This window comes from Lathyrus oleraceus, chromosome 7 (genome assembly GCF_024323335.1).
Source record: "Lathyrus oleraceus cultivar Zhongwan6 chromosome 7, CAAS_Psat_ZW6_1.0, whole genome shotgun sequence".
Taxonomy (NCBI): domain Eukaryota; kingdom Viridiplantae; phylum Streptophyta; class Magnoliopsida; order Fabales; family Fabaceae; genus Lathyrus; species Lathyrus oleraceus.
Genome location: NC_066585.1, coordinates 312,414,945 through 312,487,033, shown reverse-complemented (window position 1 = coordinate 312,487,033; position 72,089 = coordinate 312,414,945). Strand labels below are relative to the sequence as shown.

Sequence of the window (72,089 nt, the reverse complement as noted above, 5' to 3'; positions counted from 1 at the left end):
CTTTGATCCTTCTTTATAGTGATTCCTTGTTCGTATTTTGTTGAAGGATTTGAGCTCTTCAAACTCTGATTTTCGATGTGAAAATCAGAGTTGAGGTTGATATTAACTGAGCTTTGATTGCAAGGTTCAATGGGAATTTCAACAGAGGTTTGGTATCGCCCCCTTTCTCAATGAATGAAGTCTCTTTATATAGAGAGGAGATATGAGGTTTAGGGATGGTGTACGCACCATGAGCTGGAAAATCACAGCAAATCATTCCGTTGGAAAAACAAATCCTTCTCAGATTTGATGTGGTCCCCAAATGAGGGTGGTGCGTACGAATATGTTTGTAGCGAAAGGTGTAGCTATTTCGTGCTGAATTTTATTGAATTCTTACTACTGTAACACCTGGATTTGTTATGGTAAGAAACTATTTTTTTACTATCATGTAATCTGATTTTTGTCCAATCGTGTACCACTGAATGAATTAATATGTACCGTCTTTTGCAGTTCATTTGTTCAGGGTATGGTGTGCTTGCTACCAGAATATAATTCATTTAGCCTCTATTTTTGATGTAGCTATTGTAAGAGAGCATGATAAATTGTTCTCATGATGGACACATGGACTCTGCCATTGGCATCGTGATACTTTAGTGACTTTCCTTTCCTTGATTGTTTGGCTATGGATGTTAGATAATGGACTAGAAATTTGTTGCAGGTATGCAGTTCATATGGTAATTCATGAATATCAGTTCAATTGGTGTCTGTATTGATGTTTTATGTATGCCTTGATTTATGTGATCTTGGTCTTGCATCATGATATATTATTTCATAGCATTTTGCTTGTGGCATATATTATGCAGCAGGGTTCTTGCTAGGTCTACCTCATGAGCAATGATGGATTCCATGGTTGGATTGAGCTTGGATCTGCATCGTGGTTTAGCATTGATACAAGATACTTGTTGTATTAGTTTTTAGTTATCCTACTGATGTTTCCCATGCCATTCACTTTGGGAATCCTTGTTGTACTATAAGTGACCTAAAACAAGAGAAACCTGTGGTTGTATGCTTGAGGCTTAGCCATGGTTACCAATAGTCAAATGCAGACTGAAGGTTAAAGCATGGTTCTGGCAATTTTGGCGTGATGATGGTGTTTTATGTGGATGCAACAGGGTTCCAACAGGTTAGTATGATTTTCAGGGTGGTTTAGCAACATATGGCTTTGTTTTGTGCTGAACATGACTGAGTAACGATCTCTGAATGCAGTTTGCTACGCATGTCTTCTAGGTAATTGATTTGTTTAATGGTGCAAGATATTGGCTACAGGGTTCCGTTGTTTCTAGATTATCCATGCTTGCAATTTCTTGTCCTGGTTCTTATTAGTGACATTGGTTATCGATATTCAAGGTTCCAAAACATGATTCCATGGTACCATTGGCATTCAACTTGGTGTAGTCAAATCACTTTGGTTCACAATTGTTCTACATAATATCATGTATGGTATGCCTTGCATTGTAACCTTGCACTCACTTATTCATGATTTGCCTTTTGATTTGACTGTTATTGAGTTGATTAGGTACTGCAAGACCTGTGGCTTGCACGTCTTCTGTCTCGCGCCTACCCGCTAGCTTATGGCGGCAGGTTGTTCCCTAATTTGAACACCTTGCTTTGGTGATGTGAATGAATTTTGGTCAATAAAGAGTTGTATCTCATACGCCATGATATGTGTGCTAAAATTTTAGGTCGAATTTGTGTGGTATAGGTTGAAGTTTGATAAAGATCAAGGTGTGTTCATGATGCTGCAGACCTTGCTTTTGCTGCCTCTTTGCTTACATTGGACCATCCTTGAACCTAACCATGTTTTGTTTGTAATATGTAATGACATGAGTTATATTATCAATCCATTTGGTCGTGTTAGCCGTGTATTTGCATCACGATAATGTATATGGGCCACTTAAAATTTACACACGTGATGGTATGCCACACTTGTTGGCTTGTAAATGTAATTTGCAATTTGGTATGTAAACATGTTTTTTTTTAATGACTTGTACCTATAGTTTCAAATATGAATCACAATGATCCAGAAGGTGGATTATGGAGGGATAACAACTGAAATTAGGGTTCTTGGATTGCAACATGATTAAGTTGACCAAAAAGTCGAACATTGACCAAAGTCAACCTTTGGTTTTAACTCATTTTTTGTACCTTTCTTATGTATGGACATTTGTAAATAAATGGCATTGGTATCTTGAATGAAACAAGCTATGCATGGAATTTTTTATGAATGAATGGCCTTGATTTTGAATGTACTTATGGATTTTGTATTTTGTGAGTCTTGTGTGAATTTGACTTTTAAAATGGTATGGATTTAATAATAACTAAGTAAGGAATGGATATCTTAATGGTCTTGGTGAATGGATGTATCTTTCAACTTGGGCAATATCAAGAGTTGGAGTGTGTTGACGTTCAAATGAGTCATCAACATAATTCAAAGGACACAAACATAACTTGAATAGTTTTGAAGCAAAGATTTTGGTGAGGACCAAGTGGCATAACGGACTAGGACCTAACTGGAAATTTATGGGCTAAGAACTAATGGTAGTGACAATGGCATGGAGTGGGCTTGAATAACCTTGACCAAATGAAGCCAGGCACAGTATGAACCATGTACTTTGAAGAGGCCAAATGAACTAGCTCGACATGTGCTTAGGCCCAATGTCAAAGGACACAATCATAGGATGCACCTGTGGGAGCATGAAGCTTATGAAATCAACAACACGGTGGTCCACAAGCAAGAACTTATGCACAAGAGGTTGGGTGAAATTTGGCCAAGCTATAACACTGAATCATGATATTATGAAGGATATAACCAGGGTTATGGGTCTTCATGATGGCATGGATTATGGCTAGGATTTATGGACATTATGATTAAGTGTGGATCCCCAAGTTAGAGTTTATGTATCATAGCTTCTGGTTGCAAATGCTAATAAAAGTTTTCTTTTTAAAAATCATCCGGAAAAAATTAGGGTGTGACACTACCCCCATTCTGAATATCTTTGGGTATGAGACGAATGACCTAACGCTCATCATATTCACCTCTATTCATAGACTTTAGCACAATTCTAATCATACGAGTGGCAAGTCTCTCTCTCTCTCTCTCTTCACAAAGCAATGCAACAAACAAAGGACTACATCAACAAATTATCAATCATGAATCAAGTTGTATGACACGATCCTTAAGCAATATAGAAGGAGTGGGACTAGAGAATTCCTACCCCCATTTTGAGTATCTTTGGGTATGGGATGAATGACCCAGCGCTCATCGTATTCACCTCTGTTCATAGAATTTAGTGCAATTCGAATCAAACGATTGATAAGGTCTTCATCAATGCAAGAAGCAACAAAGATTCTTCTCTCTCCACTTGAAAGTTAAGACGAGAATTACATGCCATAAGCCTTAAGTGGTAAAGAAGGAATGAGACTGGAGCTTTCCTACACTCATTCTGGATATCTTTGGGTGCGAGACGTTTGGCTCATTGCTTATCATATCCACCTTTACTCATAGACTTTAGTGTGATTCTTATTAAATAACTATCAAGTTTATTCCACTATTTCATTCAATCATTCTATCATTATTATTTTGCCTTCAATCATCTTGCTTTCAGCCCTAGTGTGCTGAACTACGAAAGCTCTGATTTCCTTATTGCACTATAAGGATACGTAGGTAGTAGAATTCATATTCTTCGCGAGCTACCCTATTTATCAATCAATCGTTCTTCATTCATTCTATCAATACCATATTTTTGAGATCAATCATACTTCTCCTTGGACTCCTTGTCTATCCTGTTAGGACGATCTAGCGACAGTCCACCTCATCAATTGAGAGTTGTTTGGGGGCTATGCCCAAACACTTAATTCAGTCCTTCTTTTTGGATTTACCCTATAATGGCGGTCTTACTAGTCCACGTATTGGTAAATGCATACCTTGCTCTTCGATTCAGAGTCTATCTCCTTCTTGGATCTAAGATACTATCCTTCGTTGATCTCGAACTGTTGGTTCCCCATCCAGTGATACACTATTCTTTGTACTATACAGTACCACAATCAACCTCTAAAATTGGGTTTGCCTTGTGAGTCCCCTGTCGCTTAGACAAATACCTTTCTATACCATTCTGTTGGTACGAATTATACTCTTCATAACTATATGTCTCCCTATTCCCATGGTTCCGAACTATGGTTGCTCTGATTTTCTCATTGCACGATGAGAATACGTAGGCACGAGGATGTGAATCCTTGGAGAGCATACTTCTAATTATTTCTCCTCCGCCTTAGGGCATCATTCATATCTTTTATTATCCATTATCTACCTTCGATCATAAATCGTTCACCCAGTGACATACTATTTCTTTGACATCAAAATACAACTTTCTTTGGAATTCCATACACACCCTTTTAGAAAGCCTAACATAAAGTCTACATTTCTACCTAGAGTTGTTTGGGCTACAACCTCAAACACTTAATTCCTCCTTTTTGGCTGAACACCCTATAGTGGCGGCTTGCTGGTCCACGTATTGGTTAAAGATGTTTCCCTCTATGGTATGAATTTCATTTCTCTTATGTATTCCAATACATTTTCACCTTTCGATTTAAAACAATATTTCTTTAGTCACTTATCACCAGATATTCGATTCTGTAACTTCGGTCACTTCCTTTCCACAATACACTCATATTCTATATTCCTTCACTTCACGTGATACACCGGTTATCTTTGAGACAAATACATTACCTCTTTGTGCTCCTTCTTGCGTCACCTTGTGAACCAAGAGATGTTTGGGACTGTACCCGAACACCTATTTCTTCGTCTTTTCGGTTTTACCCTATAGTGGCGGTCTTACTAACCCACGTACTGGTAATAGTCACCTTACTCTTGGGTTCATCTTTTCACCCTCGTTGGAGTTCAAAACACTATTCTTTGGTTCAGACCATACTTCGATCACACTTTTTTTCATCTCCCGCCTCTAGTTCCTTGAACTACGAAGCTTAGAATTCCTCATTGCACTATGAGGATACGTAGGCATGAGGGCCCCAATCCTCACTAAGCACTTTATCTATTTCTTTCCTTTTCCCATCTTTTGTGAGTAATCTTAGATCTAACACCTATTCGAGTGAGAATAATCAAAATGGTTCCCATGGAGTATCTCTAACATCCTACGGGTTTAATCGATGTTTTCCCTTCCCTTTGGGGATAAATAAAGTTCGATGACGACTCTGTTGTATGTTCGAGCGTGCGATATGTTCGGGTATATTTTGCTAGCTTCACCCGCCATTTGCAAACTACCATTCTATTAAATAAAGTTGAGCTTTTACCCAATTATTTATATTTTTATTTGTTTATGTTTTAATAAAATTGAATTTTATGATGATAATTTTGGAAATAAGTAAAATCAATGAATAATCATTTTCCTTGAAATAATAAGGCATTTACTTTAAGAACAGTTAATTTCATAAAGGAATATCAACAGCAGACTAAGAACGATAAGTCTTGATGTGTAAAGCATTGTTGTCTTCCCCAAACAGTTGGTTGGTGATTTTACCTCCTTAAAAGTTCGCCTTTCATCCCCAGTAGAGTTTATGGGTTGCTCCCCTAGGCAGTTCATCATTTATCCGCAGTAGAATTGATGTGTCGTTCTCTTTGTAGTTCATCCTTCCCCAGTTGAGGCTTCCATGTTTGCATCCTCAGTTTGCATTTGTGTTTGTGAATTAACCCTGGATCTTTGTGGAACCTTTATTTGATTTTCAGATCCCTATCACCTTTATGTGGTTGTTGCACAGCCGTGGCAGTTTCTCCCATACGTAAGTTTGCAGATCTGGTTGTTATCTTTGGTACCTTGGAATTGGTTTATTTATCAATCTCCAAGAAGAGTCTGACGAATGTAGCTTTCCTTTTGAGGAATTTGTTGCTGATTTATATATTCGTGTGGCCTTTGATTTATCCTGGCAGATTGTGTATCCCTAGTGAAGCCCTACAAAGTTGATTTTTGATGGAATCCCAAGTAGTTTGTCTGGTTCTCCACTCAGAGTTTTGCCTCTTGTTGTAACTCGGGTCCCCCAACGGAGCTCTATCTTCTGATAGAACATTTCTTCATTCAGGCAGTAGTTGATTCTAAGCAGTATTGCAGTTGTCCCCTGCAGGGTTGTCTCCCATTTGATATGGTGTTGTCCTAAAATTCCCCGTAGTGTCGACTTATACCTCAACTTGGGATGTGGATCTTCAGCAGATCCTCTTTATCCTCAGCATCTTGGTTATTTTCAACAGTACTTTCGTCTCCCGCAGAGTTGCCAAGTTGTATTTTCTCCTCCCCCATAGAGTTTGAGTTTTAAGCAATATTTTTGTTTATCCCCTAACAACATCTCCTCCTCTTCTGAGAGTTGAGTTTGAGTTGGATTTGTTTTAATCCCTTTGATTGCTATGGATATATATATATATATATATATATATATATATATATATATATATATATATATATATATATATTTTCGTCTCCTCAGAGTGCTGAGTTTCAATAGTGTTTGGCTAGATGCATGTTCTTTATGCCTTTCCCCATCCAGAGTTGAACTTATTTTGAGCTAATATTTTTATCCTTGATGATTTATTTTCACCCCTAGCATGTTCTCCAGTTGGTGTTCCCATCTTGTTGAGATGAGCTGAGTATCTAGTTGTGATGATTCAGATCTTCATATTTGTATTCTTTGTACTTGTTTGTCAGCATAATCATATACATACCCATGCATATTCATGCATAAATATAGCATCAAATATTTCATTGTGCATTTTGTCACGTTAACCTTTTTCTGATCCCCTACTTTGGTGATATTATTTCCCCATGCAGATTTGGTTTATCTGTCCTCCTTCAATTGTAGAGTGTCAACCCATTAAGCAAAAAGAGTTTATCCTTTCTCCTTCCCCACTGAGTTATTTCCTCGTGGATGATAGTTATTTCAGTTTCGTCCCCAGTTCATTATCTGGATGGAACCACTCCTCTTGAGTTGTATCCTCATTGGGTTGAGTCTTTTTTGACTGTTTCTTTCTAGTTCTTACCTAGATAGATCTATTGGTCTCCAAGAGTTTATTATCCAGCAACTGGTAATATCCTTCTTGACGGACAAGTACTTCATCTGTGTTAATTTACCCAGTAACTGGTAAAAGGCAATTTACTTATTTGTTTTCTCCAGCGGATCCGTTTTTTGTTTCCCCAGCAAGTCTATCCTTGATATGTTCATCTTAACCGATGACAGATATTCTTCATGTCTGGTTTTCTACCCAGTAAAAAGGTAGTTGTAAGTCCTTTTTCCCCCAGAGAGTCTATCCTTGATACGTTCACTTTAATCGGTGACAAATTTTATCTTTTTTCTGGTTTTCTAACCAGTAAAAAGGTAGTTGTAATTCCTATTTACGGTATTCTACCAAGTAAATGGTAGATATAAATCATATTCTCCCCTTTGAGTCTATCCTTGATATGTTCATTTTAACCGGTGACGAATATTCTCTATTTTGGTATTTTGCCTAGTAAAAAGGTAGTTGTAGTTCCTATTTTCCCCGATAGTCTATCCTTGATATGTTCATCTTAACCAATGACGAATATTCTTCCCTTTGAGTTTATCCTTTATATGTTCACTTTAACCGGTGACAGATACTCTCTCTTTGATCTTCTACCCAGTAACAGGTAATTATAAATCCTATTTTATTGGTAGTCTATCCTTGATATGTTTACCTGAACTAGTAACTGATATTCTTCCTCATTCCCCAGGTAGTTTATCCTCGGTATGTTCATCTTAATCGATGACATATATTCTTCCCTTTGATTTTATCCTTGATATGTTCACTTTAACTAGTGATAAATACTCTCTATTTGGTCTTCTACCCAGTAAAAAGGTATTTGTAATTCCTATTTGGTTTCCTTTTTCCAGTAGGTTATTCTTACCCAGTAACCGTTAATGAATATTCCTCATTTTCTCAACAATTCATTCTTGATATGTTTACCATAACCGGCAATGGATGTCCCTTTGTCCGAGTGTATTATCTTCTTACCAAGTAACCGATAGTAGATAATATCTCTTTTACTCATGTGTTGAAGTTTTTTCTTCCCTAGTTGAGTTTGGGTTCGTATTTCTTTGAGAAATCGAATTTCCTTTGCTGAGTATTTCAACTTCATTTTGATCTACTCTCTTCCCCTACAGATATCTCTGTCCCCTGCAGCCGAGTCTTTCCATCGATCTATTTTCAGGGAAATCCCCTTGTGTCTCCAGTAGTTTTGCAAATCTTAGTATGGCCTACACATAGCTTTTTATCCCCAAAGTCTTTGTCCCCCCAGTGAGTTTTCCTTACGGAATACATTATGCTCTTGTGGAATTTCAGTCTCTCCGGATTCTTTTCCTTTGTGCCAATATATTCCCCACAAAGATTATTTTGGCATTCACATCATATGCATCATGAGGTCTATTAGGGACCAAAATTTATTTCTTTATATTGTTATTTAAGTCCATTCTACCGAGTTGATACGAAGATTTTAACCTTCACATCCTCAGAGAGAATGTCCTTAAATAGGGGCAACTGTAAGACCCCAATTTTGACCCTAAGACCCCTCATGTTATCTCATCATTTGCATTGACATTTGGGATCACATCTTGGTATTATCCTCCTCACCTCCTTCATTGGGTTTGAATTGGGAGAGATCACCAAGCAATTTTGATTGTATAAAACTTTGTTTTATTTGTTTACTAACCAAAATGCCAAAAATATGTCTAGTGGAGTTTCATTTCTTTTGTAGGTAGTGTGTGCATCCATTTGTGCCCTATCAAGTTCATATCTAGGGTTTGAGACCCTAAATGAAATAGATCAATCAAGGAAAGGTTCACAATGGTTCCAAGCATCATATATGGATCCCCATGTTCTTTATTTATCAGTTTGATCAAGAATTCATCAAGAGTTAGAAGCTTGTTTGCCTTGGAAGCCCTAATTCATTCGGGTATCTTATGTATCTTCCTTAGAAAGTTTTTTCAATAATTGGTCAAATATATCAAGGGATACTTCATTATACATCATCTCAGGCATATATTATCCTCCATGATCCCTAAAGATCAAAAGAACTTCAAGTTTGCAAGTTGGTTCAAAGAGGTTGACCAGAGAAAGTCAACTGGTCAAATCTGGGGTTCCATAGACCCTATGTCCTACACTTGTTGTCATATGAAAATGATTACAAGAGCAAAGTTACTCTTTATGACATTCCAAATAACTTTCATGTTGGCATAAATAGCTAATTTTTCTTGGAAATTCATTTTTTATGGTGAAAGATTATAGGTTATTTTGTATGTGCCCTAGATAGAATGTCAAATTCCAAGAACCATAACTTGCTTAATTTTTAAGATATGAAGGCCATCCAAGTATCATGATTAAATTCAAGATGTCTTCTACAACTTTTATTCTTTAATAAATGTCAAATTCTACTTGCAAGGGAATGTACCAAGAGGAAACATTATAGGTCATTTTGGGCCATCATCATTGAACAAACAATTTTCCTCAACTTCTGAAATCCATAACTCCCTCATGCAAGATTCAAATGGTGTAAAATTTATTGCCAAATTTAATAGAATTGAAAGATATACAACTTTTAAGAAGGAACCATTTTCATTTGAAGCTTATAGCAAAAGTTATTCAAAATGGAAAAAGTGGTCACCTGACTTTTAACTTAGAATTTTTTTAATTATGTTTGATTCCTCCAAGTTCCACATCAAAATTCATCATGATCCAATCTCCAAATGGAAAATGTTTCAACAACAAAGTTTCTCCTCTTCATGTTATATTTCCAAAAAGTCTAAGATCATATCATTTGGAACATTTTTGAGTGACTTGTGCGTGGGTGTAATGCATGACCCCATTTGGAAAATTTCATGACCAATTTTCATTTCACTAATGTATGGTTCCATGTTATTGTTTCAGGTTGATTTGCACATGATTTTGGACCCATTCACATCATTTCACGGGCCTTGTACATGCCCATGTAAGCATGCAACATGACATTGCTATTTTTGGAATTTGAAGGGAAGTGTGTGAAAAGCAATTGGATGGCTATAAATACATTGCCCTTGAGCTTAGAATGAGGATCCCATTGCCCAAGCTTTGAGTTGCAACTTGCCTAACCTCCATTAATAGGATAACCTTGAAGATTTCACTTGAAACTCCAAGGATCCAAGCCATTCGATCATCCATTTCACTTCCTGCAAGTTGTTAGAAGCAAGTCAAGCCAAATTGAAAGAGAGATCAAGCTTAATTGAAGAAAACTGAAGGTGAATTTTCTGATTTTTCTCTTCTTCAATTCTCCCTCAATTCTCCACCATTTTGCTTGATTTTTGGTTGTCTGAAGACCTACCAATGTAGGCAACAAAATTGAGTTGCTTTGAGGTCAAATCGAAGCAACTCAGTTCATACTCCTCAATTTTCAATTCCACATATCTCTATATATAGTGAGAATTGGAAAGTTTTGAGGACTAATTCAAACTCCTGGCGTTTTTCTCTTCAATTTAGTATACGCATCTTTTATTTTCATGAACTTTGGTAGTGGACCAGTCCGGTGAGTCCACCAGAGAAGATGATCGGAGCCCTAGCTCCGGTGATGTGTTGGCGTGTTTTTATCCATCTGATCATGTCCCAACGTTCTAATCAGGTCCATTGGTTTTGATTACTCCTTTTGCCACACATTGACTGAAGGGCATCATGGACCCTAAGCGCGTGACCATCAGATCTGCCGCGTCAATTAATGAGGGAGATCTGATGGCCCTTGTTTTTTCCATTTATTTTATTAATTCTAATTTTATTTTAATTAGCCATGTTTTATTTAATTCATATTAAATTTATTTTTAATCCAAAAAATATGGGACTTTCACCAAAAATATTTAAATATTTTCCTCTGTCATATTTTGAATTAAAATCGTTTTTTGGATTAATTTTGATATTTTTTGTGAATTAAATGATTTTTGACTTGTTTTTAAATATTTTTAAATACTTCTGAATTTTCCAAAAATTCTAAAAAAAAACCGCCTAAGGTCCTTTGACCTTGTTTGACTTATGATAAATCCCTTGGCCATTTATTTGGTGATTTGAAGGGACTTGTGGTTTTTACTTTTGAAAAATGCATTTTAATTCATTTTTAATTTGATTTTCAATTGTTTAATTGTTTAAAAATATTGTTGAGCCATTTGGTTGACCTTGTGATGATTGACTTTCTGTTTGGCCTTGATCATGGTTGATTTGAATTTCCATTTGGTCAATACTATTAGATTTATAGGGTTTATGAAATGTACATTTTATCCCTCAAAATGAATGAATAGTATTGATCAAATGAAATTATTCCTATGATCAATTTGAGTTTTCCTTTCACTTTACCTCTTCATCTCCATTTCTATTCTTCCCCAGTTCATTCATTGACCAATGAATTCTCAAATATCAAATGCTAGTTGATTCATCAATGACCCTGTGTCAAATGAATCAACATGAGTCTGATTGAGATAAGTCCATACTATTTTATTTTCATGTGTGGCATGTTTGAGGAGATTGATTCTTTGTACCATATCTCTAACATACATTAACACCAATATTCTTATTACCTTGCCTCAGATAGTTATAACTTCTACATAAGTCCAATTACGATTGCTTAACATAGAGCTAAATTTGTCCCTAAAGGAATGACATTCTTGTAAGTGAGATTGTAAGTCTCTCATTCTTCATGGCATTGTGTGAAGACTTAACCTTTTTCCATTTGTGAGAGTTAGTGGCATACTTGTTGATTTATCCAAGTTGGATCCCTTCTCATAGGTGATGTGTTGGTTTATGTCTTCATACTTGTGAATGAATGGTTGAGTGTTCTCCGAGGAATGACTTAAACAATTAAAACTCCTCGACTATCATTTCACTAACTTTATTTATTTTTTATTTACTTTTATGTCATTTACTTAATGCAATTTAAATTCCAGTACCTTTATCATTCATTGTCCTTTACATTTCATGCAAGATGTTTATGTTTCAGTCATTTTGACTTTACTCACTTGAGTCATATCATTTGTGCTCATATATATTGTGTGTTTATGATGTTGTTCTGTTTGTGGTCTTAGGACCTTAAAATACTCAATAACAACAAAAACCCTAAAAAATATGTTGGTGGACTGTTGGACCTTTTCCCCTTGAACTTGATCTGAACTATTGGACTTAGAAGTAGGCAACATTCCCATGCTTTGAAGGACTTGGCCAATGCCATTATTTTGAGACTGAGCTATCTTTGACAGTGTCTTTCATATGATGCAAACCTTGAGTGCTCTTGGTTCATCTGTTACTTTGTCTCTGTGCTTGATTGTTATACTGTTATTATTATTGATGTTTGATGATTGTTTCTGTGAGTTTGCCAAGGAATATTTCATCTGATACATTTGAAGACATTAAAGACTGCTTGCTATTGGAGTGCTTGCTTGGATATTATGGCTATCTTTATTTGATTCCTTGGTCTTCATATGACTTTCTTGGATGTTGTTTATGCTTATTGCTTGCTCAAAAGTTCAAAAGAAATGGGGCTCTATCTGACATTCTTGTTTTATGGATTGCTTCCCATTTATCAAATCTTTTCAACTGTTAACTTTTAAATTTTGTGTAGGGTAGTCTCTTCATATCCTCCCTTATTTCTTAAATTTTAAAATCCCTACCTCATTTTAAAAACTTTCTTTGCTTGAGTTTTCAACTTAGACATGTTTAAATGAGTAGAAACTTTAACCTTATGCCATTGATTTTCAAACATTTTCTTAAATCAAACTTGTAAATAAACTTAACCATATTAACTTTAATTTTAAAAGACAAAAATAACTAACAACCTCGTTTAAATATTTTGGTCTTTTTGTGTCCTTTTCCTTTTAAACCTTTGTTAAAATCAATCAACTAACTTCTTTGAAATTTTTACCACGAACTACGGGGTTTTGATCCCGTATTTTTATGTTGATACGTAGGCATAAGACCGAAGGTCTTGTCAAACACAAAAATATAATGAATGAATTCTTTTCTCATCCCTCCATTCTATTTTTATCAAACGTATTTTCGACTATAACACTTGCATACAAAAAAGGGCTCCCTTAGAGTACATATGACACTTTGGGTGCTAATACATTCGCTATGTGTAACTAACTCCCTTACCAGTAATCTCTGACATTTTATTAGTTTTGATTTGAAAACATCTTATCTCTGGGTTTTGTTCGTACTTTTCGCCTTTCCATTGGAAAGAATACAAGCGCGGTGGCGACTCTGACTTTTCATTGATGTCGGGTTTATCCATAGCTCGATGGTAACGAATGCATCACTACAAGGTGTCAAACTCCTTTGTGTCAGTATGAAACATGTGAAAGTGCAATGTCTGGACTAAAGATTATGCATCAAACCTCTGAGAAGATCAAGATGATCTAAGAGAAGATGAAAGCTTCACAAAGTCACCAAAAGAGTTACCATGATAAGAGAAGAAAAACACTTGATTTCCTAGAGGGAGATCATGTGTTTTTGCGAGTTACTCCACTAACTAGTGTTGGTGGAGTTTTGAAGTCTCAAAAGCTCCCGTCGTAGTTCATTGGTATGTATTAGATCCTCTAGAGAGTAGGAGGAATGGCTTATAGAGTTGCATTACCGCCATTTATTTTGAATCTTCATGATGTCTTTCATGTGTTTCAGTTATGGAAGTATATTCCTGATCCATCTCATATGGTTAAAGTGGGTGATGTGCATGTTAGAGAGAACTCGGTCGTTGAGACATCTCCCTTGAGAGTAGAGGATAACAAAGCTAAGCACTTGAGAGGAAAAAAGATTACGCTTATGAAGAAGCTATGGGGATGACCTTTTAGTGGAAGCATGACGCGGGAGCTAGAGAGTCAGATGAGAGAGTTGTATCTGAATCTGTTTTCTCCAAGTAATTTTCGAGGGAAAAATTCTCAAAATGGGGGAGAGTTGTAACACCCCGAAATTTGATTAATATATTTAATCAAATTATTTGTGTTTTTATTTAATTATTAGTATGTGATACATTTTTAGTTAAATATATTATGTGTTATATGTGTATATGGAATATGGTGGAATGTGGTGTGAGTACTGGTGGGTTGATAGAATGATTAGAATTGTTAGAATTCATAGTTGTTTCTAATTAATTAAAATAAATAAAAATATATGTTTTTGGTGGAAAATAGAAACTAAGAATAAATAAGGGAAGTGGTGAGAATTATAAGAGGAGTTGGGCCAAAGTATAATTAATAAAAGGTTAAATTAGGTTTTAGAGATAAAAAAGGGATTAATTCAACTTTTAAGGGAGAGTGTGTGACAGACTCAAACCGCTGGCCTTAATCAAATTCAAAATTACTGCTAGGAATCTAAGGTAATGGATGGGGTGCTTCTATGTTGGTGTTTTGCATAAAAATCTAGAAGAGGGACCCTTGTCCTCCTTTAAAAATTGTATGGAATTTATTATGAATTGTTGTCGTTGTATGGTAATCCGAAAATTGATGATTGAATGTGCTATTATTCGATTTTCATGACTAAATTCGTATGTGTGTAATTATGCTTATGTCTATATGATATATGTCATTGTTGAAGTTTTAAAAGTTTGAAACATAAATATGAATTTCATGAAATTGAAGCATAAATGTTGTGTATCTATGATATAGCATGTTGTGATGATAATATTATAAGTGATATAATTTTCTGAATGTTTTGGGATGATTGGGAAGCCAAATTTTGGAATTTTAAGTGAAATCTCATGACTATTCGTGTTTCTGCAATCTAGTGAAGGGTGACAACCGTCACCTAGATGACGAGTTGACCGTCACGCACCTCAAGCAGTTGTCAGGCATCAGCGCTATGACGGGGGAATCGTCATGGTCTTCAGGCTTTTTTTACAAGTCGATTATCATTTGAATGACGAGTTGGAAATTTTAAAAGGAAGACGAGCGTAACCTTGGTGATGGGCTTCCTGTTATACTCTCAGAAAGGGCATTTTTATCCCAGTTTGTGTAGTTTAAGTCTTCGGTTTGGAATTTTGATGTTGTTTTGTAGTTTGGTCGATAATTGTCTACTGTTTGGTTTTGTTGGTGTTGTTAATTAATTATTACGAGCTTAATTAATCATGGTGAAATTATCATTGTTGAATGATAATTGAATTACTTAAATGTTGTTTATTATGTGGTGTAGCAATTGTATGGAATGCATATGATGCTATTTTTTTGATGTTATATGATATGAAAATGACTAGTAGTGTTGTGAGATCCATGATTATATGGTAATTAATTATGTATTATTGACATGATAATAAATAGTTCAGAAGGGGGACTATTTGTATGCTTGTATACAATGTTGTTATGATTGTTGAATAATAGTTTAGAAAGATGAATTACCATTGTGATTCAATGGATGATGGTTATGGTCAGAAGGGGGGGGGCATAAGAATTGTTATTGTTGTTGCATTGATTTGTATTGATATGCATTATTATGTCGTGTTGTTGAAAGATGCATGTACGCTCATTTAGAAATGGGGACTAATGGCTTGTCCCAGACTCAGAAGGGGGGACTTGGAGCTCATAAGGGGGGGATCATGGGTTCATAAAGGGGATCCGGTTCCTAAGAGAACCAAATGTTGAGTTGGTACCACATGCATAGTGTCACGTTGTGTCGTGAGTTGCATTGCATACCTGTGTATATTGTTATGGAATAAGTGTGAGATTGTGATGATGTTGTAAGAATAAAATTAGTTCTACAATAGACTTCCAGGATTTTGATGATAACAAAGGATGAAACCAAAAATGGCACCCTAACGAAAAATTTTCTAAGTGTGCAGGACTCTGAACAACAACAAAGGACTCTGAGCATTTTATCAGATACAAACATTGATCAGATACAAAGTGCTAGAAGATCAGACACATCTGAGGAAGAAGTGCGCCCAAGAAATTCTGAATCTGAGCAAAGCAAGACAGTAAAAAGAACCAGAATCTCTAAACATTCACTGGTCTTAGTTCTGATGATCTAGAAGACTAGTACTCTAAGAAGCTCTGACGTAACTACAACATAATCTCCTTCTGACGCATGACTCCGAGATAACAAAGACTCTGATGAAGATTCACCAAATCCAGAAAGAGTAACGGAAAGAATCTCTCAATATGGAAATGAAGTATTTTAAGAAAGAAGTTATTCAGGGAGACAAAATGGTTATGGCAAGAAACACAGAAGTAATGACATTGAATGCTCATCAAAGACCAATATTCTGTCATCACTCCAACGGTCCTTCTCACTACTATATAAAGGACAACATACCTCATTGAGAGACAACAACAACGCAAAGAAAAGTCATTCATATTCTCTCTCAATTTTTCACGAGTTGCTGCTCATACGTGAAAACTCTTGCTCAATTATTCTGCTGTAATACTTGCTTACTCTTAGAAGTACCTTCTATTACAAATCTATTTTGCTAAAATTGTTTTTGTTCCTCAAGTGACTCTGCGTAGTCTGTATACTTGAGAGGACTAAGAGATCATTCTCTTAGACGTTTGGTTGTATAATCTTTCAAGATTAGTGGATTAAGTCCTTTTTGAAGGCGAAATCACCTTGGCCGGGTGGACTGGAGTAACTTTGTTTTCTAAGCGAACCAGTATAAAATTCTATGTGTTCTTATTTTTGAAAAAGCTTTTATTTTCTAAAACAATTCAAACCCCCCTTTCTTGTTTTTCTCACCTTTAGGGACCCGGTTCCTAAGAGAACCAAATGTTGAGTTGGTACCACATGCATAGTGTCATGTTGTGTCGTGAGTTGCATTGCATACCTGCGTATATTGTTATGGAATAGGTGTGAGATTGTGATGATGTTGGTTGTGTATTGCATGTATGATATGTTATGTGTTTATCTACCTTTGCATTCTTTACACCATTTTGTATCGAAGTTTATTTCTCACCCATTTTACGAAATATTATCCCTCATGGACATTTTACAGATAATCAGGAGTAAAGTTGTTGTTGTATGTGGAAGGTGGCTTGTTGGAGCTATTTTTCATTTACTTATCGTTTTATTAAAATTTAGTAGTTTTAGTGCTCTGATCTCGTAACATCGGGAATATGGCGTTTTTGCTATGTTTTGAGTTAAAGTTGAATTATGTGGTTTAGTGTCTAATGCTTTAGTTGTGAAGTTTAAAGTTGTTATGATATGATTTTCCGCTACTTGTTTTCAAATGTGTTTATGAGTTTTTGGATGGTTATCGTAGTAACATCTTAAATTATCGATTAAATCGTTTTATATATGTTTTGGGGTTTAGGGTGTTACATGGAACACCACGTTCCATGCCATGTTGCACGTCACTTCACTTAAAGTTAACATCATAGTTGATTATAAAAAACGAGTTTGACTGCAGGGGTTACAAACCTCCCTAAATTCCTCCACCCTATTTTTCTTTCTTTCTTCCCAATTTCCATTGTTTTCTTTACTTCCCTCATCATTATTTTTTCGCTTCAAAATTCTGAACCTCTTTTCATCACTAAATTCTCTATTAATATATATATATATTCTCTTTCTTTTTCAAATGCTTCATCATTAGATTGCTTCAATTTCACAAATTTTCATCAATGCACACCATTTTGTTCTATTTCAGAAAACCTAGTTTCTATGGTTAAGAGATAGTGTTAAGGTTCATGTTTGTGTTATTTTCTTTCAACACGTTTCAATCTTTGTTCAAAACCCACAAAATTATCGCGATTATGAAATATTTTGGCAAGTAAGTCAAGGTGATTCTCGAGCTCTGTGTCATCTTTCATATAACCTGAAAATATTTTGGCACTCAACATTGTGGTCTTCTACTCGTTCCTCCACTGTAAACCCTTATAGAGAAACATAGCCCAATTTTGTTGATCCTAATTCAGCAGAATAATAATCCTGATATTAAGAATAATGATGGACTTATGAAGAGAGATATGATTGCCTTTTTTTTATAAGGAATGTTCTAAAGTTATTGAACATGTTTATCTTGGTGGTGATGTTGTTGCTAAGGATATGGATATTTTGAAAAGAAATGGTATTACTCGTGTTTTGAATTATGTAGGTTTTATGTATCCTGAGTATTTCAAAACATATTTTGTTTATAGAACCCCGTGGTTACAATCTCTTTCTTTGACAAAAATCAAGAGTACAAAACTACATTAACAAGTTATGATTGTTGTCATTCATGTTGAATGTGATGAATAATACCAATGTAATTAACATTATGGCTTTGAGATGCAAAGTGGTAGCAAGAGTTTCAGAGTGTGCCATGTTTATTAGTGTTTGATAATTTGAGCTTGTGTTTTGATGAGATGATAGAGAGTTATAGAGACAAGATAAATATTAAGCCTTAAAACAACACTAGCATGTGTTATGGAGTTGATGAGAGTTGTTTTGTATGTATAGAGTTGATACCTATCTCATTGTAGTAATTATAATAACAAACAATAACAAGGTTAAATTTCAGTTGACTTTTTATTATTTTATAACTGCGATTACATAGAATGCATTGATAAATTACAATATATATTACTATAATATGGTGTTAATTGAATAGAGGAGCATATATTTTCTCTACAAATCTTTAGAAATTTAATTAATGAGTAACAGAGAAGCTAACATAATTGAAGCAAATGAAATTAAATTATTTACACTAGTTCAATGATCTATACAAATTTAATTATGTACCTCAGCAATATTTCTAGATCAAACATTATTTTCCCACCTAAAGAAAACAAATTAAAAAAGCTAGGATTAATGAAAGTTCCATATAAAACTAATGATTTAACAGACTAGTGGTTTTCATTTAAACTAGTGCATACAACCATAAATTGATTATTTATTGTGTTTAGAATGTCAAAGGAAGTTTTAAATTTGACCATTTTACAGATTTCACATATTAGATGATTTCAAATTCTTTTTGGCTAATACAACTTTACAATACCTATAAGATTAAACAATACTTAAACAACATCATTATCCACCTACAAGACAAATCAAAGCTACAATGTTTGTTGCACAAATTTTCTTCAACACTCTATTCTTGATGCGCATTGAAAACTAGTATATATATTGAAAAAGTTTTTTACATTTTCAAGTTCTTGAACAAGACAGGGGTTTATGTTGCTAACTCAAAATATGTCTATTACTTTGAAACTAATTCGACTCCAAGATAAATCAATATTGATTTGTAAGTGTGAAAATGCCAAATATTGCTCGTGACCAACTACTGGATTGCACTTTCTTCTTAAGCATTTCATCAAACACCTTATATACTTTTTTCCATTCACCTTTCAGCAACCAACCATTTATTATAATATTAAACATAGATGTATTTGGAAAAACTCCATTTCATAGGGGCTCATTACATTGAATATTAGTATGGTTCATGTGTTTGAGTATGATTTCAACGATTTGAAAGTTTCTAATGAGGAAAGAGAGACAAAGTTTCTTCTTGAATATGATTTCAACTTGTTTTAAGGAGGTTTGTAACCTCCACAATCTAACATATTTTTTAAAGCATATTTGTCACTCTGTCATTGATATGTGTATGTCCAGTGGCGTGCCACGTCAGCTTATGTTAGACCAAATTGACGAAAGAGATTAAAATTGTGGATGCAAAACTTTAGGAGGATCATTCTTCAAAAAAATATTTATAGGGACTAAAACCATATTTTGGGTTATTTATAGGGACCGCGTACATATTTAGCCCAATAATAAATTTGTAGAATTGATATTTATTGGCAAAATTACACTAGAGGTCTTTAATTTATTTTTGTGTAACATGTTGGTGCTTTAAACTTTTTTGTAACAATTTGATCCTTTAAGTTATCAAACGTGTGTGTCGTTACCCTTTTTAATAGAGTGAGAGTGCTAATTGTGAATGCAATTATTTTGAGTGGTATGAAAATGGTGAAGTGCAAGCAAAAATACAACAGTGATAAATATCTAAATGTTTAAAATGTAAGGAAAATGATGTATAAATCAACATAAAAGACCAAGTTGTTACAAAAAAATTTAAAGGACCAATATGTTACACAAAAATAAGTTAAAGGGCCCCTGGTATAATTTTGTCATATTTATTTTATAATAAAAATAATAATATTGACTCAATTAATAAGAAGTTAAATTATTTAAAAATTGAAAATCTTTTTAATAAATAATTTATATTTCTATAAATTTATTGAACTTTGAAGTCTGCCTCAGCAAATTTTGGAGTCTAACTCATCTAATTTTTATTTATTTATATGTTAACAATTACCTATTCTTTTCATTGAATTTTGATTTTGAAATTTACCTCAACTCTAATAAATTCAAAGTTCAATCCACATAAACTTTTCTTATAAAAAAATCATTTTCTAAAATAAATCACACTCATTTATAATTTTTATTTATCTCTTATAAAATAAAGAATAAATAAATGGAACAGATCAAACTCACACAATATTTCGAATTAAATATATAATGGTTGTGTTACACCATGAAATCCCAACAACACTAATAAAATGGAAACATAACCATCGGGATTTTTGGTCCTTGCTCCAAACATGATTATCTATAGATTGATTTCAAAACAAATTCAATCACATCTTAGAACATTTGTGAAGCCTTCAGTAGCAACATTGGACACCATGTCAATGATCTTACCAAAATATAAAACTCATATGTGTTTTGTGTTTATGAAACTCATGTCCAGTTTGCTAAAGTTGAGCAATTTTTGAGCTCATTGAATTTTAAACCTATTGAAATTTAAGAAGTTAGAGACCACTTCAGTGGTATTTGGATATTTTATTGTGTTGAAAACACAACTATCACTGTTTTGGATAACATGCATTAAACTATTACTTTCCTTATTCATCGAAAGGACGAGGCTCGATGTTGCACATCTATTTATGCATCTCATATATTGAACTTACACATACGTCTTTGAGATTACCTCTCTAAACTAAGAAATATCATCCATGTTCCTTGGTTACTAGTTGGTGATCTAAATGAAGTATTATTTTCTTCTGAAGTATCTAGTGGCAATTTCCATCCTACACAAGATTGTCGTCTAGATGAGGTAATGACTAATTGTAATTAAGTGGATTTATATACAATCATAGGCATATTTATGTGGAACAATAATATTCAAATGGGCATACATGTTAGAAAAAGGTTGGATAAAACTATGGTGGATGTCGATTGGCAATTAACAAGTTATAACAAGCTGGTGGATATCCCCCATCAACATGATTTCGATGACAACCCTTTATTGATCAGTTATAGCAAGTTTAAAAGTCAACGTTCCAAAAATTTCCACTTTCAAGCAACCTGAATTTCTCACCCTGATTATGAGAAACTTGTCGATAATACTTGGAATGCTTTTGGTCCTACTGCAACTGCTAAATTTGCTAGCATCAAGGAAAAATCCACTACTTTCAACAAGGAAGTATTTGGTAATATTTTTAAGAGGAAGGGACAAGTTGAGGTTTATATTAAAGGTGTCCACTGACAATTAGATATATCTTCATCATCTGATATCATCCATTTGGAAAGAGAGCTTAAAAAAATTCTCACCTATTTTAGAAGAATAAAAACTTTCATGGTTTCGAAAATCTAGAGAAAATTGGATCAAATTTAGGAATAAAAACACCAAATTTTATCATGCTCAAACTCTGATTCTAAGGAGAAGGGACGTGATTACTAGTCTCCAAAATTTTGTGTTAAGATGACAAAAGTTTAAAGAGGGGAGCTTCTAATTTTTCAAGAAGTTATTTCAAATTCCACAAGTTCCACAAGTTCTAAATTTCACATAGCCTCTTACATAATAACATTCCTCAAATTCCACAAGTTCTTCGTGATACTCTTCTACAACCGATACCCATAAGGGAAGTTAATGATGTCGTCTACTATATGTATCCGTACAAAGCACCAAACTCTAATGGATTCCAACCCATTTTATTTACTACATATTGGCCTATTATAGGAGGTGATGTTTGGAAATCAGTGTCTGATGCTTTTTCTTTTGGTTGCATCTCTTATGATCCTATTGAGATCCTTATCATTCATATTTCTAAAATTGACGAACCTCAAGGTCTCAGTGATTTCAGACCCATTAGTCTATGTAATATTCTCCTTAAGCATGTCTCTAAGGTGTTTGTTTGGCGTATAAGACCGCTTTTGGAAACCCTCATCGGCCCTCTTAAGAGTAGTTTTATCCCTAATTGAGGCACGGCAAATAATGATTTTATAGCTCAAGAGATTGTTCACTACATGCATACCAATAAAGGCAATAAAGTTTTCTTATGTATAAGATTGAGTTTGATAAGGCATATGATAATGTGGATTGAATTTTTATGAAAATCCCTCTAACAAAATTTAGATTTCCAGCGTTAACAATGGATCTAATTATGAGTTGCATCATCAATTCATCCTTGTCTCTTAAGTGAAATAATGAGAAGCTTGATAATTTTTCTCCTACTCGTGGTCTACGACAAGGTAACCCTATGTCTCCTTACTCGTTCTTGCCTTGTATGGAGAAATCGACCCATCTTATTCAGGAAAAAAATAGAATCTAAGAACTGGATCCCCATACACATCTCTATATAATAGAGTGACTATTTCTCATCTCTTCTTTGCAGATGATTGTATACTCTTTACAAGAGACAAAACTTCTATGGTTAGGCTAGTGTAACACCTCAAAATTTGCCCTCCTCTCTTGGGACTAGCGTTATCATTATACATATCATTTTAGGGCATTAGGCATTCCATATTGCATATCATGTGGTTACATTGTGCAAGCTATCCTCCCAAGTCTTGATCAGAAGATGAGGAAGTCAAGTGCAAGTCAGGGTTTTATTGATTGATCATGGGCCATCTGAGGATTGGGCTGTGGATTAGGGTTTTATGATTCTCCAAGGGTATTGGTCTTCATATTGTTTGAATTGATACATCATCATCATCATGGTTGGATGTCATCAGGAGATTGAAGAACGTTCCTTGAGATTAGGGTTTTGACCACTGGTCAACCCTAATCAGCTGTATTGGGCCAATCAGGGCTGGATCAGGAGATGGGGTTTGAGATGGAGATGAGGTTCATTTTGTGATTATATTGTGCTTATTGAGGCTAGGGTTTCACCCTTGAGCCATTTCAGTTGAAGATTGGGGTTCAAATTGGTCTGTGCATGGCCAGATTCATCTGTCAGATGAAAAGTCAACTGTGGTCAACTGTACATGATCTGATGGATTGGGAGGTGGAAATGAGTTGAAGACACTTCATTCATGTTGGAACAAGTGTTGAATGACATTGCAAAGCTTAAGAATGAAGAAAATCAAGTCAGGACAAAAACTGCCAAAAATAGCAGGTGACTGGTAACTGAAGTTTCCAAAAATGGAAAGTTTTTGACCTCAAAAACAGAAGTCCAAGGAAGCTTCAAATGAAAAATTGTTCAACATGACAGATGTAGATCTTGTTCTCACCTTTCCAAAAAGTCCAAGAACTTGAAAATCCAATGTGTGGTTTGCAAAATATGGCTCAGTGAATTTCAGAAAAGACCCGTAATCAGGAGGCCATAACTACCACATACTTTGTCCAAATTGCAAGTTCTTTATATGCACAAACTCCATTTGACATGTACTTTGAGGGTGCATCATTGGATTTTCCCAAAAATGGCCAAGGCAAAAAGTCACTTTTCAACTGGACAGCTGAATTGGACCAGGGGCAAAATTGTCCAAATGTCAAAATAATTGGAATTTTTGAATGGGACTTTTTCCAACACCTCAGGAATGGCATTTAGAATGTGTTTGAATTTTCATTTCATGCATAAGGCTTTTAATTTGGATTTTGTCTTGAAAAATGGAAATGACAAAAATGGACCAAATGCACACACATGTGATTTTGAGAAATACTCCACCAATGAGCATGAAACAAGTTTCTACAGTTCACATATGATATTTAGAAGGTGTATGTGCTGTCATTGAGGTGGCATGAGCTGTCTAAAGGAATTGACCATTTTACCCTCCATTTGCAAAATTACATTTCACTTAACACTCCAAATTGTTAATTAAGTGGATTAGTGATGGATTAAGTGGATGTATATATTCATAATCATGGCCTAATCATAACAGAATATCACAATTACCAAGAACAGATCTAGAAACCTCTCATTCTCTCCATTTTGCTCAAGAACACAACAACCTTCAATCTCAAGTTTCTCCTTCATTCCTTCACCAATCCACACGATTTTGGTTGCGTTGGATTCACATCATCATTGCCTAGAACTGTTTGTAGCATTTGGAGGAGGAATTGCTTTGAATCGTGACTGTTGCTAATGCCTTCATCCATGGTGATTTCGGATTGCGAGCTGTAGGAGCGAAATTGAAGGAACCTGAGCATCACATCACCTTGCCTGGAGCTTGTGCTGCTGCTGTTTGAGGAAAAGGCGCGCTAAGAACACCGATTCGATCACTGCAATTCCAGGTTTGAAGAAAATTCGAACCTCATGAAATGCTTCGAGTTTATATGTGTTTTAAAGTGCGTTTGATGTAGATTACAATGATGTAATTAGAATTGTGAATGCTTGCTTGTATCATGAGAAATCGCGATTTGAAGATAAGAACATAAACCCTAAGTGAGTCGATTCGAGAGATTGAGGAACTTTTAGGTCATGATAGTATGATATTTGTGATCCTCTTGTTGAGACGGTTACAACGAGTATGGCCGCGTCCATTTCTGTTAACATTTGATGTTCATGTGATTTTCGAAATTCTGGAAAATGTGTGAGGAAGACGATGGAAAAGTTGAGTTTGATCCAAAATCCAGTTTGAAATTTCGAATTTAGTGTTTCCCGCCGGCGCTTCTTTTAATTACCATTATGCCACTGAGTTTTGATTAATTATTTAAAAATTGTTTAACATCTTAAAAAATTCAGAAAAAATAGTAAAAAATTCCTAAAAATATGGAGATTTTTTCTATGGCTTTGTTGATGAGTGTAGGATTTTTTTGACTTATTGGTCAAAGTCGTGCTTGGCAAATATTTTATTTGGCCTAGGGTTTTCCATTGTATGTCCATTTTTGACACATGTTTGTAATTTGATCATGGAATGCATATGGTGTAAAAGAAATTTGTGCCAATTTTTGTGGTGATTCATGACTGTTTGAGGTTTATTTGGATATAAATTTTGTGCATTTATGATACCTGGACAGGGAGATATGATTTTTGGAAGATAGGTGTGACAATTTGTGTCACACCTCTTAATGTCAACTTGTGGAATTTAATTGGATAACCTATGCATGTTGGAATTGGATGAAATTTTGCATGATGACTTGTTGACATGTTAGGTTGTTATATGAATTTTTGTGGAATTGTTCGTTGCATTTTCAATTTAATCTTGATTTTTCATTTCTGGTTGTTGAAATTGCAAGCTCATGTGATACATGTTGGTAGATTGATTGGGAAATCCTCATATTGTATTGTATGGTCATGAAATTTGATATGCATGAACTAGACCCATGTTAGGACCTCCCTGTTTTGGTCTCATCCATTTCTTTTTAGTTTTCAATGAGATATTAATTTTGAAGTGGATGTATGCATTGATGGTGTGAATTGAAGCATGAAATTGTATCTGTTTTTGATGATTTTCATTGACATGGTTCTATTTGCCCAATTGAGCTCAAATTTGACATGGTAGACCTTGATTGCCCCCTGTTTAGGTGTAATTAATTTGAGAATTTTTGGATGTGTTTTGATATGGATTTGAATGCAATAATTCTGTTTGTATGTTTGATGTTTCTTTTGACCTCATTTTGTGTTGTTTGTGCATGAATTGAACATGATGGATGATATAAACATGAGACCAATGATGTTTGCTCTTGTTTGATGTTAATTTGATGTTGGTTGATGAATACCTTGCTGTTTTAAATTTTTTCTTGCTTTTGGACCCTAGGCTTGGCCTAGTGGTCTAGTTGCTAATATTTGCTTGATTTTTCAGGATTAAAAAGCAATGCACATGGAGAATGATTCAAATCAATTTTAATTGATGTTGTTGATGTTTGTACACTAACATAACTTGGTTTTGTAGGTTGTGAAGCTTGGGCTTAAGCCTTGAGCTTGCCTTGTGTTGTGCAATAGCTTGTATAATTTGACTGGTTAACTGTTTATTGTTTATGGTTTGTCTGATTGAGTACTGACTGAGTTTGATTGTTTCCAGGTACTTTAGTTGCTCAGTTCCTTGTGAACTATTGCTTTGCTTTGCTTTGCTTAAGCAACTTGCATAGAGGTATAACCTTCTTACTTCATGTAGTCTGGAGACCCGGCTGTTACCGGGCCGGGCAAATTGTCTGAAGTCCTCCTTAAGAGGCAATGATTGTGGTTGTTTATTTTTAAGCCCAAGCAGGAAAAGTCCTTCAAGTAAGGCAATTGGTGGAAGGTAGGGACAAGCAACCTGTCCCCCACTATTCAGTGAGTCTTCTCCTTGCTCCCATTACATGGTTGTAGCATTGAGATCAAAAGCCCAAGATCTGTTGTGTCAGAGTCATCGAGTATAGAAGGGTTCCCCTATTCTGGACCCATGCTCATTTGTCAGCTCTCCCTGGTTAGGGATAAGAGTTGTGAGGTCTGATCCTCACTTCATCCTTTCATCTGCTTCACCTTAGCCTCGTAATGGCAAGGTTAAGAGCAAAAACAGCCTGTACAGACGACTTGCTTAGGCAGTCAAACCCGATTGATTGAGCCCCTTGTTTGGCTATAGTGGGTGCTGTTTGAATATCTGATTGACATGATTATTTGAGATGCCTGTTCTCATTTTGATATATGTTGATTGGTATGCTTGTGATTGTATGCTTGTGTGCTAGCTTCTTTCCTGGTTAGGTTAGTTTGCTTATGCAAGTAGGATAGAAAACCGAACTTAGGGTTAACGATGCATGACAACGTTAGGCTCGAGTCTCAGCTCCCTAGTTGTGTGTCTTTCCCCGGTTTCTGGTTAGCAATTTAGTCCCTTTCAGGGGAACTACATCGCCCTGACCCTCGTTCCAGACGAGGTATGTAGGCAGGTGGTCGTGCGAGACCACTCCGGGCAACCTTTTTCTTTTTTGTGTGCGTTTACTTGTTATCTGACTGTATGTTTGGGTTCGGATGCCGACGTAAGCCCAGTGATTGGCTGTCGGGCTCCACGTTTGCCCTTTTGAGTGTGTTTTGGTTCGGATGCCGACGTAATTCCATCCAGTGGTTGTCGGGCTCCATGTTTGCCACCCTTGCTTGTTTGTTTTGTGTTGTTTGGCGTGCGTAAGCCGAACTACAATGGCTCTGATTCTTGTTCCAGACAAGATATGTAGGCATAAGGTGCGATACCTTATCGAGCTCCGTTTCTCTTAACCCCACCTGCGTTCCCTGTGTGTGTGTGTGATGTTTAGCAACCTTTTCTTTATTCTAGGACGTGGATCCCTAGGAGTACCTAGGACGTGAGGGGTGCTAATACCTTCCCCTCGCGTAACCGACTCCCGAACCCATTCTTTTGGTCGCGAGACCATGTCTTTCCAGGTTTCTCTGAGCGTTTCCTTTCCCTATCTTGGGATAAATAACGTTTAGTGGCGGCTCTGTGTGTTATTTCTTTTTAGCTCGCCGGTTTTTTCGCAGGATGCGACAGCTGGCGACTCCACTAGGGACCCTGAGATGTAGACCTGTGCTGGTCCATCCTCCCTAAGCGAGTCCTTCCTAGCGTTCTAGGATTAGTTTAGGTTGCTTGTTGTGTGATTTATTGCATTTATTATTCTAACCAGTGTATATATATTTGCATTAATGTCTGCATGCATCATACTATCATGTTGTTGTCGTTCTCTGTGCAGGTGGTTCCCTCTGTTTTGGGGTGGGTGTTCTGAGTGGGGCTAAAACCCAGGCCCGAGTATACACCTAGGATTAGCGTGGTCTCGTGTCGCTCACATGTCGGTTGGGCATGATGTTGCGACGTGACATACCACAAGCCGGACGAGGTTCATCTGAGAAATGCTCTTCCAGTGGGATTTTCCACTTTGGTTGGGTTATCTCTTTTGGGCTATTGACTCTGGTGACCGATCATTTCCCGGATCTTTGGTTCAGACGATCTCAGGAGAGCTACAATGGCACACCCGAAAGGGCAAACCCATTGAGTATCTCTGCCCGATTGTCGAGACTATTATCCGCCTTAGGATGACCTGATTAGAATTTACCTGTGAGGGGAGGGTTGATTCTTTCAGATGCATGTTCAGATGTATGCTCAGATGGTGACTTTTTGTTCCGTGGATCAGAGTCCTATTTATAAGTCGGATTTATGGCCGTTTATTTCAGAGACGCCGGAGTGCTGTCCGTGATTTGTCAGTGGGGATCCGTTTATTTCAGGATTCCCCGGGCCGAGATATTTATCAGTGGGGATCCGTTTATTTCAGGATTCCCCGGGCCGATTCAGATGGTTGAGAATGTCTGCTCAGAGATTGTCAGATGATGATGATGATGTATCTGTCTTCCGTTTATTTCGGAACCCGTGGGCCAGATTGGTGGTTACATATTCCCTCAGATGGTTATGATTAGTTCAGAAATCAAGGCTGTGACTCAGAGCAACAAATGATCAGATGACTTGGAGGATGGCCCAGTGCATTGCATACATCTGCATCATTCTCATTTTGCATTCATCTGCACCTAACCTATGTCTAGCCATATGGGGAGTATTATTGATTGAGAATCTGGTTGAGAGACATCTGAATGTCAGAATGTTATTGGTGAAATATTATCTGTCTCGATGAAACCAGAATCAAAGGACAGAATCTTCCTCGTATGGATAGACGTTGCATTCATGCATATTAACCTGTTTGCTGTTTTGCAGGAATCATTGCTCGTGCTCGCAGAACTGTACCTTTGCACTCGACCCGTCCTCACAGATACTTCACCCGGCACAAATCCAAACTGATGGATCCGTCCAACGCTGACATTCTCGAGCTGAAAGAGAAGATGGGAGAACTGATCAGTGTCATGCAAGAGTTCGCCTTAGAGCAGAAAGTACTTGCCGAAAAGGTGAGGAGGATTGAAGATTGGCTGAAGATGGGGAACATGCAAGGAAACATTTCGTCGTCTGGACCGCAGAAATCATTTGGTGGTGGTCAGCCTAAGAAGGAGGATGGCGCGAGTGTTGTGTCTGTGCATGCCCAGAGAGGACGCGGTAGGGGTCGGTACTACCAGCACACTGCTGCAGTAACCATCCCTATTGGTAATCAGTTAATCCGACAGCAACCTCAGACTAATCCCCAGAAGATACAGGGAGCTGGGAGTCAAGTGAAAGGAAAGGGGGTTGATCGTCATTTTGACAAGCCACCCATGTCATATGCTGCTCTGTTTAAAAAGTTGATGGATCTGGGGATGGTTCAGCCAAGGACGTTAGCTCCATTGAGAGCAGATCAGTGGCCACCAAACTATAATGAGAACGCCAGGTGTGAATTTCATTCTGGTACGCAGGGGCATGACATTGAGGGTTGTAGAGCCTTTAAGCATACTGTTCAAGACCTGCTGGAGTCCAAGGCCCTCCATTTTTCACTATTGACAGATGTTAATGCTAATCCCATACCGGCGCATGGTCAGGCGATGGGGAATGCAATTACTGAAGATTCAGATTACACCCGGGCAGTGGGTAAAGAAACTAACAGTGACTGGGGAATTGATCAGTGGATAAAATCGTGCGTGCCAGGGAGCTGGAAGGCCTAGAAAGAATCAGCACTGTTACTCATCTGGAAGAGTATTATTTCTTGTTTTCAGTATTTGCATGAAAGCCATACGTGTTGCCCGACACGTAATGGTTCATTGTAAGGGCCACCTCATGTTTAAATTTGCAACATTTCTGCATCATTAATAAAAGGATGTTTTTCAGTCAAAAAACGGTGTTCCTTGTTTTTCATTTATTTTGCAGTTTAAAACAAAATAAAAATGGCAATGTTTATTTTCATTTTTCATCTTTTTGTTTTGTCTCGTTCCGACGTCGAAAAATAATTCTCCGGATCTCGTTGATAACAATTTGGTTACGCCCTCATATGACTTCGACAATCCGAGCGATCAGGCTGAAGAAGAAAGCGAAGAAGATTGTGATCTGCTGGAATTAGCCAGATTGCTGAAACAAGAGGAGAAGGTGATTCAGCCGCTCGAGGGCGGATTGAGATTGTTATTCCACGCACCGCCGAGGTCGGGAAGGAAAAATTGGGGCCGCCTCAGAGGCAAGTCAAGAGCAGAATGGTAGCCCTGTTGAAAGAGCATATGAATGTTTCTACTTGGTCACGTCAGGATACGCCAGGGTCGAACACCGATATCGTTGCTCACAAGCTACCATAGAGAGAAGACTGTCCTCTAGAGAAGCAGAACGCCAGTGCCTATATCAGAGAGCCATGGTGACTTCGTTTCATGATATGATTCATCATGAAATGGAATGCTATGCTATGACATGATAGCAAAGTCCCAGTCAGAAGAGGGGCATCTGGCAGACCGAGGCAAGTCGGTTAACCAGTTAAGACAATTCACACTGAGGTTGAATTCAAGCAAGTGCACTATCAGAGTGCGATCCGGTAAGATGTTGGGGGGTCATTATAAGAGAGTAATCGAGGTTGCTCCTGCTTTAAAAAAAAAAAAAAAAAAAAAAAAAAAAAAAAAAAAAAGAAACAAATGCCTGAACCGAGAATAAAGAAAGAGGTTCGTGGTTTCTTAGAAAGATTGAACTACCTGTCATGGTTCACATCTCATCTAACCGCCACGGGTGAACTCATATTCAGATATTGATAGAAAGATCAAACGGTCAGGCGAAATAATGATTGCCAAGGGGCGTTGAAAAAATAAAAGGAAAAGTTGCAGGAACCTCTGATTCCGATGTCTCTTGTGGAAAGAGCAATTGTCAATCTGTACTTGACGGCCTTCGAGGGGTCTATGAGGTGAAGTGGGTCAGCATGACGAGTCTTGTCGAAAAGAGCATGCAATTTACCTTAGCAAAAAGTTTACCGACTGTGAAACAATACATTCACTGTTCGAGAAAACTTGATGTACTTTGGCATAGGCTGTTCGCCGACTGAGACAGTATATGCTGATTCATACCACTTTGTGGATTTCCGAGATGGATCCGATCAAGTATGGGTGTGAGAATCCAACATCGACCAGATGGGTTGTGAGGAGCAAAAGAATGTTGACTGATTTGTGATCCGCTCAGAAAGCAATCAAGGGGTGTATTGTCTGACTACATCACTCCGCAACCCGTTGAGGATTATCAACCGATGAAGTTTGAGTTCCCTGATGAGGACATCTCGAGGTGCTCCAATCGAAAGATTGAGAGTAACCGATCCCGGAGGAGGGGCCTGACCCTGAATCCGAACGGGTTCTGATGTCTGATGGGGAGGATAAGGTGAATGAGTTAGTGCTTCCCGGAGCACGATGGAATGCACCAACGATGGTAGCCGAGTACGGAGCTGGTGTCCTGGGTACCGTACCGCAGTACGCACGTCTACTGGGGCAACTCCTTTCTCATTGGTATATGGAATGGAAGCCGTATTACCGGTTGAGGTTCAGATTCCCTCTTTGAGAGTCCTGATGGACGTGAAGTTGCAAGAGGCTGAATGGGTAAGGACCCGGTACGAAGAGTTGAGCCTGATTGAGGAAAAGAGGCTAGCAGCCATCTGTCATGGGCAGTTATACCAGCAAAGGATGAAGCGTGCTTTTGACAAGAAGGTACGACCTCGGGTGTATCACGTAGGTGATATGGTGCGGAAAAGGATCCTTCCTCCTCAAAACGGTCGAAGGGGCAAATGGACACCGAATTATGAAGGTCCATTCGTGGTCAAGAAGGTTTTCTCTGGAGGAGCCTTGTTGCTAACGACCATGGATGGTGAGGATTTTCCATCCCCTGTGAATGCGGACACAGTTAAAAAATACTTCGTGTAAATAGACCCGCTGGACGAAAAGAACAAAATAGTCCAGGCAAAAATGGGCATCCCGGCGAACCAAAAACAGAAGAAAGGTTCGGGCAAAAATTAGGGATAAAAAAAGAAAACTGTACACCCGGCAAGTCGAAAACTTGAAAAGGCGACTTGGGCAAAAAAGGGTATCCCGGTGGACTGAAAACCCGAAAGGGCGGTCCAGGCAAAAGAGGGATTGAAACGAACAACTGCGTCCAGCATAATCGTTTTCGCTTTGGTTAAAGCATCATGGATAATACCCGGTAGGGATCAATCAGAAGCGTCTTGTTCAGAAGGCAGAACGCACGGAGAGTCTGAGGACATATGGGGTGTAACCGAGTTGGAACTCGATGAGATCACGGGTTTCACATTGCCATTAGGATAGATTTTTCCTTTTGAGTGCAATTACCTTTTTTCAGGAATTGCTTCCTTTTGTATTGCTCATTTGAGCCACACACTTTTCCGATCAATAAAATGCATATTCAGTCAAATAATTTTGTTTTTGTCTTTCATTACCGCTTTGATTGCAAAAACATCCAGATATTTTTGATAAAGAATCTTGCATTTTAAGACATACAGGTTCCTTCCAATGCATGTTTATAAGATTGAAAGCTGGAGATCTTATTTGGAAGGTTGAATGACCCAAGTGTTGAAATCTGGACACGCCTGGGGCACGGTTTTATCTAACGATCTGTTTTGCAGGAACTGTTGGATATTTTCCCTCACTTGCAGGTTGTGATGTGGAAGCATTGACAAAGCAAATCCCCAGAGAGTGCGCTCAGGGACGAATGAATGAAGGAACGACGAAGTGACGTTGAGGCGTACGACGATCCTTGACGATAACCAAGAAGACTCTTCAAAGTCGGAAGATTTGAAAGTCTGTAGGAATTCCCCGCAGGGTTCGCTCAGGAACGGATGTATGAAAGAATGACGAAGACGTTGGGACGTCCGACGACCTTTGAAATTAATCAAGAAGACTCTTCAAAGTCGGAAAATTGAAGTTTCTGTATAAATCCCAGGAGTACGTTTCTCGTCGAGCGCGAGGCGATTTGGAATACAAGATGATTGAGCAGAAAAGGTCCAGACAAGTCTGGGAATTCTCAAAAGAGGAAAGCTGATACGAGTATTGGGAGGTGGATACCGTGGTTCGACGGGTGTTCTATACCAACTTTTCTCATTTCCTCAGCTAGGTCCCCAAGCGGAGTCATAGGACTAGCTCCCCAGCAGATCCAAGGTCTGTGGACCTCTCCAGCCGAGTCAAGATGGTTATACCTGGCAGGTTTACAATGGCGTTTCCTCAGCAGCCAGGCCAGAAGGTTGTTATCCCCGAGTGGAGCGGGTTCAAAGAAATATATCTCCAGCAGTCCCCGAGTGGAGCGGGTTTTTTCAATGACATATCTCTCCAACAGTGTTCATTCTACCAGTGGATTGAACGAGTTTCCGTAGCAGACGAATATCTGCATCCCCAGCCGAGGGTATCCTACATGTGGATTGATTGGGTCCTCCCCAGCGGAGTAGTTGTCGTTCCCCTAGCAGGGTCTGGATGGTATTCCCCCAGCAGGTTGAAGATTGCTCATTTCCCCAGCGGGAGTATCTGTGAGGGTTCCCAAAGCAGAGCTGGGATCTATATCCCCAGCAAGTCAAAGACTGTGGTATTCCCACAGAGTGCAGTGAAGGATCTGTATCCCCAGCATGTCCTCGAGAGGGTGGGGTGCAAAGGAGGTATTCCCCAGCATGTCCTCGAGAGGGTTGGGTGCAAAGGATCTGTATCCCCAGCAAGGGTTGTCTATTTCCTAGCAGCAGTGCTATCCCCGGCAGGGTGGAAATCGGAGCAGTGGCGAGTTCCTCAGCAGAGAGTCTCGTTTTCCCCAGAAAATTCCCTTGAGGGGGATATTTTTATGCATTCATCATGTAGAATAAGCATTGCATATTGCATAGAAAAATAAATAATCGCGTAACATTTCCATAATTATGGAGCATTACGCAGAAGAAATCAAGCATGCATCATTGCAAACGTCAGCTAGTCTCAAGCCGTGGTTATTGTTTGAGAGGTATTTTGCCAGAAAATGAAAGTGTTACTCCGAGTAGTATAGCCTCATGATTGGATCACAGGTATTGTCCCAGTGGTACGACACTGGAGAAGACTCCTTCCGTCGGACGGAGATGGAAAAGGGATGTATTCAACGCAACCCAAACTGTGGTTACCGCTTGAAGATTTGGGGTTCACCAAAGGTGAAGATGTTACTCTGAGGAGATTAGCATCACAACGTCAGATCAGCAATGTTCCCCAGTAGTGCGATATTGGAGGAAATGTTCCCGTCGGACAGAGATGGGGATACAGTCAGAAGACGTTACGCGATCAGCGCGATTCAAGCCGTGATTACCGCTTGAGGTTTGGTTTTGTCTGACAGCGAAGACGATGCTCCGAGGAGTTCAGCATTGTGAGTTTGGAACCACCGTTTCTTCCCAGACATCAGTAAGTGTTTGGTCGATCATTGTTTGATGTTTGTCCGCATCATTGTTTGATGTCTGTCCGCATCATTGTTTGATGTCTGTCCGCATCATTGTTTGATGTCTGTCCGCATCATTGTTTGATGTCTGTCTGCATCATTGTTTGATGTCTGTCCGCATCATTGTTTGATGTCTGTCTGCATCATTGTTTGATGTCTGTCTGCATCATTGTTTGATGTCTGTCCGCATCATTGTTTTATGTCTGTCCGCATCATTGTTTGATGTCTGTCTGCATCATTGTCTGATGTCTGTCCGCATCATTGATTGATGTCTGTCCGCATCATTGTTTGATGTCTGTCCGCATCATTGTTTGATGTCTGTCCGCATCATTGTTTGATGTCTGTCCGCATCATTGTCTGATGTCTGTCCGCATCATTGTTTGATGTCTGTCCGCATCATTGTTTGATGTCATGTCAACATCATTGTTCGGTGCCTGTAAACATCGAGTTTCCTCCCGGTCATTGGTTAATGTCTGGTCGAGCTTTTTTTGGTGTCAGTAAACATCATCGTCCGATGTTCAGTAAACGTCGAGTTTCTTCCCAGTCATCAGTCAGTGTCTGGTTGAAGGTGTACCCTCTGACGTGTTGCCCTTAGAGTGGTGATTAGTGAAGTTTCCGACTATCAGGTTGAAGCACTTATGGTATTCAGGCCAGTTTTTCAGAGTTCAGACCGAAGTGGTTTTCGGACCAGGTAGAAGAAGAGAAAATTTTCGGGGTTCAAGAAAAGCAAAAAAAGAATGAGAATCCCGAGTGGATGTGGTGTTCAGACCATGGTTATCCCTGCGTTACCATTTATTTTGGCATCCAGGTCGTCGGTTTCAAGATTGTTTCTTCGCCGATGCTGACAGGCATTGTTAATTATTATCCCATCAGAGTGCAAATTGTTCGTCTGTTCTTGGTATTCAATCACTCCTCATCCTGATCATCCGAAAGCCGAGGCTATTTCGTATCAACAGGTTCACAGTGGATTGAATAGGGGCAGCTGTAACACCTCAAAATTTGCCCTCCTCTCTTGGGACTAGCGTTATCATTATACATATCATTTTAGGGCATTAGGCATTCCATATTGCATATCATGTGGTTACATTGTGCAAGCTATCCTCCCAAGTCTTGATCAGAAGATGAGGAAGTCAAGTGCAAGTCAGGGTTTTATTGATTGATCATGGGCCATCTGAGGATTGGGCTGTGGATTAGGGTTTTATGATTCTCCAAGGGTATTGGTCTTCATATTGTTTGAATTGATACATCATCATCATCATGGTTGGATGTCATCAGGAGATTGAAGAACGTTCCTTGAGATTAGGGTTTTGACCACTGGTCAACCCTAATCAGCTGTATTGGGCCAATCAGGGCTGGATCAGGAGATGGGGTTTGAGATGGAGATGAGGTTCATTTTGTGATTATATTGTGCTTATTGAGGCTAGGGTTTCACCCTTGAGCCATTTCAGTTGAAGATTGGGGTTCAAATTGGTCTGTGCATGGCCAGATTCATCTGTCAGATGAAAAGTCAACTGTGGTCAACTGTACATGATCTGATGGATTGGGAGGTGGAAATGAGTTGAAGACACTTCATTCATGTTGGAACAAGTGTTGAATGACATTGCAAAGCTTAAGAATGAAGAAAATCAAGTCAGGACAAAAACTGCCAAAAATAGCAGGTGACTGGTAATTGAAGTTTCCAAAAATGGAAAGTTTTTGACCTCAAAAACAGAAGTCCAAGGAAGCTTCAAATGAAAAATTGTTCAACATGACAGATGTAGATCTTGTTCTCACCTTTCCAAAAAGTCCAAGAACTTGAAAATCCAATGTGTGGTTTGCAAAATATGGCTCAGTGAATTTCAGAAAAGACCCGTAATCAGGAGGCCATAACTACCACATACTTTGTCCAAATTGCAAGTTCTTTATATGCACAAACTCCATTTGACATGTACTTTGAGGGTGCATCATTGGATTTTCCCAAAAATGGCCAAGGCAAAAAGTCACTTTTCAACTGGACAGCTGAATTGGACCAGGGGCAAAATTGTCCAAATGTCAAAATAATTGGAATTTTTGAATGGGACTTTTTCCAACACCTCAGGAATGGCATTTAGAATGTGTTTGAATTTTCATTTCATGCATAAGGCTTTTAATTTGGATTTTGTCTTGAAAAATGGAAATGACAAAAATGGACCAAATGCACACACATGTGATTTTGAGAAATACTCCACCAATGAGCATGAAACAAGTTTCTACAGTTCACATATGATATTTAGAAGGTGTATGTGCTGTCATTGAGGTGGCATGAGCTGTCTAAAGGAATTGACCATTTTACCCTCCATTTGCAAAATTACATTTCACTTAACACTCCAAATTGTTAATTAAGTGGATTAGTGATGGATTAAGTGGATGTATATATTCATAATCATGGCCTAATCATAACAGAATATCACAATTACCAAGAACAGATCTAGAAACCTCTCATTCTCTCCATTTTGCTCAAGAACACAACAACCTTCAATCTCAAGTTTCTCCTTCATTCCTTCACCAATCCACACGATTTTGGTTGCGTTGGATTCACATCATCATTGCCTAGAACTGTTTGTAGCATTTGGAGGAGGAATTGCTTTGAATCGTGACTGTTGCTAATGCCTTCATCCATGGTGATTTCGGATTGCGAGCTGTAGGAGCGAAATTGAAGGAACCTGAGCATCACATCACCTTGCCTGGAGCTTGTGCTGCTGCTGTTTGAGGAAAAGGCGCGCTAAGAACACCGATTCGATCACTGCAATTCCAGGTTTGAAGAAAATTCGAACCTCATGAAATGCTTCGAGTTTATATGTGTTTTAAAGTGCGTTTGATGTAGATTACAATGATGTAATTAGAATTGTGAATGCTTGCTTGTATCATGAGAAATCGCGATTTGAAGATAAGAACATAAACCCTAAGTGAGTCGATTCGAGAGATTGAGGAACTTTTAGGTCATGATAGTATGATATTTGTGATCCTCTTGTTGAGACGGTTACAACGAGTATGGCCGCGTCCATTTCTGTTAACATTTGATGTTCATGTGATTTTCGAAATTCTGGAAAATGTGTGAGGAAGACGATGGAAAAGTTGAGTTTGATCCAAAATCCAGTTTGAAATTTCGAATTTAGTGTTTCCCGCCGGTGCTTCTTTTAATTACCATTATGCCACTGAGTTTTGATTAATTATTTAAAAATTGTTTAACATCTTAAAAAATTCAGAAAAAATAGTAAAAAATTCCTAAAAATATGGAGATTTTTTCTATGGCTTTGTTGATGAGTGTAGGATTTTTTTGACTTATTGGTCAAAGTCGTGCTTGGCAAATATTTTATTTGGCCTAGGGTTTTCCATTGTATGTCCATTTTTGACACATGTTTGTAATTTGATCATGGAATGCATATGGTGTAAAAGAAATTTGTGCCAATTTTTGTGGTGATTCATGACTGTTTGAGGTTTATTTGGATATAAATTTTGTGCATTTATGATACCTGGACAGGGAGATATGATTTTTGGAAGATAGGTGTGACAATTTGTGTCACACCTCTTAATGTCAACTTGTGGAATTTAATTGGATAACCTATGCATGTTGGAATTGGATGAAATTTTGCATGATGACTTGTTGACATGTTAGGTTGTTATATGAATTTTTGTGGAATTGTTCGTTGCATTTTCAATTTAATCTTGATTTTTCATTTCTGGTTGTTGAAATTGCAAGCTCATGTGATACATGTTGGTAGATTGATTGGGAAATCCTCATATTGTATTGTATGGTCATGAAATTTGATATGCATGAACTAGACCCATGTTAGGACCTCCCTGTTTTGGTCTCATCCATTTCTTTTTAGTTTTCAATGAGATATTAATTTTTGAAGTGGATGTATGCATTGATGGTGTGAATTGAAGCATGAAATTGTATCTGTTTTTGATGATTTTCATTGACATGGTTCTATTTGCCCAATTGAGCTCAAATTTGACATGGTAGACCTTGATTGCCCCCTGTTTAGGTGTAATTAATTTGAGAATTTTTGGATGTGTTTTGATATGGATTTGAATGCAATAATTCTGTTTGTATGTTTGATGTTTCTTTTGACCTCATTTTGTGTTGTTTGTGCATGAATTGAACATGATGGATGATATAAACATGAGACCAATGATGTTTGCTCTTGTTTGATGTTAATTTGATGTTGGTTGATGAATACCTTGCTGTTTTAAATTTTTTCTTGCTTTTGGACCCTAGGCTTGGCCTAGTGGTCTAGTTGCTAATATTTGCTTGATTTTTCAGGATTAAAAAGCAATGCACATGGAGAATGATTCAAATCAATTTTAATTGATGTTGTTGATGTTTGTACACTAACATAACTTGGTTTTGTAGGTTGTGAAGCTTGGGCTTAAGCCTTGAGCTTGCCTTGTGTTGTGCAATAGCTTGTATAATTTGACTGGTTAACTGTTTATTGTTTATGGTTTGTCTGATTGAGTACTGACTGAGTTTGATTGTTTCCAGGTACTTTAGTTGCTCAGTTCCTTGTGAACTATTGCTTTGCTTTGCTTTGCTTAAGCAACTTGCATAGAGGTATAACCTTCTTACTTCATGTAGTCTGGAGACCCGGCTGTTACCGGGCCGGGCAAATTGTCTGAAGTCCTCCTTAAGAGGCAATGATTGTGGTTGTTTATTTTTAAGCCCAAGCAGGAAAAGTCCTTCAAGTAAGGCAATTGGTGGAAGGTAGGGACAAGCAACCTGTCCCCCACTATTCAGTGAGTCTTCTCCTTGCTCCCATTACATGGTTGTAGCATTGAGATCAAAAGCCCAAGATCTGTTGTGTCAGAGTCATCGAGTATAGAAGGGTTCCCCTATTCTGGACCCATGCTCATTTGTCAGCTCTCCCTGGTTAGGGATAAGAGTTGTGAGGTCTGATCCTCACTTCATCCTTTCATCTGCTTCACCTTAGCCTCGTAATGGCAAGGTTAAGAGCAAAAACAGCCTGTACAGACGACTTGCTTAGGCAGTCAAACCCGATTGATTGAGCCCCTTGTTTGGCTATAGTGGGTGCTGTTTGAATATCTGATTGACATGATTATTTGAGATGCCTGTTCTCATTTTGATATATGTTGATTGGTATGCTTGTGATTGTATGCTTGTGTGCTAGCTTCTTTCCTGGTTAGGTTAGTTTGCTTATGCAAGTAGGATAGAAAACCGAACTTAGGGTTAACGATGCATGACAACGTTAGGCTCGAGTCTCAGCTCCCTAGTTGTGTGTCTTTCCCCGGTTTCTGGTTAGCAATTTAGTCCCTTTCAGGGGAACTACATCGCCCTGATCCTCGTTCCAGACGAGGTATGTAGGCAGGTGGTCGTGCGAGACCACTCCGGGCAACCTTTTTCTTTTTTGTGTGCGTTTACTTGTTATCTGACTGTATGTTTGGGTTCGGATGCCGACGTAAGCCCAGTGATTGGCTGTCGGGCTCCACGTTTGCCCTTTTGAGTGTGTTTTGGTTCGGATGCCGACGTAATTCCATCCAGTGGTTGTCGGGCTCCATGTTTGCCACCCTTGCTTGTTTGTTTTGTGTTGTTTGGCGTGCGTAAGCCGAACTACAATGGCTCTGATTCTTGTTCCAGACAAGATATGTAGGCATAAGGTGCGATACCTTATCGAGCTCCGTTTCTCTTAACCCCACCTGCGTTCCCTGTGTGTGTGTGTGATGTTTAGCAACCTTTTCTTTATTCTAGGACGTGGATCCCTAGGAGTACCTAGGACGTGAGGGGTGCTAATACCTTCCCCTCGCGTAACCGACTCCCGAACCCATTCTTTTGGTCGCGAGACCATGTCTTTCCAGGTTTCTCTGAGCGTTTCCTTTCCCTATCTTGGGATAAATAACGTTTAGTGGCGGCTCTGTGTGTTATTTCTTTTTAGCTCGCCGGTTTTTTCGCAGGATGCGACAGCTAGTTAATGAGGTGTTTCAAGATTTTTACAAAGCCTCTGGTATGAAGATTAATGTCCATAAATCTAAATTCCTCCCATCTAAGAATTTATCTCAAGCAAAGGTAATGAAAATTTGAAGGTATGATTAACTTCCAACAAACCTTTAATATTGGTAAGTATCTTGGATTTCCTTTACTTTCTGGTAGGGTCACAAATGCGAATTTCACCTTTATCATTGATAAAATTAATTCTCATTTAGCTAGATGAAAATGTAGGCTTCTTAGTAGGCCTTCGAGGGTGACCCTTTCTAAGTCTGTGCTTAGTTCTATGCCAATTTATACCATGCATAATATGTGGCGTCAATAAGACATTTGTAGTAAGATTGGTTATTGCATAAGATAGTTCGTTTAGGGAGGCAAATCTAATCACTGGATTAAACGAGATACCATAACTCAACCTTCTACGAGAGGTGGTTTTGGCGTCAATAAAGCTATACCTGTTAATGTTGCCATGTTGGGTAAACATGTTTGAGAGATTCTTCACAATCCTGACAAGTCGTGAGTTCAATTATTATCAGCCATATATAATTATGTAGCCTGCATCCTATAGGTAAATAATTACCATGGAGTATCATACACATGTCACTTTATTGCTAAAGTATTTAAGACTCTCAATTTGGGTTTTATCACTAGAGTAGGGAAAATGGACATTTCAATTTAGTATGATAAATGACTTCCAAATAGTAGAACTTGTCACTGAATTCATTCAGTGGATGAGTAGGATATGCACATATATATCATAGATGTATGTAGTTATGGTACTCAGAGTTTTAAAATAATTTCCACATATATTCCTTAAGACATTAAAATGGAGATGGTTAGTTTCTTTACCAATGACGACTCATATGATATTCGTATTTGGGAACTTTCAGTATCAGGTACTTATTTTACCAAATCAACTTATTCTTGGTTAACTTTGGCATCCAATCCACCTCATATCCAGACAATGAATTGGTATTGGATTTGGAACCTCAAGTTACCTAAAAATATTCGTCATTTTGTTTGGACCATCGTGCATGGAAAGTTACCTACCAATTATATATGGGTCACTCATCACATGTCAACATATACATGTCTCTATAGATGTGGTGCAACTAATGAAATCATCACACACACTCTTGGAGATTGCCCTAAGTCCATGTAAGTTTGGAACAATTTTAATTTTTCATCTCACATAAATGATACATGGCAATCTCTAAGAGTGTGTGATGGAAAACTAAAATTGTTCCAAAGTTACATGGATTTAGGGCAATCTCTAAAAATGTGTGAGATGATTTCATTAGCTGCATAGCATCTATAGAAAGAGGTATATATTGACATGTGATGAGTGACCCATATATAGTTGGTAGGTAACTTGTCCTTATTCACACCTTATGCGAAGAGAATGTTAGTTTTGATTGACTTGCTAAATTGGAAATCTCACATATTTAGGAATAGAGAATGTTTTCAATTTTTCACTCTTCTTTAATTAATACTCCATCTAATCCCATTTATAAGAAAAACTTTATTTTTTAATTAATAAATAATTAATGTATCTGAACTATATATTGTCTAGATACATTATTTATTCAATATATTAAAAAAATATTTTTTTATAGATATAATTAAAATATCCGTTTAGCAAATTCTATTAGGAATCAATTTCTAAGAGGTTAATTTTCTACTGTTTTTATTTCATTGATAATTTTTATTTTTTACATATAAATATGTTATAGTATAATCTAAGTGTCTAATTGTGATTGGATTAGGGATAGAAAATAACGAGTTGAATAAATAAATTAAAAATAAATTAATATTTAATCACTCGTTTTTTTACCAACACAAATACATATTTGATAATATCCGTATCCGCGAGTATTAGTATCCGTTAATAATTAAAAAAATAACTTAAATATTAATTTATTTAATAATTATTATTATATATTATGTTAATATGGAATTATTATTATTATTATTATTATTTTATTGAATCTAATATAGTTATTTGATAAAAGAATAAGTAAAATAAATATGATTTATTTTTGTTATTAATTTTACGTGTTAAATTTGAGTTTTTTTATTAAGGGATAAAAAATTAGTTAAATATACATATTTAAAATATTTAAATAATAATATCATTGGATATTTTAAAATTCACAAATAACAAATACCACAAACAAATACGAATATAAAAAAAAGAACAACACAAACAAGAATTTAGTAGTTAGTAATTTTCTTTGTCGTTTAGGCATTAATTATTTTGTTGCCGTTAAAAAATATTTCTTTTTGACGGAAAAGGAAATTTCGAACGAGTAATATTTTCATGTTTAATTTATGAAAACACAAAAATGAAAAAAGGGGAAAAAAACGTGGGAAGATACTAAACAGATCTGTGTCATAACACAGTTTCATTTCACCGTGCATTTTCAATTCACCGTTAAATTATTCTTCCGACGACGAAGCTACCGGGAATAACAATCCGAATGGCTCCGATTCCGCCTGAGAACGGCGTGGATGGAGACGATGAAAGAGAAGAAGAGGAGGATGAAGAAGAAGACGAAGAAGAAGTTGAAGACGACGAAGAAGAACCGAGACTCAAGTATCAGAGAATGGGAGGTAGCGTACCTTCGTTGTTGGCTACTGATGCGGCGTCGTGTGTGGCGGTTGCCGAGCGTATGATCGCCCTTGGCACTCATGCTGGTACCATTCACATCCTTGATTTTCTCGGGAATCAGGTCAGTTAGCATTACCTCGATGCTCCGTGTTGTTTATCGAATTTTGTTTTCGCCAATTTGTGCTGTTATTGCTCATACTGATGCTGCCTCGATCAAATTTGAAGCAGGAGTCAATCAAATCAAAGTATGTTTAGATTGAGATAAATTACTGTGTTTTCATTTCTTTGTTTACTTAATAGTAAAGTGATTGAAAATTAGGTTTATTTATGTTATTAGTGATAATTACTAATTAGTGATGAAAATTTGAAATTAAAATCAGAAGAAAGGTGCTTGCAAAATCATAGTCAGATTGAACCGGGGCACTTGTTTTAATTGACATTATCTTTTGGCGAGTGTCAGGAATTTTGGATATTGGTTCGATTGTTGACTATATGCGCCTTCTGCCTGTTTTGATCGGTGACTTTGGAAGCTGTTTCGGTTGTTTTAACAAAGGAAGCTGTTTCTAATCAGTGAATTTGTTGCAGGTGAAAGAATTCTCTGCCCATGCTTCTGTTGTGAATGACCTTAGCTTTGATATAGAAGGGGAATATATTGGAAGCTGTTCTGACGACGGATCAGTTGTTATCAACAGCCTTTTTACCGACGAGTTAATGAAATTTGAGTACCATCGCCCCATGAAGGCAATTGCTTTGGATCCTGATTATGCAAGGAAAATGTCTAGGAGGTTTATTGCTGGTGGTTTAGCTGGTAATTTATATTTAAATTCGAAGAAATGGTTGGGCTATCGGGACCAGGTTTGTAAAATTATTGTAACTCTTAGCAGCACATATGTTCTGGATGGTATTTTTGGTTTGTTAACTAAAAAAATACCCTGTCCTCCTCCCCAAAAAAGGTTTTGCACTCTGGTGAAGGTTCAATACATGCTGTGAAGTGGAGAGCAAATCTTGTTGCTTGGGCCAATGATGTAGGAGTGAAAGTTTATGATACTGCCAATGACCGGCGAATAACATTTATTGAAAGACCACGAGGGTGTCCACACCCTGAGCTTTTGCTTCCTCACTTGGTTTGGCAGGTTAGTCAAATATCTATATAGGCATGCTATTGGGCTATGTCTGTTTTTCAAATTGTGTTCACTTGAAGGCTTGTTTTATCACTTTGATGTTGGAACAGCAACAATGTCGTTGTTTCATTTGTTTTTGTTCCATTTCTTGATGAGACCGCTGAACTTAATATTCGTCCATCACTTATTAGGATGACACCATCTTAGTTATTGGCTGGGGAGCATCGATCAAAATTGCTTCAATTAAGACAAATCATCATAAAGCCACTAATGGGGCATACATGCAAGTTCCTATGCTTGGTATGACCCAGGTTGATATTGTGGCATCTTTTCAAACCAGCTATTTCATCTCAGGACTTGCCCCTTTTGGTGATTCTTTGGTTGTTCTAGCTTATATTCCTGGAGAAGAAGATGGGGATAAGGATTTTAGTAGCACAGCTCCTTCACGACAGGTATTTATATTTCTTGCATATGGTGAAATTGTATATTTTCCCATCCTGCTATAATGTAAATCCTCCCCTTCCTATATTATAAGCCACAACTAGTTTTATTTGATCAATCTTCTCTTTTACCTTAAATTAAATGAAGGACATGAACATTTTAATTTAAAGAGGTCATTTCCTGATCACAAGTACTTGGACATATTGGTGATTTGAAATTCATTTATTCGTTTGTTTGAGGAATTAAAACAAAGAACTGGCTCAATTGGACTTTTTTGTTTGCTTCATTAGGTTCGATAAGTGACTACACCAAACCAGCATAATGTTGCTTCCAGAAATTAGAAATTAGTTATTTTCCGCACAAACTTAAGATGTCATGCCTCTTTGAGATTATACATCATTTTATTTTCCATCAGTTATGGTATCAAAAACGGTTTATGCATAGAGCAATGAAATTGCTGTTGCATTTGTCAAAAATAAAATGTATACTGTGTCTTATATAAGGAATGAAAAGTGAGGTAGTTCTTTCTTATACTGCTCTCTTAACTAAATGTGGAAAATTCACCCTGTTCTAAACTCGAGTAAACAAATTTGAACAGGGCAATGCACAAAGACCCGAAGTAAGAGTGGTATCATGGAATAATGACGAACTTTCAACAGATGCTTTACCGGTACATGGGTTTGAGCATTACAAGGCAAATGACTATTCTCTTGCTCATGCTCCCTTCTCAGGTTAACATTTTGTTATTGCTGATTATGATTTATTGATAGAAAGTGAATCAAAACTTACTCAGTTATCCACCATGTTATTCTTCTTTGTATACTGATATCAGTGTGGTATCAGTACATATGTGGTGGAGTTACACTGGAAAACAGATAACTGAAAGAAAAGATTGATAACATGCTGTATTTGTGCAAACCTGCACTTTTCCTCACTCTTCACTTTTACTTACCCATCTATCTACTTCCTCTCCTTTTTATATCCATACAGATCAAACTTCCCCTCCACTTCCCCTTCCATTACCTCATTGCAGTATTGTCAAATAGCAGCTACAACGTAGCAAAATTTGAGCAATTCGTTGTTATTCAGCGGCTACAAAGTAGCAGAATTTGAGCAAATCCTTATTATTTCACAATATGCTATTTAGTACAAAGTGTTATCAAACAATGGCTATAGAGGTCTCGTAACGTTGTAGAGTAGCATAATTTGAACAAACTGCTATTTCCCCCGTCGACAATATTGCCTCACTAGCAACCTATTTTACATTAAACATTCTGTCCCTAAGATCTTAAGACCTGTATGGTTCACTGATAGTTTTGCTAAAACGTATACTAGAGAATGTAGGAGTGGGGGCCACAGGAAGTGGAGCAGGCAGTGGGCCACAAAGAATCACCTGCACACACTCAAAATCCTAGCTAACCATTCCTGAAACACATGACTTAGGACAGGCGGCACAGGAGGAGAGAGAAAGTAGATCTGAGACTATTTCTAGCAGGGGAATTGGTTAGATCCAGTTTGCATGAATTTTCTCTCGTAGTTCATACTACTCTTGGGAGACTCTAGGTGTCTCGAATATCCTAGCTATCTTTACTATTTTCTGCATTATTTCCCCTAAATTGTACTACATTTCCTTACTAGAATCATTTAGATTCTACTTGTTTTCAATCAATACAACAGCCTTCTTCCATGTCATTTCTATTTTCTACTGTTTCATTCCTTTTGTTGCTTAATTGATCATATCATTCACGAAAACTTTGTCTGTTCTCATTTTGTGCTTTTGCTAATATTTACCAAAGTCGTAACTCTGTTTCTGAAGATAAAAATTGTTCTCTTAAACCAAATATGTCCTTAATTTCCTCTGAGTGTGTATTTTTCAATCTTGTACATGAACCATCGTTTTCTTAGGGCTTGGACCGCTATGCTATGCATTTTCCTAATATACACCACAATAATAGGTAGTTTCATACATGCATGTTTTGTGTTTGGATAGTATGTAGGTGGGGGCAATCCTCACTCTACTAACCGGTTTTGTAGGATTGAGTTAGGTTCAACCACATTTTTTAACATGGTATCAAGAGCCTCGTTTAAGATCCGGTAGGCCACCTACTATGATTTCCGCTATCGGGCCACCCACCATTTATTTCCACGCTCCAGTTGTCTGGTCCTGAGCGTGAGGGGGGGTGTAGGTGGGGGCAATCCTCACTCTACTAACCGGTTTTGTAGGATTGAGTTAGGTCCAACCACATTTCTTAACAGTATGCATAACCAATGTTGTTTTTCATTCAAATGTAGGTAGCAGTTATGCTGGTGGTCAGTGGGCTGCAGGCGATGAACCGCTATACTATGTTGTATCCCCAAAGGATGTGGTTATTGCAAAGCCAAGGTTAATTTCAAGTTCTTTATTCTATTATATTTGTATGCATAAGAGAAGAACAGTGAAGAACATACTTCAATGAATGAACATCATGCTTCAATAACTAATTAAAACAATTGAAGTATGTTCTTCAGCTGAAACTTCTTGTTAAAAAAATTGCTGAAGTTTTTTGACATGTCTAAAATGTTCTACTTTTATCATAAGGTTTTCTACATATTAGAAAAAACAAATTAAAATATGTATAGCAGTTGACGCATTTTGATAATCAGGGATACCGAAGATCATATTGCTTGGCTTCTTGAACATGGATGTCATGAAAAAGCTTTAGCTGTAGTTGAATCTGGTCAGGGACGCAGTGAACTACTTGATGAGGTAAATTTTAACTTTATCCTAATTCAATTTATTTTCTGAATTTAGTATATATATATATATATATATATATATATATATATATATATATATATATATATATATATATATATATATATATATATATATATGCATATGGAGGCACTGTTTATGTTGATTGCATAATGTGAAGACTCTTCAATTATTTTGTTTCTCAAAAGCCTTTTACTCTGTCATCTTGTATTTTGATATCAATAACAATGTATACTGACACTCAAGATCTAAGCTCAAAGAAAAATGAATGAAACACATAGTATTTTTCTATTTAGTGAATTGAGATTGCATGATATAAAGTTATTAATCCCCTCTGCTTACATTGATAGAAAAAATTAAATCTGATTTGGTCAGTATTGAAACATGATGTACCTTTCTCGTTCATCGACAATTTTTTCAAGCTTATATTTTGATGCTACTGGTTATTGTTATGTTTGTTATGGCTTAGCCTTTTAAAGTTGTGGATACCTTGTCCTCTCCTTTATTATACCTTCATTATCCTCTTTGACATTTTGTAATAAAAACACTGTATAAAAGTATATTGTGTATTATGCGGGTAGCTCTTAAGACAGAGTGAGTCACTCCCTCTCTACCTTTGATAGCCGTGAAAGGAAAAATTCTCTATAAAGGCAAATTCCTCGGAGATATCTATTCTTCATTTTCTGTTCAGTTTTCAGTAATGCGCTTCTATTCTTGAGGTTTTCTATTTCTTTCTTTACAGTGTCTTCAGGCTCCTAACAGTATCTATGTATTGTTTTCTGCTAGCTAATTTCAATTTGAGTATAATGATGGTTAAGTGTTTCACTTTCCTTGTATCTTTGCAGGTGGGATCTAGGTACCTTGATCATCTGATTGTGGAAAGAAAGTATGGTGAAGCAGCTTCTCTGTGTCCCAAGTTACTGCGAGGATCAGCTTCGTCATGGGAGAGGTACTGCATAAGGCATTAACATTATTTGTAATCGGTTGTGGGGTTCATATTTTGTAATTGAGTGTTAAATGAACCATTTTCACCAGATGGGTCTTCCACTTTGCACATCTACGTCAACTCCCTGTTTTGGTTCCTTACATGCCTACCGAGAACCCCAGACTACGTGATACTGCTTATGAGGTTAGCTAAAACGCACCGCTCTCTATTACAATTAACATGTATGCATAGTATCTGTATTTAACAGACTGGGGATAGAATTCATCTATTATGCTTTTGATTCTACAGGTTGCTCTTGTTGCATTGGCTACAAATTCATCTTTCCATAAGGATCTCTTATCCACTGTAAAATCCTGGCCATCTGTAATCTATTCTGCACCACCTGTTATTTCAGCCATTGAACCACAGCTTAATACTTCGTCCATGACTGATTCACTCAAAGAGGTTAATCCCGATTAATTATAATTGTATATTGAATCCATCAACATTTTCCTTCTGTCAACATATTCTCATTCCATTGCAGGCATTAGCAGAGTTATATGTAATTGATGGACAATATGAGAAAGCCTACTCATTGTATGCAGATGTAGGTGGTGTAATTAATTATATTTTTATAATGTCATGCAATGTCTATTTTGTAGGTGGTATATTTTGAATCCATCAACATTTTTTGCTTTATAATAGAGTCCATTGTCTATTTTGTTTTGGCTGCTCATTCATTTTCACTTTCTTACTTCAACTTTTTTGTTTGAAATTTTCAGCTTATGAAGCCAGAAGTATTTGATTTTATTGATAAACATAACCTACACGATGCAATTCAAGAAAAGGTATAACTGCATTTTGTAAAAGTTGAACTTTTGAATCCATGTTTTGTACATATCTCTAGATCTTACCTGGTGTGCAAACTTATATTGAGTATATCTGTTGGCATTGAGTCTTAAGCTCCTGAAGAGTTTTCTTATCAAGCATTACTGAAGAAGTATATTACGATTTGGTTATCCATGTTTGCCGCATCTTTTGATATATTGAGTGCATATGGCAAAATGGATAAACCAACAAAGTCCCATACCTGATTTGAGAATCGGTTGATTTAGATTTGAACATTCTCAGGCTTATTTATAGAGGAAAATAGTTGCTTAATTATGTTCTTGACTTTGAATACGAGCTCAGTTCTTTTTGTATTTGTTTTCATTTCTTTGTATGATCATTGGATTGGACTCTAATTTGTTAAATCTCTCCCTGTTCAGGTTGTCCAACTGATGATGCTAGATTGCAAGCGTGCAGTTCCTCTGTTTATACAGAATAGGGAATTGATAAGTTCACCTGAGGTTGTGAAGCAACTTCTGAATGCCGATAACAAGTCTGATTGCAGATATTTTTTACATTTATATCTCCATTCACTATTCGAAGTAAATCCACATGCTGGGAAAGATTTCCATGATATGCAGGTAGGTTTTGTTTCTTTAATTTGCAAGCATCCTTTGTTTTGGTATATACAATTGAATTTATATAATATCTTTATTTGCAATGGATGAAAGCCATTTTGTATCATTTTGAGTTCCATTACTGCCTTGTTTTTCTTATACAAAATAACGTTACAATCCTAAGTGACAGCTCTAGTGTGAGTTTTATTATGGTCCATGACAAAACTACATGAATGCTTGACAAGGAGATATATGACTCGGTTCTTGATTATGTATATACCTAGAAATTTGGTCACGTGGAAACTAGTATGCAGTTTTGCACTTCGAGATATTTTAAAACAAGCCTTCACTTTGCAGCATTTAAGAGTTTCTTCAATTTTATTCTAATTTATCAATAACCTATTCCCTTTTAGAAAGTTTTATATTTCATTCTGTTAAAGTAATAATAATAATTATAAATTATGCTTCATCTGGTTGTATAAGACAAGTTTTCCTGGCCGGATTTTGAAGTGTGTTCTTGTGCCGAAGTCAATTGAAATGTCTTGTCCTGTCAAGTGAATACTCTCCCAAAAGCTTAAAGTGAAGGCTCATTGTATCTCCTGTCCACTCCCTCATGCAAGAGCTCCTCAGGCTTAAAGCGTGAAACAATGGACAGTATTAAGAGTTATATTATAATAATATATTAATAGGGCTTGGCCCACTTGTCTTTTTCTACAGACTGAAAGTCAGAAACACTTTTACCTTGTTATGGAATTTACATTTTGTTGTATTATAGGCGAATCTTTGAAATTGAACATTTTATTAGGAAAATTACCATATGTTGTGCCTGCTGAAAATTATTACGTAGCTAGTCCTGAAGCCTGAATGAAAGAGGAGTGTTATTTAATGTAAATTGTTAGAATCGAATCCATAAATTTATTATCAGAATTAGAATCACTGATTAGGATTTGAATTAACTAATCTTGTCAATTAACCTTTATTGTATTTATTCTATATGTTATTATAAATAGAGGTGAATGGTGTGTGACTTAGGCACAACAATCCCAAATTCAACATGGTATAAGAGTAGGCTTTGATATGTGACTTTTATTTCTTATTCCTGCTGGTGGTGCCTCATTCTAGTTTTCTGGCGACCCTTTTCATTTTCCAGTGAGTCCTTTTCCGGTGTCTGTTTATTCTTACCTTCAAAACCATTGCTTTTGCACTGGCAAGGCCAACCGAACCTCCTAACACCACCCTGAGTATAGCTGCCACGTGTGGCCACCGGCTGACACAAATTGCATTGACCAGTTCAGATTTTCATAGATCTAGCCCTCTCTGGTGCACTTTTTCTCTCACCTCCATCACCGTTGTACTCCTATTATTCAGGTGAGTCTGACCTAGTGGTAAACCACCACAGCCAACAGGAAATTTTCCCGGCAATGAACCCCGCCATCTGAGTTGCCACATCCCAGTCTACGTGCTCTGCCAAAGTTTCAGCTTGTGGGTACTATTTTTTAGGGGTATTCCAGGGGTTTCTTTGCTTTTGATCTGATTTTCCGGCCAACTTCTTTTCTAACTAGTTTTCCTCCGGCATATTTGTTAAGAATTTCATATAGTGAAGTACAACTTAAGGGGGAGTGTTGAAATATTTTGTATTTTACATATTGGCTCACTTCTCCTAAGGTCCTCATCTTACAAGTTGGTTTTGAAAAGATGTGTTAAGCCTAATATTAGAATCTAAGATGGGTTCAGAGCTATCCAAGATTGTTTGGTCACCTGCCTTCAGGTCAATGCTATTGAGCCAACTCAAGTCACACTCCAGATGTCTAGTCTTGGGCGTGACGGGTGTGTTAAGAGTCTCACTTTGGATGAGATATGACTTCAACATGGGTTTATTATGTGGGGACAATCCTCACCTTACATGCAAGGTTGTCAAGATTGAGATCTTGCATAAGATCGGGAGAGGGTAGCAAGATCGCAAAACTTAAGATCGTAACTAAGATCGGAAGACCCTATCCAATTATTTTTGCAAGATCGAGAGGGATAGCAAGATAGTAAAATATAAGATCGTAACAAAAATCGCAAGATCCTACTAAAAAATAATAGTACTATATATTTGAAGTGTTTTTACACTATTATGAGGCAAGTGTATACGAGGGGGAAATGACACTCTCATATTCTTTAGACATGTATGATTGTGTTTTTATACTTTATTACCATTTTCCACATGAAAAATTTGTTAGACATTAGGGACACATTTGGCCTATTACTTGGTTTACCATAAGCCCATTATTTAAAACAAACCTTATAACTGAGATGTTTATTCTCTAAACCCTAAATCTAAAACTTCATTTCAATAGGCGTGCATTCACTGTTACCAAACATGTGCCTCTGCATCTTGTCATCCTTCTCGGTTTGCAATGGTGGTGGACGGATACGGCTGATCATGTCTGGAGCTGTCAAGGATCGCCCAAAATCAACGACGTCACAAGTTTACGATTTTGCAGCGATCTTACTACAGTACATGATTCTACTTAAGATCGGGATCTTTGGGGTGTGTCAGATTGTAAAATATTAAGATTTTAAGGTCTAGATCTTGACAATAATGGTTACAAGCCGGTTTTGTAAGAACGAATTACACTCAATATAAAGATATAAGACCATCTTTTCGCTGCAACAGTATTCTGGCAGTGCTATAGTACTATGACTACCACTACAGTTCTGGTTGTCATTTCTGTCTTTCCGTGTGCATTCACTGTGCTTCATCCTGTGCTTCTCTTCTTGCCAACATGTTTCTCTTCTCATCCTGCTGTGACTTAACCAGTTGTGCCTTCTCTGGTTAGACCCGTCCCTGACAATCACCAAATTCACCTTCAAAATCCTCCGGCAAGCCCTCCCTGTCTTTGCTAGTCACATCCAGCCGCGCTACAGTTTTTTTGTCTGCAGCTGAAGCCATTTTGTTTTTGTTTTCAATAGATCCTCCCATTGTAACAATTACAAATCATGTCAATCAGCATTTGATGTATTTATTTTTTATGCTGTTACAATGCAGCTTCTGCAGCTAAACATGAGTAGAAATGGTTTAAATGCGCTGCCTGCAACTAAATATTTCTTTCTAGCATTTGATAATTGATATAACTCTTTATGTTGAATGTGCATAGGTAGAACTCTACGCGGACTATGATCCCAAGATGCTGCTACCTTTCCTTCGCAGCAGTCAACACTATACCCTTGAGAAGGTGATGAATCAATGACTAACTTTGCCAGTTATATGTTAGCATGCCTCTGAATCAAACTCTCTTAGTTTTTTTTCAGGCTTATGAAATTTGCATCAAAAGAGACTTAATGAGGGAGCAAGTGTTCATCTTAGGAAGGATGGGAAACGCAAAAAAGGCCCTAGCTGTTATTATAAACAAATTGGGGGATATAGAGGAGGTATTTTATCTTTTTTGATAGCTGTTTCTGATTTTGACTAACATCTAAATCTTGAATCATAATTTCAAGGATTTTAAAATTAAGTTTGAAGTGTTCATATTTTTGCACAGGCTGTAGAGTTTGTTACCATGCAGCATGATGATGAACTCTGGGAAGAACTAATCAAGCAATGCCTTCACAAACCTGAAATGGTAGGTATATCAGGATAATTTTAAAAATATATTTAGGATGTGGATCAATTATGTAATAATGATAAAACATTATGGTGTAATTTGATCCATGGAGTCGACCCCACTTAGTGAGATAAGACTTGGTTGTTGTTGTTGTTACTTGCATTAATAAAAGTGGTTTTGTTTTTCTGAAAAAATACCTGTTTGAGAGCTAATCTTTTACTTTTTATTCTGTTTTTCAGACCAGAAAACTATTGTTTAAATTAAAATTAAAAAACTGGAACATCTTTTTTATGTTTTCTGACTGTCTCTTTTTCAAATATGCGGTGGAAACATCTTTTAGAAACAACACTAGAAGATTATACTGCTATTTCATTTCATTATATTCTTCCTTCTCTATATTTTTGTGCTCACGGGTAAAACGAACATAATAGTTCTGTTTTATTATGTTTGGTCCTCTCTTTTTATTTTATTTTAGTGAACCCAAACAACACTTCCCTGTACTAACCATAGAATAACACTCAGCTATTGTCTGTCGTATTCAAACCTTTTTACAAATCCTGCTGATATATTACCCTGATTTATTTTCCTTTATCTGCTCTATAATCAAGGGATTTGATTGTAATACTATTAATACATAAGGCTGGAGGTTAATCTCCCAAGCAATTCAAAACAATCTTAGTCACAATTTCAAGTAATACATCGAAAACTGATTTCATTGTTTTTATTCAAAATATGTTTTAATATCTCCCTTACAGAAGTTTGATTTTGTCTAAATATTTTACAAATTTGTTTTAAATTGCCAAAAATAATCAGAAGCAACAAACCTGGTATTTGCTTATTTTGTATGCCTATTTTTTCTCATCCTGTTTTGGTTCTTGTAATTAACAGGTGGGCATACTATTGGAGCACACTGTTGGAAATCTTGACCCCCTCTACATTGTAAATAAAGTGCCCAACGGGTTGGAAATACCCCGGTAGGTAATAAGTGTGATTTAACAGAACATACATTATATTATCAAATCATATAATATTTTAAAAAAGGTAGTAGTATTATTGGGATTAACAATTCTATCCAAATTGTTAAGATCTCGAGATTAATAATTTGGATAGAAGTATGGTTTTGGATAGAATATTATGGCAAAAGTTGATCCATGTAGCAAATTCCATTTAGTGGGATAAGGGTTGGTTGGTTGGTTGGTTGGTTGGTTGGTTGTTGTTGTTGTATTAATACTATTGGGGATGTAGATCTCTTTAATTAGGAAATAATTGCCTTTCTCACTATTCTGGTAATGTATCTGCATGTTGTTCCCTGCTTTAATTTTAACTGGTTACTTGGCTAGTCAAATCATTATGGCTTCAAGTTCCAGATATACTCAGTAACATTAATTCCTTTCCTGACTAATTTATCTATTGGTATCTAATAGGCTTAGGGATCGGCTAGTTAAAATTATCACTGATTACAGGACGGAAACATCACTCAGACATGGATGCAATGATATCCTTAAGGTGCTCTTTCCCCCTCCTTCTCACCTTTACTTCTTTAGAAAGGAAAATTCTTTGATCCCAATAATTTGATAGAATAAAATATCTAACTGATTTTCTGTTTAAAATAGGCGGACTGTGTCAATCTTTTAATTAAGTATCACAAAGAGGCAAAGCATGGAATTTCTTTAGGTAATGAAGAAGATGAGCCAAGAGTTAATACGAGTGATCATCGTGCCTCTCAGGCATTTGAGAAATCCCTAAGTCTAAGAACCATGGAGATGAAGTCGAAGACTAGGGGAGGTGGAAGATGTTGTATATGTTTTGACCCATTTTCTATACAGAATGTATCAGTCATTGTTTTCTTTTGCTGTCATGGTTATCACACAACTTGTCTCACGGATTCATACTTCACTAATAGTATCACCAAAGAGAATGAGGCAGTTTCGTATGATGATTACAATGGTTATGCGGATGATGCCAGTGATGAAAATGAAGAAGAAACCAAGTCAGATGGTCCTCGTATGCGTTGTATTTTGTGTACTACTGCTGCTGCTTGACTGTGTTTGTGTGTCCCCACAACTTGTGATATTTTTGTTTATAGTTCCATGCATATGTGGTTTCATTTGTTCTTAATTCTTTGTATAAATATAATGTGTTCTTTTTTTGGTTTCTGTACTTTGTCTTGGATTGCGGCATGTTCCCCTTTTTACTTGAAATGCCAGGTTCCTTTCAAATTTCAGGAGATGATGAAGTGTGACATGTCATAGTAACACACATAGCAGTGTTGTTAAAACCAGACCCCTCTAGCTGGCTGGTTCAACTGGGAACTACACCTGCGGCCCTTCGATCGTCATAACAATTCAGTCTGAGTGTAATTATTGAGATCAAATATATGATAAATATTAGAGTTGTATTGATAAAATATGCTCTTATGATATGTTACACTTTATGTAATATTCAGATTTTTTAGTGACTATCACATTAAAGTTTGATAAAATATGCTCTTATGATATGTTACGCTTTATATATTATAGAGTTGTATTGAAAAAGCTGTTCAGATTGTGTAATTTCGGTTTGTCTATCAAATCATATTTAAACTCGTTCATTCTCTCTCACGTTAAAGTTTGTAATACGTTGTCTTGAACTTAAATCTAAGCCTAATTTTTCTCGTGTTCATTATCTAGGGGTTTCTTATGCATCATCTTATATGTTTTTCAGGTATCATATGAAAATCTAAAAATTCTTTCAGTTTTCGAATATGCATTTCCAGACAATTCTAATACACACATTTCATTGATTTTTGAATTATGGTCTGTCAAAATATCCTGCCAAAATATTTTATTGGTTATCATGATGCTAAAAAACTAGTTTATACTACTGGAGTTGTGAATGAGCTTTTGCTTCTGGTACAATGATATTGTATTCTAAACTTTTGTAAATACTCCCCGAGTATTTTGCCTTCATTCTCCTTTTTTTATTTTTTATTTTTTAAGTAAAAGATATTTATTCCATTTCTTTTATAGTGGTCTAGACTTATGTGCATATAAGTCAGAGTCAAAATCACTCCAATTAGTAAAAATAAAGAAACTGAATGTTAGTTGGTATGTTTACACATATGAAAGCCGCCTTGTTGTTTCTCTTTCTCCTTGTAATTTTAGTACAATAAGATACTACATCATATAGAATTAGTAATTTGTTCATTTTACAGGTTATTTAGGTTCTGAAAATACATTTATGAAAATTTTTTAGAAATGTATTTTCAGAATAAATTTATTCATTAATTGGGATGTGATTAAAAAATGAATGAAATATGTGTATTGGAATGCGTTCGGAGATGCATCTCCAAAAAACTGAAGATATTTTTGGATTTTTGTGTGGTGTCTAAAAAATATAGAGTGCATTAAAAAACCCACATTATCAACTATGGTGGTGGTGGTGGTGTTCATAATCTATTTCTTAGTATTCTACTGTCAGAAATTCGTTTATTGAGAACTCATTTTTAATTGCTATGCTTCATTGGAGTTTATGGAAGAGTAAATTATCAAATCGTCTGATGAAGTTGTAGAACCTCACACTAATTGTCTCTAGAGTCTCCTTGGTCATTCGACATGTTCAAAGTGATTAACGTATGAGTACTCAACTAGTAGCAGAGGAGGGGTGGTGCAAGCATCGGGTGGGCCGACTCAAATAAATCATTGATGCATCTTTTTTATTCTCTTTAATATAAAATATAAATTTAACTTGCCACCCCCTCTTTTGTACATGATACCCGAACATCATTTCATAATTCTAAAAGTGTTATTACTAAAAATTTGAATCAAACTTACGTATAAAATTTTTGGTAGGCAATTCTTGAAATCATATACTCTGACGTTTGTGGTCCTATTCAGGTGGATTCGATTGGAGGTAACAAATAATGTTACATTCATAGATGATTTCAGTTAAAAATTATGGACTTACCTGATCAAGAGGAAAAGGTAAGTGATTGAGGTATTTACCAAATTTAAATCTATAGCTGAAAGACAAAGTGGTCGAAAGCTTAAGATTATGAGGACTGGTGGTGGTGGAGAATATGTGTTGAAAGACTTCAACCATTATGTGAGAAAGAAGGGATTATGTATGAGGTTGTGTCACCCTACACTCCACAACAAAATGGAAATGTTGAAAGGAAGAATGAAACCATCAAGAATATAGTTAGAAGTATGTTGAAAGGCAAGCATCTATCCAAAAAAAATCATGGGGAGAAGTTGTGTGGACTGCAACATACATACTCAACAGATGTTTGGCGAAGAAGCTAGAAGGAATCACGTCAGAATAATGTTGCTCTGGTGTCAAGCTTAACTTAAGTCATCTGAAAGTATTTGGATTTATAGCAGATAGACACGTGCCTGATCAGTTGAGAAGAAAGCTTGATGACAAGTCGAGTCAAATGATCCTAATAGGATATGATTCGACTGAAGTGTACAAGTTGTCCGACCTAGTGAACAAGCAAGTAGTGATCAGTAGGGACGTGATCATAAATGAGCTTAAGGAATGTAATTGAACTGAAAACGTTAAGAAGGATTTAGTGAGAATCATATGTGAAGAACCAACAAGTGAAGTCGAAAAAGAAGTCCGACAAGAAGAAGTAAGTGGTCAAGCAAGCACAAACAGATCTCAAAGATCAAGAAACATGCTTGCAAGGTTACAATAATGTGTGATTACATCAGATGATGTGGTCAATGATGAAGGTGAGTTGGTACATTATGATTTCTATGCAGATGTTGAACTAGACAATGCAGTTGAGGCATTGAAAGATTTGAAGTGTATGAAAGCAATGAATAAGGAACTGAAGTCCATCGAAGTCAACAACACTTGATCACTTGTAGAATTGCCTCAAGTCAAGAAGGCAATCAATGTGAAATGGGTGTACAAGGTGAAGTTAAATCCCAAAGGAGAAGTAACTCGACATAAGGCAAGACATGTGACGAAAGGATTTCTTCAAAAAGAACGAATTGACTTTCATGAAGTTTTTGCACCTGTTGCTAGGATTGAAACAATCAGGTTTGTTGTTGGTCTAGCAAACATGAACAACTGACATATGTGTTAGATGAATGTGAATGTGCATTCCTGAATGGTCCCCTAGATGAAGAAGTTTATGTCGCACGACCAGTTGAGTTTGTGAAACAAGGCGAAGAAAACAAAGTATACAGGTTGCATAAAGCCCTGTACGAACTTAAGCAATCTCTAAGAGCTTGGAATAAGAAGATAGAAAATTTCCTAAGAGAGAAGGAATTTGTGAAGTACACAATTGAACATGGAGTATATGTAAGGAGAAGCAAGAGTGAATTACTTAGATTGTGTCTCTATGTCGATGACTTGTTAATAACAGGTAGCTGCAAGAAAGAGATCGAAGACTTCAAATATGATCTTAGGAAGGAGTTTGAAATGTATGATCTGGGTTACATTTCATACTTCCTTGGCATTGAATTCTACAAGAGTAGTAGAGGCTTGATGATGAATCAAAGAAGATATGGAAGCGAGATACTCAAAATATTTGAGATGGAAGACTGCAATGCAAATTCAACACCTATTGAACCAAGACTACAATTGTCGAAAAACTCAGAAGAAGATGGTGTCGATCCAACTCAGTACAGAAGACTTATTGGATCATTGAGATACCTTTGTCACACGAGGTCTGATCTAGTGTAGGTATGGCAAGAAGATTTATGCAAAAACCAACAATATCACATCTAGCAGTGACGAAGAGGAAACTAAGGTGTATGAAAGGAACTTTCGACTATGACATTTTGTTTCCTACAACAGATAAAGGAAAAGAATGTAAACTAGTGGGCTACATCGACTTAAGGTGGTGTAGTGATGTTGAGGATAGAAAATCCATAGTTAGCTATGTGTTTATGTTAGGTGGTACATCAGTTGCTTGGAACTCAAGAAAAGAACCAGTGGTGGCACTGTCGTCGTGTGAAGTAGAGTACATAGTTGCTTCTCTTTGTGCATGTCAAGCAACGTGGATGGTCAATTTGGTCGAAGAAGTTACAGCGAAGAATCATGAAGCAATTATCATGAATATCGACAACATGTCTGCTATCAATCTAGTGAAGAATTCGATAACACATGGAAGAAGTTAGCACATCTAAATGAGGTTTTATTATCTTCGAGAGCAAGTAACAAATGGGAAGCTGGACTTAGAACACTGCAGAACTGAGAATCAGATTGTAGGCATCATGACAAAAGGAGTGCAGATCGAAGTGCTCAAGAAATTAAGATCTATGATAAATGTAGATAGCTTAGACACAATGAATTAGGTGGTGTGTTGAGAATGTAATTCTTTGTGTAAAAGCATAGTCTGTTGTTGTTGAAATGCTATGTGTGTCAAAATGTATAGCTATCGAAATGTCAACAGAATTTTAGACTTAGCTTTACTTGTGTGTTTTAGTTTAGTTAGTTATGTTAGTTGGAGATTGTTTGGTGTGCAAGCAATCACAACCTATAAATAGGGGATGTACCCTATCATTGTAAAATATTAAAAAAAATATAATTTTGTAGAGAAAAGATTGAATAAACTTCAGTTTGAAGGCAAAGAGAAACTCTGCAGAATTCTTCTTCTTCTTCCTTCTCTCGTTGAAACCCTAATTTCTTTTCTTCGCCGATTCATTTTCTTTCTTTTTCTTCTCTCATTATCAATTGTGCAACAAAATCATCTTGCAATCAAGGTTGGTTGATTCATTCGAGTGAAAAGTGAAGAATAAAGGAAATAATCAATCAAAAATATTAATTCTTGTTCATCAAAATTGATTTAGAATTCTCCATAAATTTGATGCAATTCCAACATAAAAAATTTGACGAAATTACAACAAAACTCTTATATTGGCATGACATCTTTTATCTTCTCTGTCGAGAAACTCTTATATTGGCCAGGGTGGTGGCCACTACATATGCTACATATCATATTTTTATTGATGTGTTATCTTTGTATTCATCATTTTACTATCAATTGAATGACTTGTTGATGTGTTATCTTTGTATTCATCATTTTACTATCAATTGAATGACTTACTTTGCTTTTGCAAGAGAAAAAGAAAAGAGAGACAAATTTGTATATGCAAGTATCGACCAAAATTATTAGTTACTTTTATAGTTCTCTTTAAAAAAGAAAAGCATTATGCTTAGTCAATAGAAAGTGAATAGATGATTTTATCTTTAAAATTGTAGTCACCGGTGAAATTAGTCTAAGACTTTTATAAATTAGCGATTTCATTTTTTTTTAATTATAACTTTGTAAATAAAAATATTATCTACTAAACTCAATTGTTAAAGAAGATGATGTAACATGTCATTATAGATAAAGTGTCACGACTTCACATCACTTGACAATTTTTTCAAATTCAAATTTTGACCAAGTTCAAAATAGACAGGAAAACAACTCCTAATCTTTTAGTCCACAAATTAACCTGTATGAAATCTCAATATATTTTATAATTTAGATACAAAATAAATGAAAACATGTATTGATAAATCCAATAAAAAGGTCCATGTATAAACGCATTTGGTAGTAGGGATAAAAGTGTTAACGTAAAACTTTATAGAAATTAACTATCAAAGACTATTTATAAGTCTCAAATAAATTTGACTTAATATCTTTTATCGTCTCATTTTTTTTATTAGAGTTTATTTTATTCTCTTAATTTTAAAAATATCTATTTTGATCATTTATAATTATCTAAACAATATCACGTTTGTCCTTGACGTCAAAAGCGTTAGTCAAAGTCAATGGAAGATGTTAGATGTCGTTTTGGTGGATTAGTAATTGCTTATGTGAATTATTTTCATCTGAGTTGGAATGCTTAAGGGTAATAGGGTTTCATTCATCTCATTTGTTCGAATTTTTCTGAAGGAAATGTTTCATACTCTCTGAGAATGAAGATATGAGACCGGAGGCTAAGAACGAAGGTATGAACGAAAGTTGAGGACGAAGAAACGACAACTGAGGACGAAGGAACGAAGGTTGAATCAAAGAGGAGGACAAGTTTACTAGTAAGTCAAAGTTTCGCCTCTTTAAAATTTAGGGTTTTGTGGTTTTCAAATTTCGCCCCTTTCTAATATACGATTTACTTGGTTTTCAATTTATTGGGAGCAATCTGTTTGATTTAATGTATAAAACTCGTTTTAGGTTACGTTATTCGTATTAGGATTTTTGTTAGTTCTTTTTGAAATGTTAAGTGTTGTATGATTCTCTGTTGGTTTCAGGAATCTGTGTTGTAGCAATGTGACTGTATGATTTTTAGTGTATGAATTTGTTTGGGTTTTACGAATATGTGTTGTTGTTCTTTGTAAAATAAATTATCTATTGGTTCTAAATAGGTAATTTTCCTTTTAGGTAAAAAATGGATGACTTTGGTCATGTTTCTATCCACCGTCGAGGTGAATTTGTAGATGTTGAGTATTCTAGTTATGAAGAATTACTTTCTGAAGTGAGATGTGATGTAGAAAAGTGGAGCTATTTTGATATTGTTGGGATTATTAAAGAACAAGGTTATAAAGAAGCTGGAACAATATTTTACAATGATCCCACATTTTGTATGTTTCCTCTTAGTGAAAACAAAGAGGCCCAAGATGTAGTTAATTTATGTAAGGTATATTTTAATGTTCATATGTATGTACAACATCCTCTTTCTCAACATGACTATTATGATGGTCCTTTAGAGGAAGAGACTATAAACCCATAGAATGTTGTTAGTCTTGATGAATAAGAAGAAGAGAATCGAAAACTGTATGAGGAAGTTATCAAAGGTACATAAGGTGTTGTGGATAAAGTGATTGGTGATATGTATAGGTGTGAAGTTACTAGGGCTCAATGTTGTACCTATACATTCATATTAGATCAACAAAAGGCATACATCTATTTTTAAGTATGCTTTTTGTTTGTTAATCTTGATGTTTCGAAATTGACCTCTGTTGTGTTCATTGGTAAGGTCTCTTTATTGGCCATGGATAAGATTTACCAGGTGTGAAACAAGGTTTTGTGTACTCAATTTGTACAACAACTTTAGAAAGAGGTTTCTTGAAAATAAATTGAAAGAGGTAATATGGTAAGTTATCAAGTCAACATATCCATAAGCTTGGAAAAGGGAAAATGAGAGGTGTGAATGAAGAAGCCTTTAAGCATATGATGAGTACACCTCGTATGTTATGGAGCAAGTCTCAGTTTAGGACAAACACCAAGTGTGATAGTTTGTTGAATAACATGTTAAAGGCTTTTAACGGTGTCATAATTAAAGCAAGAGCTAAGCCAATTGTGACTATGCTTGAGAAAATCCGAATATACATGATGGAAATGTGAGCATGCAATAGGATGAGATTTGGAAACTATACTGATGATGCTATTTTTCCTAATATAAGAAAGAGGTATTATATTCTCAAACTATACATTACTTTGCTATTTTTGTTATATATTCATTTATTTTCACTAATGTGTATTGTTTCAGGATTAAGATTGAGAGACTTAATAGATACACAAACTTATGGATTGTTAGGTAAATACACTAGATATTCACCTATATGTAGTGTTATTCATTGATATTCATTTATTTCACTAATATGCAATACTCATATTGCAGAATGTCTACTGAGCATATTTTTGAAATTAGGCACATTGAAAATTTTGGTGATAAATTCTCTGTCAACTTGTAAGACCGTGTCTACTCATGCAGGAAATGGCAGGTTATAGGATTGTCATGTGTTCATGCAATATCTTCCATGAAGAGCAGGAACATGAGACTAGAGGACAATATTCCTGATATTTACAAAAAAGTTCAAATATCATAAGGTATACAAGCATGTTATTACCCTGTTAATGGGTCAAATACATGATAAAGGACATATTATCATGATGTGTAGCCACCTATGTTCAGAAAATGTCAGGCAGGCCAAAAAAGAAGAGGAGCCTAGAGCAAGGAGAAATTTAAGATTTCATCCTTTTACTTCGATTCTGGATTTGGAGATTCACTAACTCGTACTATTAATTGAACCCTAAAACGTAAAGTTGAACATGAAAACCTTCAGTTAAATATGTTGTATTTGATGGGGTTGCAAAAGAAGATGCATAAAACCCTAATTTCATAGGTTAAAGAAGAAGAAGAATGTTGAAGAAGAAGAACAAAGAAGAATAACATTGAAGAAGAAGATGAATGTGGGCTTATAAGTGCGGTCTTACGTGGAAGCTGACTAGGACAAAACTTCAGACAAACTAACATAGTTTAAGTGAAGTAATTCAAAAGGATAAACTTGAAACAATTAGTAAAGTATTGTTGGTGTAAGCCCTAGAGGCCAATACTTTTGGTACTTGTATTGAATTATTTATTAATAATAAAAGGCTTTTTCTTTATTATGTTTGTTTAATAAAGTCCCTAGAATAGCTAGTCCGTTTAATGTATCAAGTATGACTTAATCATGAGATCACATTAAACATAAGGACACTATTCTTAAAGTATCCGTAGTCAAGCTTTATTGTGAAGTGGGATAACATTAAAGCATGAAGACTATTATGTTTATAGACTGATGATCACATCTCATGGATCATGGATAAAGAGTTATCAAGTCTTAAACATAGGTATGAATATTAAGAGCAATATTTATACTAGATTGACCCGCTATGAGAATACTATATAGAATGTTATGCAAAGTGTCATAAGTTATTCTCATGGTGATAATGGTGTATACCACCCTTCGACCTGAAACCACTATGGACCCTAGATGTAGAGTCGAGTGCCTTATTGTTGATCAAACGTTGTCCGTAATTGGATGACCATAAGGACAGTTGATGGGTACTCCACGAAGCATGCTAAGGGACATGAGTGACCTAGATGGAATTTGCCCATCCTGCGTAACAGGATAAATGTCCATGGGCCCAATATTGAACTGGACAAGGATGACACAGTCTATGCCTTGTGTTCAATATAGACATAAGGGCAAATGGATAATTATACACATAATTATTATCACAGAAGGATTTGTCAGATCACATGACATTTTCGTGTCTTGGGTAGAAGTGATGTGTTGCTAGATACCGCTCACTCTTTATTATGTTAAATACGTGATTTAATATAATTGCCAATGTCGCGAAAACCTATAGGGTCACACACAAAGAACGAATTGATGAGAGATAGAGTAATTAAGGAATACCGTAATATACGGTGCCCTTAAGTGAATTATAGAACATCTTAAGGTACGGTGTACTTAAGTAGAATACGAAATATGGTAAGGTACCACGCGCTTAAGTGATTTTGGCATATTATAAGATATGGGCCATATACACTTGAGTGGGCTTTTTAGCTTGCAGCCCACACAAGTGGTTCTATAAATAGAACCCTTGTGTAGAAGCATTGTCACACTTGAAATTTTGTTTCTCTCTCACTCACTCAAAGCCTTCATTCGTAGCAGCTAGCACTGAGATTGAAGGAATCCGTTCGTGTGGACTGAGTAGAGGCGTTGTCATCGTTCAACGTTCGTGATCGCCACAAGAGGTAACGATTCTATCACTGATCATGCCCATTTGTAAGGATCATTAAAGGAGAAATTTTAAATTCCGTTGCGTTTTGGATCGCCCTTCTCCTTCAAGTTGGGGGGTCAAAATTGTTGTTTTTAAAATTAAGGGACCAAAATGAACCCCGATGCAAAGATACGGGACGAAAAAGGTTCATAAACTAAAAATATAACATGTTAAACATTTTTTAATAGTGTTTTGTTCAGAAATTGGAATTGTTGGTATATGTTCTTGATGCGGCGGTGCATGTTAAGTGAAAATCTATAATTCAAGTGATGTAACATGTTACCACGGGGTGTAACCGATTACAACTATGAAGAAAAGGAAAATAAGCTGAAGAAAAGTGATTTTGTCATGGGTGTAGCCGGTTATGCATTCGTAGTAACCAATTACCATTGTTAGTATTTTTCAATTCTGTAGCAGTTGTAATCGATTACAGGTTTAGTGTAACCGGCTACAGGTAAAAAAATTATGTTTTTTCTATTATTTAACTTGTTGCTTGTGTTCCAATCCAATTATAATTGTTTAAATACCTTGGAGGTATCATTATCAATGTAATATTCATTTTCTCACCCTCAATTATACTCTCTCTCTCTCTCTCTCCCTCCCTCTCTCTCTCTCCTCTTCTCCACACTCGATTGCTCCATTTTCATCGACCATGTGATTCCAAGTTTTAACATTTGACATCAAGAGTCTGGTTCGATCCATTAAACACCTAGTGTGCAACATAAATTATGTCTTCAATGAGAGAATCACTACAAACTTGCACATCCTTGATGCGGAGAACTACGACAAATGGTGAAGACAAATGAATGTGTTGTTTGACTACCAAGATGTTCTTGAACAGATCAAAAACAGGGTGAATCCTCTTGTCGAAGGTGAAATGCGTTGTTTTTTATCCATCAATGTGTGAATGGTGACAACTTTGAGAAAGTTGGTGATTGTGAATCATCAAAATAAGCGTGGGAAATCTTATAGAAGGCATCTGCAGGGGATGACAAGGTGAAGTTGGTGAGGTTACATACTCATTAACATCAACTTGAATTGATTCAAATGGAGGAGAATGAGACCATCAACAAATTAACAACGAGAATTACTCGATTAGTGAACCAAGTAAAAGCATATGGAGAAACAGTCCCTGAGTAGTATGTTGTTGCAAAAATCTTCCACTCTTTAACGCCAAGATTTGGCAATGTGGTCATAGCGATTAAGGAATTGAAGGATCTTGCGATGATAAACAAAGAGGAGCTGTAAAGCTCTCTTGAGGCACATGATGAAAGAATGGAGGGGAGAAATCATGATAAGGCAAAAGCGGAGATCGCTTTGCAAGATTGTTTCAATTATAAGGACAAGATATTGAAAGGAAAATAGCTCATGAATAATAGAAGGAGTTTTCATAATTTTGGTGGAAGAGAAACCCAAAATTCCAAGAATTTGTCTTGTCACAAGGGTGAGAGCAGCTGCAAAAAAAATGGTGGTCAAGGAAAATTTATATGTGAAAGAAGAAGGATAGACAAGAGCAAGATGCAATACTTTGTTTGTCAAACGTTTATTCATTTTGCAAGAGAGTGTAATACGGACAAGAAGTAACCTCAAGTGGGTGAATCCAAGGTTGCAAGGCAAGAGTTCGATAAGGAGAATACACTTGTTAATTATCACAAAAGCGAAATGCAACAGTGATAACTTCTCGGCAAGTGTACCGATAATATCGCAGTAATAAAAAGATCGAATCCACATAGACTTCCTTCAAGCAGGATAAAATGTGTGCAATGTATAAAAACTAGTAAAAATTTGGGATTTTTTAGTTTTAGTGCGAAAAGTAAATAAGCGAATAAACAGAATCACGGAAGCGGTCAAGTTGTGTTTTAGAATTCCCTATTCCTCTATTGTTGATTTTTTATGCCTTTTATGAATGATCTTCTCACTATAACCCCACGATAAATTAACAAAATCGTTATAGCCAATCCCTCATGAAATAACTCACTATCCACTACTCGAAGCTTTCTATCCCTAGTCTACCAGTGTAAGCAAGGTTAGGCGATGTATAGAATGTTAATTCCTTATGCCACTACTCGGGATCTCCTATTCCTATTCAACCAGCGTAAGTACAACAATTGCCCTAGGTCCAACACATAGGTTAAGGGTCAGTATTTCCTATGTGCCTAAAATTAATTTAAAAGAGTATCTCAAATAAAAAGTATTACGAACAATAAGCAATTGAATTGCATTATAGATCAAAAGGTTCATACAAATTCAAATCAACATATTGCCCAATATTATTGAAATAAGTTCATCATAACACAACCTAACGTGAAAGAGCTTAGCTACTCATTATTTAGATTATAATACCATAATTGATAGATGAAAATAACATATGAATTATCTTGAAGTAATGGCCTAAAATGGCTTCAAATGCCCTAAAATATCATTTATGCTCTCCAAATCGTGCTTTGATCTCGAATTTTCATAACCCTTATCTGTCGCAGCCTAAAAAAATATAGTCTGCGAAAAACAACCGGCGAAGAAGAAATGGCAGAAGAGTCGCCACTGTGCGTTATTTATCCCAAAGGAGGGAAAGGAAACGCTCGAAGTAAACCTAGAGAAAGGAAAGGAAAAGACAAGGTCTCGCAACCAAATCTTGGGTTCGGGAGTCGATTATGCGAAGGGAAGGTATTAGCACCCCTACGCATCCGTAGTACTCTACGGGATCCACTCTTGTTGTTTCTTGTCTAAAGGGTGTGTGTTTATCTAAGGTACTATTTACTAAAAGAGAAAGGGTCAAAAGAAAATGACTCGCAAGAATATCGCATTCACTACCTACGTATCTCATCTGAATATGAGAATCAGAGTCTTCGTAGCTCGGCTACCTATGGGTGAAGGAGGAGTGTGCTCGCTAAGACATCGCATCTTATGCCTACGTATCTCATCTGGAATGAGAATCAGAGCAAAACGTAGTTCAACTAACTACGGGAATAAAGGGTCTCGATTGCAACTAGGGCAAGAGAAAAGGGGATGTCTCGATCGCAACAAGGGCGAGAGAAAATAATCGCAACAAGGGCGAAAACAAGCAAGGATTAGTTGTTAGTTGTCAGTTAAAAAGGAGAAGAACTCGGAAAGATATCGCATCTTGTGCCTACGTATCTCATCTGAACATGAGAATCAGAGTTGTCATAGTTCGACTAACTAGGGATTGCCACCTGAACATGGACTTACAAAGGAGGACACCAGTTGTGTCAAAGGAGAATGGGCAATGTGTTCACGTCCTAGCAGTAGGTGTCGCAGCTCGCTGAATCGAGTCTTAGGCAGTTACCTCTTTGCAATAGGACGGATTGACATGCCACAGGATCGGGGACGCACGGAAGGTCTAACCAATGGGGAAGCTTTGCCTTAGAGTTGTCATGTAATGTGTACTTAAGTGTTAGGATTTACAAATGGGAACATCTACCTAATGTTAGCATGCAAAGAAATGAGGGAATTCTACCTATGTTATCATACAAAAGAATAAGGGAATTCTACCTATGTTATCATACAAAAGAATATGGGAGTTCTACCTATGTTATCATACAAAGGGTTCTACCTAATGGGTGCTACCTAATCGGAACAAGAATCGATGAATGGAGCAAGGAAAGGAACAAGGGATAAGGGTAGATGGCGATGCATGAAGCAATCGACTTACAGGTGGTAGATGGCGATGCCTGAAGCAATCGACTTACAAGAGAAATGGCGATGCATGAAGCAATCGACTTACAAAAGAATGGATGAATACGTGCTGGTTCTGTTAAGTTTTGAAAATGATTACTCGACGTTGAATCGAGGTTTTGATCTTGTTTTGAAATGGTTATCGGATGTTCATTTTATTTCTTGTATTAACAAATGAATAAAGAATGAAAGAATAAACATTATACAATTTATGGGAGAGGGATACATTTGTTATGAATGGGGGTTGTCATGGCAATCAAACAATATAAATATATGCCTCATACACCATACAAGTAGGCAACAGTCAATCAAACAATAAGATATATAAACAAGTATATGATCCAATCAAATAATCAAAGAATGAAATGAATGAGCATTAAACAACGTATGAGAAGTATAAACATGTTAATCAATCAAACAATAGAAGCATGGATGAAAGAAACAAGTATAAAAAATATCATATGAATCAGACAAGTACAACTATACACACAAAGGATCAATGAATAATTTAATCGGGAAATGATGCAAGGATCAAATAAAATCAATATGAATGGCCTCTAATACATGGCATATGAGATGAACAAGGGAGGATCAAAAGATCTCTTCAATTGCCCTAAGCAATCTCTATGTCAAACATCAATCATACAAAAGTCAACCGAAAAGTCAAGTCAACTTAAAAATTATCAAATAAATAGTAAATTAATCACAAAAATTATGAAAAATTAAACTAAGTTAGATGGGGTCAGGACATCATCATCCCCCAAAAAGATTTTAAAAATAATTAAAATTAGTTATTGAATTAATTGAATCAAAGCAAAGGTCAAACCAAAAGTCAAACAACAAGACTAGGTTAGAAGTAAATTAAGAATAAATAGTAAATTAATTACAAAAATTATGAAAAATTAAACTAAGTTAGATGGGGTCAGGACATCATCATCCCCCAGAAATATTTCAAAAATAATGAAAATTGGTTATTAAATTAATTGAAATAAAACAGAAGTCAAATGAAAAAGTCAACCAAACAAACTAGGTCAAAAATAAATTCAAAATAAATTAAAAATGGGAAATAAAATTCCAATAAAAGGTCAGGTTGACCATGAGACATTGGTTAACCCTCATCCCAAAAATCAAGATTTAAAAATAATTTTAAGTTATGGAAATAAAATAAATGCAAAATGTGTATTAAAATGAACCATTTGAAATGAATAATTGAAATAAAATATTAATATTAAATAAAATATGAAAATAAAAATTAAATAAATTAAATAAAACATTAAAGAATGTGAAAATTATTTTTTGGTATTTTTAGGAATAAATAAAATATTTCTAATAATTAAAACAAAACAGAATATAAAATAAAAATAAATAGAATAAAAAAAGAAATGAAAGTGAAAGGAGAGTGGGCCGGGCGGGTGTGGGATAGCAACACTTGGTAAGGCCTACGTGAAAACCAACATGACAGTCAAATAATAAAAAGTAGTATTTTATTAAATGAGACTATGTAACATTATGTTGATTGGTCCATCACATTTTAAAACACTAGATGACAAAAAGCGAATGGATGGGTAGGATTGGAAATCGGCCGCGCGATCTAAAGGCTGTGGGGAGCGCCACGTGTCATCTGCTTCATGGAGCAAATAAAACAGCCATGCATGCAGCTGGAAACGTGTGATACGCAAGATATTTCTTCCATCTTTCAACCAACATATCTCACAACTCAGGGCTCCAAATGCAATGATGTAAAAATCAAAGTTCAAGTTTGAAACGAGTAGAATACAATGGTATTTTGTTTTATTAAAAATAATGGCTCTAGCATAGAGAAAAGGGAATAACAAGGTAGGCTCATGCAAAGATTTTTAGAAAAATAAATGTCAAAGAAAACTTAAAGTTTAAAACAAGGCCTCATGGTGAGGGTTTTATGGACAAGTAGTGCATATCATTAGCATAAAAAAAAGCATGAAGAAAAAGAGAGCATGGCATAATGGAGAGGTAAACATGGTAATGGCATGCATAAGTGTGATAATGGTATGAACAAACATGATGAATAAACCAAGTATTCATGGCCATGGAAGGTTGGAATAGAAAGATTACCTAGTGGAGAAAGTCCACTGCTTCTTGTTGATGGAGAGGGTGGAAGAAAAAGGAAATGCTCTTTTGATGCTTGTGCTTGAAAAGTGAGGAATGGATCTTGAAATGAAAACCAAGTTTGCCTTGCCTTGCCCTAAAGTTCTATAGCCTCCATTCTAATTAGGGTTTTAGAAGTTTATATATGTAGGTCTTATGTGACTAATGAGCTTGAAATGTTGGCTTTGAGTCATGAACAAAATGTGTAAAAATGAGGTGTGGAAAGAAATGTCTAAATGTGGCAAAGCTTAAGTGAGTGAATCAAAAGCAAATGGCCAAATGAGGTAAAAATTGGTGTGTTGGTCGTTTTTGGGGTTTGGCTTGGTTTTCTAGTGCAGCACAAAAATGGCCTAACAGGGTGACTTTAAGACCTTGTATCTTGATGAATACATGTCTAAATGGCAAGGCAATGCAAACAGTAGAAAGAGGGCATGGAACTTAACATGTTTCATGTTGAACACATCTTGAAATGGTGAGTGAAAAGGGGTGGAAAATGACCATAAAGTTCATGTCTCATGGCTGCAAAATGGTTGGGCCGGTTTGGCCAAAATGTTGTCAAAAAATTCAGCCTATGATACCAACTTTAGATGAGTGTATCTTCCAAACCAATGATCCAAATTGGGTGGTTTTAAAAAGGTGTGAAAGAGGACATAACAAGGTACAACTGTCATGAAGAAAGTGTTTCCAAAAGATTCCTTGAAGTGCAAGAAAAACTGGCCCATAAGTCTTGATAAATTTTGCATATTCTAGACTTAGAAAATTTTCTAAGTGTCCTAAAATAAAGTCCTACTTTGACCAAGCATAACTTTCTCAATTTTAATCCAAATGAAACAAACTTTATATCTCTAGAAAGCTTGGAACAAGAGGAACAACTTTCGTGTTGGAGAAATATTTAAATGGAGCTTTCATATTGATGTAATATAGGCTTAAAGTGGGTGCAAAAAACCATAAAACTTGCCTTAAATGGAAAGTCAACCATTTCCAAATTTGGTAACTTTTCCAATTCCTGATTAAATGATGAATCCATGATCCAACCTTGATCAAATTTCACATGTAGGATCCCCTAGGCATGGATTTTGAGATTCCACTCTCAAAATGTCAGGAGTTGACTTTTCTAGCCCCACAATTGACTTTTCCTAAACTGTCTGATTCCCGATTCCAGTGATCAATTGAAGCACCTCTGGCTCAAATAAAAAGCTGATTTTTTGTATGTAGACCCTTGTGGACATATGGAGGGCCATGGAAAAGAGTTCCACCCAAAGAATCAGAAATAAACTGATTTTATACCAAACCCTGGTTTTAGGGCCAAAATGACTAGGAAGTGATTACACTGATTGCCAATGGATCTTTGTGAGATAATTGGGGATCTTCATAGGACTAGGTTCTTCTCT

The 72,089-nt window shown here is 36.4% G+C and overlaps 1 protein-coding gene and 1 long non-coding RNA gene across 9 annotated transcripts in view; both read left to right on the top strand.

The window, feature by feature from the left end:
• The window catches only part of LOC127106967 (uncharacterized), a 2,686-nt gene extending 666 nt beyond the window's left edge, over positions 1–2,020 (top strand). For 2 of the 8 annotated variants that reach the window (XR_007795577.1, XR_007795573.1), the window contains exons 2-7: positions 47–401; positions 490–697; positions 846–1,162; positions 1,246–1,474; positions 1,556–1,655; positions 1,742–2,020. This is a non-coding gene — a long non-coding RNA (uncharacterized LOC127106967). Of the gene's footprint in view, positions 402–489; positions 698–842; positions 1,163–1,245; positions 1,480–1,555; positions 1,656–1,741 lie in introns of all 8 variants that reach the window. The other 6 variants (XR_007795572.1, XR_007795575.1, XR_007795574.1 and 3 more) reach the window with 6 other exon arrangements.
• Positions 2,021–42,785: 40,765 nt separating this feature from the next.
• On the top strand, positions 42,786–55,504 carry LOC127100535 (vacuolar protein sorting-associated protein 41 homolog). Its single transcript, XM_051037751.1, has 19 exons — positions 42,786–43,192; positions 43,657–43,926; positions 44,025–44,204; positions 44,384–44,644; positions 45,232–45,364; positions 46,926–47,016; positions 47,277–47,379; positions 48,234–48,337; positions 48,424–48,517; positions 48,623–48,778; positions 48,858–48,920; positions 49,096–49,161; positions 49,582–49,786; positions 52,906–52,979; positions 53,056–53,175; positions 53,286–53,366; positions 54,237–54,322; positions 54,773–54,854; positions 54,962–55,504. The coding sequence occupies exons 1-19, from the start codon at positions 42,941–42,943 to the stop codon at positions 55,388–55,390; spliced, it is 2,850 nt and encodes a 949-aa protein (XP_050893708.1). The 5' UTR covers positions 42,786–42,940; the 3' UTR covers positions 55,391–55,504.
• Positions 55,505–72,089: the final 16,585 nt, after the last annotated feature.

What these genes read in the sequence shown, in the direction of transcription:
- LOC127100535 (XM_051037751.1), top strand. Translation starts at nt 42,941, where the DNA reads ATGGCTCCGATTCCGCCTGAGAACGGCGTGGATGGAGACGATGAAAGA. An exon ending in GGTTGGGCTATCGGGACCAG is followed by an intron (nt 43,927 to 44,024) that starts GTTTGTAAAATT and finishes TCCCCAAAAAAG; the next exon opens with GTTTTGCACTCTGGTGAAGG. An exon ending in CCTACTCATTGTATGCAGAT is followed by an intron (nt 48,921 to 49,095) that starts GTAGGTGGTGTA and finishes TGAAATTTTCAG; the next exon opens with CTTATGAAGCCAGAAGTATT.